The sequence below is a fragment of the Dreissena polymorpha genome, chromosome 5 (assembly GCF_020536995.1).
Source record: "Dreissena polymorpha isolate Duluth1 chromosome 5, UMN_Dpol_1.0, whole genome shotgun sequence".
In the NCBI taxonomy this organism is placed as follows: domain Eukaryota; kingdom Metazoa; phylum Mollusca; class Bivalvia; order Myida; family Dreissenidae; genus Dreissena; species Dreissena polymorpha.
In genome coordinates, this window is record NC_068359.1 from 91,577,907 (window position 1) to 91,649,995 (window position 72,089).

General features: G+C 36.3%; 5 protein-coding genes across 11 annotated transcripts in view; 4 read left to right on the forward strand and 1 right to left on the reverse strand.

Moving 5' to 3' along the window:
* LOC127881938 (sulfite oxidase-like) overlaps positions 1 to 8,362 on the reverse strand; it is a 16,465-nt gene extending 8,103 nt beyond the window's left edge. The window contains exon 1 of the mRNA XM_052430178.1: positions 8,069 to 8,362. Within this exon, the coding sequence (XP_052286138.1) occupies positions 8,069 to 8,267 (199 nt within the window). The 5' untranslated portion in view covers positions 8,268 to 8,362. The remainder of the gene's footprint in view (positions 1 to 8,068) is intronic.
* Positions 8,363 to 15,824: 7,462 nt separating this feature from the next.
* On the forward strand, positions 15,825 to 36,218 carry LOC127882352 (uncharacterized). Of its 3 annotated transcripts, none has more exons than XM_052430937.1 (11): positions 15,825 to 15,898; positions 19,334 to 19,450; positions 19,706 to 19,805; positions 20,516 to 20,644; positions 22,055 to 24,289; positions 24,665 to 24,807; positions 26,416 to 26,562; positions 26,806 to 26,998; positions 31,848 to 31,928; positions 32,675 to 32,859; positions 33,119 to 36,218. In XM_052430937.1, exons 2-11 carry the CDS (start codon positions 19,370 to 19,372, stop codon positions 34,862 to 34,864), a joined length of 5,040 nt encoding a protein of 1,679 aa, XP_052286897.1. In that variant the 5' UTR covers positions 15,825 to 15,898; positions 19,334 to 19,369; the 3' UTR covers positions 34,865 to 36,218. The 3 variants fall into 3 exon arrangements, with proteins under 3 accessions (XP_052286897.1, XP_052286899.1, XP_052286898.1); XM_052430939.1 differs by having other exon boundaries at positions 32,675 to 32,761; positions 33,119 to 33,400; XM_052430938.1 differs by lacking the exon at positions 15,825 to 15,898 and adding an exon at positions 16,030 to 16,220.
* Positions 36,219 to 38,943: 2,725 nt separating this feature from the next.
* Positions 38,944 to 43,585, forward strand: LOC127882431 (uncharacterized). 3 transcript variants are annotated; one of them, XM_052431064.1, is made up of 6 exons: positions 39,001 to 39,020; positions 39,155 to 39,174; positions 41,624 to 41,752; positions 41,946 to 42,045; positions 42,143 to 43,213; positions 43,396 to 43,585. In XM_052431064.1, exons 3-5 carry the CDS (start codon positions 41,669 to 41,671, stop codon positions 42,796 to 42,798), a joined length of 840 nt encoding a protein of 279 aa, XP_052287024.1. In that variant the 5' UTR covers positions 39,001 to 39,020; positions 39,155 to 39,174; positions 41,624 to 41,668; the 3' UTR covers positions 42,799 to 43,213; positions 43,396 to 43,585. The 3 variants fall into 3 exon arrangements, with proteins under 3 accessions (XP_052287023.1, XP_052287022.1, XP_052287024.1); XM_052431063.1 differs by lacking the exon at positions 39,155 to 39,174 and having other exon boundaries at positions 38,944 to 39,020; XM_052431062.1 differs by lacking the exon at positions 39,155 to 39,174 and having other exon boundaries at positions 38,983 to 39,020; positions 41,609 to 41,752.
* Positions 43,586 to 43,596: 11 nt separating this feature from the next.
* LOC127882430 (uncharacterized) lies at positions 43,597 to 53,145 on the forward strand. Its single transcript, XM_052431061.1, has 7 exons — positions 43,597 to 45,390; positions 45,791 to 45,933; positions 46,343 to 46,489; positions 48,306 to 48,507; positions 48,744 to 48,827; positions 49,207 to 49,379; positions 50,204 to 53,145. The coding sequence occupies exons 1-7, from the start codon at positions 43,707 to 43,709 to the stop codon at positions 51,926 to 51,928; spliced, it is 4,158 nt and encodes a 1,385-aa protein (XP_052287021.1). The 5' UTR covers positions 43,597 to 43,706; the 3' UTR covers positions 51,929 to 53,145.
* A 15,450-nt stretch (positions 53,146 to 68,595) lies between these two features.
* Positions 68,596 to 72,089, forward strand: part of LOC127882314 (uncharacterized) — an 8,963-nt gene continuing 5,469 nt past the window's right edge. The window contains exons 1-6 of one of the 3 annotated variants that reach the window (XM_052430879.1): positions 68,596 to 68,792; positions 69,540 to 69,680; positions 69,989 to 70,088; positions 70,508 to 71,347; positions 71,527 to 71,669; positions 71,816 to 71,962. In XM_052430879.1, the coding sequence (XP_052286839.1) occupies positions 69,600 to 69,680; positions 69,989 to 70,088; positions 70,508 to 71,347; positions 71,527 to 71,669; positions 71,816 to 71,962 (1,311 nt within the window). In that variant the 5' untranslated portion in view covers positions 68,596 to 68,792; positions 69,540 to 69,599. The other 2 variants (XM_052430881.1, XM_052430880.1) reach the window with 2 other exon arrangements.

Here is a 72,089-nt window from a genome sequence, read left to right on the forward strand (position 1 = left end):
ATTCCCAAAATTCCAGTGTGGCATATTCCCAAAATGGAGTGGAAAAAGCCTGGACCCTATATGTGGATGTATCACCCTGACCCTATATGTGAGTACATCACCCAAACCCTATATGTGGCTGTATCACCCTGACCCTATGTGTGGGTGTATCACCCTGACCCTATATGGAGGTGTATCACCCTGACCCTATATGTGGGTGTATCACCCTGACCCTATATGAGGGAGTATCATCCTTTTCCTATCATGGGTTATTAAAACAATCTGAAAATAAACAGAACAAGCAAATTTGTTGAATATATATCACCCAACAAATACATTTTGTTTATGGATGGGTGCACATCCCTTAATATATGGTATAATTCTTAAAGAATTTTTAAGTGTAGGGTAATTGTTTTTATGTATTGCAATTATCCTCATTGATATATATACACCTACAACGTTTCATGTTGAAATATTGTATACAAGATAAAAGTTACATCATACAAAAACAATAAAGGGCAATAAGTCTTATTTAAGAGAGTGAAGAGTTACGGTTCTTAAGCATGGCACTTCTTCTATCGATATCAATACACCCATGAACTTTGATGTTGAAGTATAGTATCTGAGATATAGCCCTGAAAAGTTACATCAAGGTCATACACACACAAAAAAAAACACAGGGCAATAACTCTTATTCAAGAAAGTGTAGGGTTATGGCTCTTATGCATGGCACATTTCCTCATTTATACTACCTATACACCCATGAAGTTTCATGTACATATCTTATATAGTTTCTGTGATATAAACTTGAAAAGTTTTGTGACAGACTGACAGACAGACATCTCCAATTCTTAATCCCTCCGCCTTTGGCAGCCAAGGGATAGTAGGTCACCATTTTTCGTATAAAATTAAAGTTCAACTGCATTAAGTATAAATTAGATAAAAATTACGGACGACAATTCAATGGATGCTCATCGTCATCACGATTGAAAAGACACTACACAAGTTCTTGGTTGCCAAATATTATGTAAGTGAGCACACTTGTCTGCTGCCTGTAAGACACACATGTATCTCATTGAGAACACACAATATACGCAGCGATTTTTTTTTCTTTCTTTGTATAGTACCCATAAAAAGGCCGTCTCCCATTTGAGGTAAAAATGATAAATGACAAGCTAAAAGGAATGTAAAAGAATATTCTAATGTTTTTTTATCAATTAAATACAAAGCCATTAAAAAGACTACATAAATTACTATAATGGAGGCTGAAATGGTTGGTGAATGTCAATAGGCTGCATTTAAATTATGATAAGACATAAGAATATAAAAGCTATATATTTTTTTATTTGTCATTGATTGTATATTACGAGACATACTTTAAACATGTTTTTACCTGTACATGTGTATGTACTTATAAATTTTTTGATTAAACCAGTAATATTCAGTCTCTTTTTACTTTCTTGTACATTTTAAGCAATTAAATATTGAATAAAATATATATATTTTTACAAATATTTTTTTTTCTTTAAAAAAACAACACACATTTAAAATTTCATTAAGCAGCAGAAAATTTCAAATCTGACATGTGAAGCAACCTAATATTTTTTGCCAGTGCAAGAAAATCTAAGAGGTTACCTCTTTCCATTTTCTCATTCTTGAGTGTTGTTTTAATGGGCATTTAACTGCAGAAGCATAGTTAAATGGCACAAGACAATAAATCAAGGCATCATCTACAAACAATTTAAAGAAGTCTAATGGCTCCTGACTGTCCATTTCAATGTTCAACTTTGCACCACCTGTATTGACCAACCATTTTCCAAATCTAATTGACTTTAGCTTGTTTTCCCAAATTGAAAGATTTTATTGCCACTTATCTAGAACTTTAGCATTTGGTGGCAATTGCAAATGGCAGCCTGAGCCCTGCTGGTTAAAATATATGATTTAATGGTGACCGTGTTGTAATGGATATGGTGTCGGACTAGCAACAGGGAGATCATGGGTTCGATCCCTACTCTGGGAGCGTTCTTTAGATCTACCCAACACACACCAAGTACAGGTTCTAGACCCAGGAAACGGACTCAATAGCCTTAGGCTTTCGATGCAATCAAGCTAAAATATAAATAGGTTTAAACTAAATATATGATTATGCCTTAACAAGGAGCTTTTAAATGCTAAAAAAGTCTAAATTGCAAAACACATATTTTCTTTTATAGGGGTATATCAACTGTTTTCCAGGTATTCAAGACATGTCCTGTCATGATAATCATGCAGTACAAAAAGGTTTGTGTTAGTCTTAAAGGGGCCTTTTCACAGATTTTGGCATATTTTAAAGTTTGTCATTAAATGCTTTATATTGATAAATGTAAACATTGGATCTTAAAAGCTCCAGTAAAAAAATCAAGAATAAAATTTAAAAAAAATGAAAAAAAGTAGCCGGTACCAGGGCTCGAACCAGTGACCCCCAGAGTCCTGGAGTTAGTCTGAAGTAAAAACGCATTAGCCCGTTTGGCTATTCCGCCGGGTATTTTATACCTTATATAAGCAATCTTCGTAGTTTCGTAAATTTAAAAAACAACAACAGAACTCTCCAAATTACTCAATCGTTTTGCGTTGCAACGCTTTATAATTTTTAGGTTTTCAAATCGTTAAAAGATACATATAATGGCTATATTGGACTATGGTAAATGTTCAGTAATACTGTTTCCTCACAAATATCATAACTAAAATGAAAATGTGCGAATCTGAAACAACTTTTTTCAATTTTGTCAATTTACCAAACCGTGAAGATCCCTTTAAGACTAAGGATAATGTATGATCTTATTGTGAAGTTTAGCTAACACAGATTGTACAATCATTTTTCTTGGTTTTATATTATCTAATTGCCCTTATTTGACATCCATCTTAATTTTTATCGCTTATCAGAAAAAGTATACATCTCTTGTGCAACTGGTGTTACAGTAAAAACAAAATTGCTTGAAACTAAACTTCCATGTACTAAGACACTTTAATGTATCATACTTAATTAACTTTAAAGAGATCTCTGTGGCACTGTGGATATGGTGTCCTTCTAGCCATTGGGAGGCCATGGGTTGGATTCCCAATCTGGAAGCATTCTTTAGATTTCCTCCAAAGACCCAAGGTACTGGTCCTAGCCAGGTCCAAAGACTCCTAGCATAGGGTGTCCATGCTCCAGAGGAGCCATGCACATGAATGAACTATTAATTTTTTAATGTCTGTTTTTGTTAAATTATTTATTACAGACTCTCTTTTATGAACCTATGACATTTTGTCAAACTGTAAACAAGTCCATTTAATGAATCAATTTGTTCTTCTTGAATGCTTTGAGCTATTATGAGAACATACAATCAGCTTGAAGTTCTCCTTGGTAAAGCCAAAAAGCACGTAAAAAATTATGTTTCATGTACTGGTATGTCTATAAAATTGAGTTCAATCAACCTAATACATATGGTGTCCGCCTACCGACCGGGAGGTCACGGGATCAATCCCCACTGTGGGAGCGTTCTTTAGATCTTCCCCATATATACCGACTTGAGAGCGTTTCAAATAAGGCTTTCTATGCAATCAAGCTACCGGTAACATAAATAATGTTTAAACTAAACTAAATTAATACATGGCAACAAATACACTTCCTGTTACCATCAACGTAAATTTGTGTTTTTTGTTGATAAAAGCTCAAAACAAAAACAAATTTGTGTTTGTCCCCTTCTGCGCCCTTCTTGACCTTTGACCTTGAAGGATGACCTTGACCTTTCACCACTCAAAATGTGCAGCTCCATGAGATACACATGCATGCCAAATATGAAGTTGCTAATTTCAATTTTGCAAAAGTTATGGCAAAATGTTTAAGTGGGAGCAAACAAACACAAAAACACACAAACCAACCAACCAACCAATAGACAGGGCAAAAACAATATGTCCCCCCCTATAGTGGTGGGGGACATAAAAAATGGTTATGAAGCCGAAAGTGGAATTTTTGAGTTGACTAAAGTCGATTGGTGTATAGCGGATTTTAGTGGGTAACGGATAGGTTGAAAGTTTTTTGCAAAATACTTTTATTTATGTTAAGATTTATAGTTTTCTATGAATTGAATACAAAAAGCCTATCATTGTTAAGTCGATTCATGTTTTTGTTGATGTGTGTCAATGTTTACAACTGTTTCTTTTTTCGAAAGCAAAACAAGGTCACGTTATGTACGCGACGTTTTTGTGACGACAAGAAAAGTGCAAACGAATGGTTTCTTGAATTTTGCAGATTTTGTTTGGTAAACATAATGTTCATTGATGTAATATTTTAGTATTATGTGTCTTTTACAAAAGTAAGAATACTCAGAAACCAAATTGATGCGTACCATATAAAATAAGCATAAAAGCTGCAACTCTGGATTTAGTGAATTACCGACATGTGGTGACCCATATTCAGAAATATGGGGATTGTCTCAAAATAAATATAAACTCAATTGAAGTTGTCCAATACACATGTGGTTAGCGTTTGGCAATGATATTAATTAGTCAAAACATCATTTTTAATGAAAAATAATCAAATTATAACGAAAAAGCGATTTCTCTGAAAACATATTTTTCACTATCAAATCTATATCTATATAACAAGGTATTCAACTCAAAATGACCTGAAGATAGGGTGCATCGCTTTGAACAGCCATTACTTCATCAATTGTGCAGAGATTTCCATGAACTTGGTCTTATTAAACGCAGAAATTAATTTCCTTTCTGGAAATGTACATATATTTCAATTATTTTTTACAAATGCTGTGTCAAATTTCAAGAAATAACACGATACACATGTAATACGATAAAGACCTAAGCCATCCGGTAATGGCTGAATCAGTGTACCATGAAATTCGTTCTTTAAACAAATAATATTTTTTCTCAAATTAAAAACCGCTGGCATGTTTCAATAGGAAAGACATTTGTCTTTCGAGGTTTAATGGTTTAATTACTGAATGCATGGTGTTAACGTTGAAATGAGACTCGAAGTCCTTAGCTAACCGTTATACACCAATGGACTGTATTTGATATATCTTACTGAGGTTCCGGAGTTAGGTTCCGGACTCCAGAGTTAAACGATGTATCATGATAAGTTGAATAGTATATGAATACGTTTAGAATCAAAATGAGACATTGTTCATCGCATAAACTTACACATTTTCATGAACCATTGAAACATTTAAAACTTGAATTAATACAGTATACTTCTTCAGTGAGCACACCTGATATAACATAACGATGGTCTCAATTTAAAATGTCGAACCTACAAAAACACAAGTTTTCAGGAGACCTATTTTAGTTAAACATTTCTTGCACAAAGTCAAATAAAGATTATTTTAAACATTTTTAAAAGTGTCGCATGATAGACCATGTTCGTATGGAACTAATTTGATGTTAAGTTAATAAATCTGCTGTAAAATGTATCTTTGTCATTTAGACTTGCATTTATGTGATGTTTCGGCAAATTGGACAGCTTATTGTAATAGATTTTGTTTCAATAGAATAAATTTTTCCACTGTTGTCCGTTAGATATAGGAAAGCAATTCATGTTTTTCTGTTTTACACGGTGGAACAGAGGTGACAACCGCAATTCGTTATTTATAGTGTGGCCTCAACTTAGTAACTTGTGGGAACGACTTATAAAGTTGAGGGAACAACATCATAAGTTGTGGCTTCAACTTAATAACTTGTGGAAACAATTTTTAAAATAACTTGTGGAAACAACTACGTACGTTGTCCCCACAACTGTTTAAGTTGAGACCTCAGCTTAGTAACTTGTGGCCACAACTTCATAACTTGCTCCCAAAACTTATTAAATTGTGACCTCAACCTAGTAATTTGTTCATTTAACTTATTAAGTTATTCCTTCAACTAAATAACTTGTGGGAACAACTTATTTATTAAGTTGAGGCCTCAGCTCAGAAACTTGTGGCGACAACTTCATAACTTGTTCCCACAACTTATTAGTTTTTGCCTCAACTAAATAACTTGTGGGACCAACTAACTATGTTGAAACCACTAATTTAAGTTTAACCAATAATATCGGGCGTTTCATCTTTACCGTTTTATCACAATTAGTACCCCTTATTTTACTAGGTGCTCGGGTTCGAGCACTATCCCTGTTAGCTATGGATCCCCCGTTCGAGCCCTATCTGAGCACTTGCCATGTAAGTCATGGATTTCAGATTTGAGCCCCTATCTGAGCGATCGCCAAGTTAGCGACTTGGTTCAGGGCTCGAACCCTGTTGTGAAAACTAGGCACATAAGCGACGGATTCCGGTTGGGAATCCAGGTCTGATACCTCCCTTTTTAAACGATGGGTCTTTGGGTTTTAGCCCCAGTCTAAGGACTTTCCCTGTAAGCGACTTGGATTCCAGTCTGAGCATTCGCACCCTACGTAACGGATCCCGGCTTGGATGCCCTGCTTGAGCACTCACCCTGTATGCTATGGGCCCCGGGCTAAAATCCCTGTTTAAGTACTTACCATTTAAGCGAACGGACCCTGATCAAAGTCGTAGTCTTATCGCCGGACCCGAAAAATGGGATTTATAGCTTACAGGGCTAGTGCTCAGACCGGCGCTAGAACCCGAACACCCATAGCTTGCGAGGCTAGCTCTCATTTCCGGACTCGAAAGCGGGAAATGTTGCTTACGAAGCTCATTTCCGCAGCCCGTCGCTTAGTAGGCGGGTGCTCAGTATGGTATGTTAGCGACGGCTGTTTGGTTCGAGTCCCTGTGTGAACCCGTAGCTTTCGGTGCGAACGCTCAGACTGAGGTTTGCAACCGGGATCCTTCCCTTACTGGGCAAGAGCTAAGACACAGGCTTGAACCCGGGATCCATAGCTTTCAGGACTAGTACTCAGACTGGGGCTCGAACCCGGGACCGGTCACTGTTGGTGCAAATTCTCACATCGGAATTCGAGCCGTCGCTTATAGGGTAAATCCTCAAACCGAGGATTGATCTAGAGACCCAAAGCTTTCAGGGCTAGTGCTCGAACTATGATTCGAACCCCGAGGCCGTCGAAAACTCCTAATTAGATTTTCAGACCGTCGAAAACTTAAGCATCTTGCACTCGCCTCGTAAGCGATGGTTCCCGGGATCGAGCCCCGGTCAGAGGAATCGCCCTTTACAAGAAGCGTCCCGGGTTCAAATCCAAAAACCATGGGACTCGAAACGGGGATCCGACGCGTACGTTGCTAGTGCTCAGACCGGGGATGGAACCCTGAACCCAGTCGCAAACAAGGCAAGTGCTCAGAAAATTGTGGTCTTAACTTAGTAACTTGCGGCCAGAAGTTATAAAGTTGAAGGAACAACTTACTAAGTTGAAACCTCAACTTAATAAGTTGTAGGAACAAGCTATTAGTTGCGGCCACAAGTTACTAAGTTAATACCTCAACATTTTATATTATTTTGATATCTTTTTGCGTTCATCAATGCTATAAAATGTACATCATTTAATTATTTTATAAGCAAACGTTTACGTTTTGTCAATTTGCCTTAAAATACATGGCTATATTGATACTTTAATATATTAATAAGCTCGCAAAATGCCGACGTAACAATTTTTTTCAGCTTCGTCATTTTGACTTCAAGCAATTGCGGTTCGTCATTACATCACGTGACTATATGGAGCTGTTGCGATTGGTTAACTATTTTGTTGTTTTGGGGGTATATGTGCATTGATTTCCCGCTTTGCACAATATCAAAATCGCGAAATGCCAAAAATGTAGGTTCGTCATTTTAAATTGGGACCATCGATAAGTTGTTTTAATACGCATTTGGGATAATTTTATAACCTATTTGTGTTTTTTATGCCAGTAAACAGTTTATGAGGCTCATATAGAAGTTGCTCCTGGATTCCAGACGGCGGGTTTACATGAACAAATCCTTTATCAGTTGCAACTCAAGAGTGAGCTGGAGAGTCAATAGTTGGTACAGTTGGCTTATTGCAACTAATGAATACATCAACATACAGATGTGCGAACACATGAAGATGCTCAAATCAATGCTGGTAAATTTCTTTTTCCTAGTTTGAACATTTCATTAACAAAATTAAATATACCTGCTACTCCAAAGCCAATTGCCAGGACTGTTTTCCTCCATGCTCTTTGTTTTCTTTGACCGATTCTGTCACTGTCCGAACTGTAGCTACACTTTGACAGTAACCATTGACGTTCATTGCAAACGGCAAACACACGAGCTACATTCGTTGACAACTGTTTGCGCATCAAAGATTGGTTAATGATTCTCACAGTCAACATTATTCACTATATGTTCGAAAGGCTTAATAATTTCGATTCCGATTGAAAGTCAGCAAGGCTGTGACAGTCCGATTTAACGGCCGTCAATCACTGGATACACCTCTGTTTGGAAATGCATACACAAGCCAGAGACGTAGCTACGTCTCTGCACAAGCCAATATTTATTAAATGTTTTCCCCAATATATTGATATTTTGTAAAAATGGGCATTACAGAAAGACTCGTTAAGTGAAGGTTAATTAATCCACCAATGTGCGGAAACATACATTAAAACCCCATTTGGAAAAAAAGAGGACAATTTAGATACACCTCAAAACCTAATTTAAAAATACAATGTTCACAAAATATTGCAAATACCAAATATGTTTCTCCAGCAAGTTAAAGAGCCATGTAATTTCTGCCTCACTCACAAGATAAGTGTCAAGCATTTATTCAAACGCTTATTTTACTAAAAGGGACGAATAAACGCTTCTTAACAATGAAGGTGGAACACACTAGTTTGAACACAATCACATGGCAATATTTAAGCATAGAACGCGAACATTTTGCTGTAATTAAAGACCGGTATTCTTGCAAATTTTTAACATGTAAATCGTATTCACAAATGGATTAGTTTCCATTAAAAGGAGCAGAAATTAGCCTTTTCAGTATATCCATATAAATTCGCTGCATTTATGATATCTACAGCCTTTGTTGATATCAATATGTCAACGTAAAGGTTCAATTGGTTAAGCAAATTGACTCACAGGCGTACTTTTTGGTTATACCGTGTTAGCCATGAAGTTAAATTAGTCATCATTTCTTGTTTCTAGAAGTTTAAATCTGCATTTGTTCCACCTCGTGTTCTTAGAGACACCTTGGCATCGGCAAATTAAATATATATGTATGTGTATATTAGACTGCAGGGGCGTAGATAACTTCCAAACATTGGGGAGGCGGTCCAGTTTCTGTACTGTAAACATAAAGGGGTTCGTTTAAGAGGGTTGTCCTCTCCCGTGGTTCCGAAAAATTTTACAATTACAATTCTTCTTCGCGTGCCCCGCTGACAGCGTCTCTTCCACGTCACGCGTAGTGGCAGGAAGCGTCACCAGTCGCTCTACCGCCTCCTTGTGGCACTCGCCACTTCATGGGACCATGTTTCCAGTTGGAGAAGCCATCACTGATGAAGCCGCCGTCCACCTTAGTGTTGCCGATCTTGTCCGTCTTCTTGGCCGCCATGCAGAGATGGCAGAACACAAAACCCGGCTCTGAAAAGAATAACATTGTTAATGTAATAAATTTTGTGTTAAATATTAATGATAATAATAAAAACAAAAGTATTAAGCAACAATACGAGTATTATTTGTATGTTTTTTTTCTAAATTTCGTTTGTATTTAGATCGACGTTAGGTTTATAAAAGGAAAGAACGGTCGCAAATTAAAACTTAATACTAATATACATACCTCATTGTAGTGGAGCCATGTGAACGAATCAAACCAACTAGATTGGAATGAACGCTGTTCTGCGTTTTTCTTTCAGAATGTACGCGTTGGAAAAGCAAAATTTCGAGGCTGATTAGGAATTCTCATTTTTGACATTAAACAAATACATATATGATATTGTTTCAATTATTTCTAATCAAATAATAACTGCTATACTTAGAGAACAAACATATTTTCAATCAAATTAATGTTTTTCACGCGTATATTTATTCAAAATTATTTTAAGTGGCAGTTACCTTTGAATTAAAGCGATCAATTAAACGAATAGCCTGTCCTTAATCAAAACACCGACAGTGCAATTACGGAAAAGAACACTAAAACAATTAAGGCAATGACATTACCCGGACCCCAAACAAGGTATATTGACACATCACTATTGGCAACCTCGGAGCAGACGGAGAGGGGACACATGGCTTTTGCACTGACGGTGCGCGATTACAAAAATACTGGTTTTGGGGCGGCGATTTTGGGAGATTTTACGTTTTATTTATATAACAACGGCTAGCCGAAATATTGGGGAGGCAGCCGCCTCCCCATTACCTACGCCCCTGGATTGACCATATACCATTTTTAATACAGCAAGATGTATATTTTTTAAGCAACGTCCTTGCCAATAAAATATTATGTATAACATTACTAACCAACCAGACCAAATAATCGATTCGTTGTTTTAAATAAAATTATGTGAAAACTTATAAAGATTTTCACGTTTCCAAATGCTTTATGACTGTGCATGTCCATTTTAGGATCGAATTAGTCTTCGTTGAATCACACTTCATAAACATTCACGTATTAAAAAAAAATACGTCGAAATATGTCAATACAAATATTAACCGCGCAATCATATATATATATGTATATGTGTTTATTGCAGCGTGTTTTTTAAACTCTCTTTTTTTGCCAACGTGGAAGTATTGCTTGCTAATTTCTGCTGCTGCACCTAAATAATAGAGGGGAGGTCAAGATTAACAGTCGTGATGTTTTTCAATTTACTATTCGACACAACTGCGCATGTCCGCAATTCTGTTTTTATTTTTTCGGCTACAATCCAGTAAACTTCATATACAAGATAACAATTCTGAGCTGAGAAAGTGAGGCGACTATTCCTTTTTTTCTCAAAAATACATCGACGGCTATTCACAGAGTCAGAAAGTTTATCCAGAGCGTAAGGAATAACAAGAGCTGCACTGTGGAAAAATATTCAGTGAATGGGTGTTAGAAGGGAACGAGTTATTAACGGGGCTAATGGCTTCTTGGGCTTCGTACTCCAAAGTGCCCGGTGCTACACAGAGAGGGTGGGGCTGCTATATACTGAGGATGCGATGCCTCTAAATAACAGATGTTGCTGATATAGGGTAGTTTCAAAGGGGATTGGATGCTATGAAGTGAGTTTTTAAAAAAAGATTTAGGGATGCTTTGAATAGAGTCACGCTTAAGAGAGGGATGCTTTATAGTGAGGTGTGCTGCCGAGGGGGCCGTGGATATTGTGATGTGATGCTAAGAAGTGAATGATGCTGCGGAAAAATATTCAGGGAATGGGTGTGAGAAGGAAACGAGTTATTAACGGGGCTAAGAGCTTCTTGGGCTTGGTACTCCAAAGTGCCCGGTGCTACACAGAGAGGGTGGGGGTGCTATATACAGAGGATGCGATGCCTCTGAATAACAGATGGTGCTGATATAGGGTAGTTTCAAAGGGAATTGGATGCTACGAAGTGAGTTTTTAAAAAAAGATTTAGGGATAGAGTAGGACAGAGTCATGCTTAAGAGAGGGATGCTTTTAAGGTGTGCTGCCGAGGGGGCCGTGGATAAAGTGATGTGATGCTAAGAAGTGAATAGTGCTAAAGAAGGAAGGGTGATATAACTGAAGTGAGTTTAGCAGGGACAGATGCTTTGAAGAAAGGGATGCTACAGAAGTGAGTAGTAATAAAGAGGGAAGGTTGATATGGAGTGAGAGATTCTACAGAATGAGGGCTGCTGTGAAGTGATAGATGCTTCAAAGTGAGGGGTGGTTTGAAGTGAGGCTAATAAAGATAGATGAGGACTAAAAATTGCGGACGGAGAGATACTATGAAATTAGAGGTGCTAAAGAGAGAAGGGTGTAATGAAATGAGGAGTGCCATAGAGGGTAGGATGTTTCGAAGAGAACGCTTATACAAAGGGATATGCACGTGCTATATAAATATGTTGATAGGGGCTACATAGAGAGGGTGCTAAAAAGCGTGGGTTGCAACAGAGGCAGTGGTGTCTAATACGGATTGATGCTATTAAATAGTGTGTAAAAGAGAGGAAGTATGCTACAGGGGACGAGAGGCTTCATAGGTCCGACACAATGAGTGCCACAATGGTGCGATGCAACAGTGTGCGAAGGAGTAGCTTAAGGGAAATGTGCTTATTGCAACTAAGGGAGAAGTATGAGAAGGGTGTTACAGGTCGAAAGGTATAACTGATTGTAGGTTGATCGATGCCACAGGTGGGCGAAAATGCTTAACATGGATTCTACATTGAAGGAGTGTAACAGGGGAGAGGTGTTGTTAAAGGCAATGATGTCCCAAGATGAAGGAGTTGTATGATTATGTATACTATGGCAGAAAAGTTTTACTCAGTTACATAATTATGCAGCAAAGACAACACAGAAGTAATAATACTTCCGGCATGACGAAAGCAAGGCTATAAATAAAACAAGGCTTCGCAACAGCGTACTAGCTCTCCTATCGAGAGGAATCATGAACAACTCATTTAGGAGATTGTAATTAGATATATATGCTATTTTTACATAAAACTAATCCAAATGATTCACAAAATTGTGCGACGTCACACATGGCCTGACCCCATCTCCCCTGTCACATTTCTCACACCTCTCCCCCTATTTGGAGCGTGACGTACTTTATGGGCGGTCCCTATGGGAGATCATCCACCGTCCTTTATACCTTGTAAGTAATGAAAAATAACGACACCAACTGTTTTTATTGATAAAATTATAATTGTGCCATATATTAACAATAAACTAAATTGTCAAGTTTTCATTTCCTTACTGATAACATACCATTTAACGAAGAGAAAAACTACACAAACTACATAGGCAATTGTAGCATTACATAAACAGGGTGCACGATCACGTGACTTTGTTGGTTTCACAGTTGAACTTTACTGGATGTTAACACATCGCTAAGTGGTGCTTTTTTCAAATAACCTTTTAAAACAATTTTTCTTAAGCATTTCAATAAGTTTATAAAAGACAGTTTTTCTGTTGCTTATGGCAATGTGAAATACATCAGAATTACTTTATTGAATAAGCATGTATTCATTGCCAACAAGCTATGTGTACAGCATTCATGTACACGGTGATGCAGCACGCAACGTGAAATTTTGGCACCGATTTCAGACGTATAAAAGGATATATTATTAAATCTTAAGATATCGACACAGCTGCAAGAAACACTGCCTTTTATACACACAATATGCTCGCAAATGTATTTCAATAACTTGAGATGTTTCCTAAAATGAAGTCCTTAACCATGTATTTAAATCCTGTTCAGCCCATGTTAACCCCTGAAAACCCCGTTGATCCTGCATCATGTAAAGGGTTTGATGATTAGATGTTGTTAACAGTAGAAATAAGTAACATTTACACGAGCAGTTATAGATATGCATAAAACAACATCTAAAATGTTTGTTTAAAAACTTGTTAGTTTTTCAAAGTTTATTTATTTTCGTTTTCCGAAATTACATCATTACTTTACGGAATACCGTTAGGGCCATCGTGGTTACACATTAAAATCCAGAGGGCGACAATGCGATAGTGCGATAGTACGATGGCGACAATGCGATAGTATGATGACGACAGTGCGACAATACAATTGCGACAGTGCGATAGTACGATGGCGACAATGCCATTATACGATGACGACAGTACGATAACGCGATAGTACGATGGCGACAATGCCATAATACGATGACGACAGTGCGACAATACGATGGCGACAGTGCGATAGTACGATGGAGACAATGCGATAGTGCAATTATACGATGACGACCGTGCGACAATACGATGGCGACAGTGCGATGGTACGATGGCGACAATGCGACAATGAGATAGTGCGATAGTACGATTGCGACAATGCGATAATACGATGACTACAGTGCGACAATACGATGGCGACAGTGCGATAGTATGATTGCGACAATGCAATAATACGATGACGACATTAAAATAACGCGAAAGTACGATGGCGACAATGCGATGATACGATGGCTACAGTACGATATGACTATCGCATTGTTGCCCTTGTACTATCGCACTGTCACTTTCGTATTGTCGCACTGTCGCATTGTCGTCATCGTACTATCGCGTTGTCGCATTGTCGCCATCGTACTATCGCATTGTCGCCATCGAACTATCGTTTTGTAGTGTTTTCCCAGTAGGGCAAAGGGGCATGGCGCATTACTTTGAAAAAGGGCATTTTAGCGCGCAGTTTAGGCAAAAAAGGGCAAAAACGTTCCGTGAATACCTGAATTAGGGAGAAACATGTAATCGCATCAGAGGCAGTTGTGAAAAAAAAAGAAAATATAAACAAGCACATTTAATGGTTATTGATGTATTAAACTTACTTTGATTTATATTAATATATTTACCTTGCAATGTACATTTAAGTTCCATGCTGTTTCAATAAACTGTACAGCACGACAAACATAATATAGCAATATATGTATATGAATCTGATTATACACAGATCCACTAACATATAAATGAAACCATGTTTGTCTTATCCCATTTTCTAACGATAATCTTGTTAGATGTTAAACATTGCGAGTAAACTGATCGCTAACAATTTGCAAACACTCGTTTCCGTGACATACATCCACTGAGTAGATTACAAATAAATATTTTGTTGCTATCTAAAACATTTTTATGCATCGTTGATTATCACGGAATTGTCATTAATTCCTTCTAAATGTATGATATCCATCGTAAATTCGATCGTATACGACGTTAACTCCTATTTTTGCCGAGTCACAATTTAATTCTGTATTGTCCGCCATCTTGTTAAAAAGATGTAAGCGACAGGTGCGCATAGCAACGTAAAAATCATAAAATACGTCAGCCTAATACGCGATTCGCATTTTGTTTAATTAGTATACGTCTCAGTAATTTTTTCAGTAATTAATTATCTTCAAGAAGATAACGATAAATAATTGATTTGTTTTTTTTAAATGTAATTACGCGTAAAAATATATGTTTTGATATAACTGAATTATGCATGAAATGCGCAATTTCCACGAGGATAACATCGAGTTTTTCATTAAAAGTCTCCGAAGTAACAGTCCACGATTTTATCGTGGAGGAGTACGGGAGGCGGAAAACTACAACGGGCGAGGCATGGTATGGTATTGCGCAAGGGGGGGGGGGGGGTAAGAGGGTTAGGGTTAGGGTTAGTGTTAGGGGTCGGGTTAGGGTTTGGGTTAGCCTAAACCCAACCCTAACCCTAACCCGACTCCTAACCCTAACCCTTACCCTAACCCTTTTTTGGGGTTATCACCCCTGACCATGCCTCGCCCGTTGTAGTTTTCCGCCTCCCGGAGGAGTACACATTACCGACTGATAAGTGCGCTTGGAATAACATAGCCACTGATATTATCGATTGATATTTACAAGAGGTTATTCACGCATGACTAATTCACAACAGCGCGAATCCTTGCTTCCTTGGGGCCATAATGTGATACTAGTCCAATTAATCGCCTATGGGCCATAAAACGAGCAAATCTCGCGATCAAGCATACCGTAACAATAGAGGACGGAAAACAGCGGGTGCTCATGAAAGGGCAGGGCGGCGGCCTTTGGAAAGGGCAGCATGGCGCTTAATGGCTTTGAAAGGGGGCAGCGTGGCGCTACAAAAAGGGCATGCCGCGCCCCGCTAAAACGGCCTGGATAAAACACTACATACTCGCCATCGTACTATCGCACTACCGCGCATTGTCGCCCTCTGGATTTTAATGTGTAACCACGATGGCACTAACGATATTCCGTATAACTTCGTTGAGTTTCGCATGACGTAAGCGGAAGATAATTATGAGAAGTTATCGGTACTTCAACGTGGGAAATTCCGGTTTTCCGGTTTCGATTTGAAAGCGAAACAAGAGGTTTAGCGCAAGGTATACATACGCTTTTTAAAAACGATTTTGTTTGATTTCTATTGCTTAAAATATTAAACTATATGAAGAAAATGGTGTATATTTTTAAAAGAAAATGGTAAATATGATAAATATTCACAAAACATTGAACGTATTAACTCATTTTTATTTGGCTTTTTAAAACGAAAGTTGAAAGATGTAAACCCTAGTATTAGGAATCTTTAATTCATGTTAAACGATAGATGTATTCAAATGATATTTTAATAAAACATAAAGCCTATGTAAATTGCATGTATCTTTTAATGCTGCACATCTTATCGATTCTACGTTAAACTTATAAAGAGTAGGTATTATGCTAATTTTTTGACAACAAGTATAGAAGTCGAAGTCGAAAACCAAAGGACACGGAATGCTCTCGGGTGTTTTATTTCCGTCATTTATGGTGTGAATTATCCTTCGTTGTTCTCGGACGTTTTGAGTTCATGTACTACATGCATGCTTTGATTGTAAAATAGAAAATTTGTAAATGTTTTTTTTTTTATTTTACGTGCTCATTTTTTTGTATTTTTTGTTCGGGTCACATTATCAGAATGTCGCCTGTGGTTCGAATTTTCATGTGTTATAAAAATGATGAATATTCTAAAAACATTTGTTAAAGTAAATTGATGAAAATGAGTATAAATGTATACTTTTCATTTTACATATGCTCAATTGTTGGTATTATTTCTTTCTTGGTATAGACTACTAATTTATATGGAACGGTATTTAAGTAAAAATTACATTCTTCTTCATGACAGTGTCATTTTTCTTGATTCTTGATGGTACTTTCAATTTACATGTAGACACCTTTTCATGCTTGATAACACATCATGACTGATGACGAATGTCTGTTTACATTCGGCTTAATGGTATCATTCATGTGTGCAGATGCAACATTCTTGTTCGTAAATTGCATGCTGGACATGTGTATGTTGGTTTGTGCAGAGATACTTATGTTGATGTTGGTTTGTGCAGAGATACTTATGTTGATGTTGGTTTGTGCAGAGATACTTATGTTGATGTTGGTTTGTGCAGAGATACTTATGCAAGAGGCGCAGTGAATAATGGAATAACACATTGACGCGTTGAATAAATTAACGAGTTGGTCCTAATTTTGAAACGTGAAGCAGATTATCTACTTAAGTATGGAAACATTTCTCCACTATCGTCTTGATGTGTATTTTATAACTTAATATGTTATGTGTATAATTTTACCTTAAGATTTTACCTAAAATTATTTGCTTATGTATCTACATATCTATTCACAAAATGTTTTCCTTGCCGAAGGCGTTGTCCATCCGTCCGCCGTTCGTCCCTCCGTCCGTGTTTGTCGGGAGCTGTTTTTCGGTAACTTTCATGGGATAGAATGAAACTTCAAATTAAATGTGTGATATCGCCCATGTGAATCGCCCTCGATGCGACTGTGTGTTCGCATGTGAGCCTGGCCGCGGCCGCCGCGCTCGTTCCCGCGCTGATGAAACGCGCGGCCCTCCGGTCGGCCGACCGACTGTCATGCCCATTGGGGAGCTGCGTTATGCGTGCGGCGGTCGATTCCCCGCAATCGCTGCGCGAGCTCACTCGTTCATTCGACTGGTTCCCGCACGGTTTATGTTGAAATACCGCGCCGAACTGGCAGGATACATCCGGGTTCTCCGTATCGAAGGCACGGAAGCAGTGTCCGACTAAACGTCTTGGTACCGACTAGTTCTAGCCCCGTTCAGACAGCCGAGGGCAGCCCTGTGCTTTCTTCTCGCTGGTCGGGTGTGTATGCGGCCAGGACCACTGAGAGCCGCTTTTGCTGCCGAGCTTTTTGTCTTTGCCAAGTGGTTCCTGCGGCTGTTCGCCCCCCTGTATAAGCGCCCGATGTCCTTGCTCTCGAACACTGGCACGCGACGATCAGCTACTGCCCTGGAGACTAGGCACACATTTATGTCTCATATATAACGGTTTGCTTTCGTCACCAGCGATGCCGTCCCAAACGGGGTTCTCATCCGAACTGTCGCCCTTGCCGATAAACGGATATTGGAGCAAGCGATAGATTCTCTTCCGAAAGCAGGCCTTTGGAAGCCACCGCTGAGACGTGACCCTTCGGCCGCGTTCGCTGGGTCCCAGGCCGCGACAAACGAACCCATTGGGTCCCGAGCAAGACAGCCCGGCGATCGATCAGACCTCGCGACCTCGGTAGCCCGAGAAGGCCCGCGAGACCTCCCTTACCACGTTCTGCTACGTGAGCTCTGTAGCCCGTCCCGCGAGACCACCCCTACAGGACTTGTTTATATAACTTCATTATTATTTTTTTTTCTAAATTGATTGACCATAATTTTGTATGATAATTTTACAGTAAAAAGTTGAAGACTAGCGAAATCTGAAAGTTACACGCACAGGTCTGTGGCAATGGAGATGTGGCTACTTTACAAATATGAGTTCGATATACAATGCCCATCTGATTTCGTCTACTGTAATTATTTGGGCTAGGGATGGGCCACACTTCCAACAAATGAGCTCCGTTATGTCCTGAAGAAAACACATGTATATTTTCTGGAGTACCAATTGCACTTTTCCAATCTCGAAAAACCCATTCATGCGGCAGTCTTTATGTTGTGTACCCAAGTGGTGGGCCTACTGGTCTTACTGGCAAAAATAAACGTATACAGAGATTTTAAGATAAAGGGAACTAATTCAATTTACCGGTATTCAGTTTATTATTAAGAATGGTTCGGATGTTTTCTCTTTTTCCGAAAAGTAAATTATTTAACATACGAAAAATAAACGAGCGCCATCTGCTGTCATAATTTGGCAACTTGCCTTCGGCTTAGTTGCATTATGTTTACTGCCTGCTGCTAACTGCCGTTGATTATGACGATTAGTGCCAACTCCGATTATGACTGGTTTCAGAGTTAAGTTTCATGAAGTTTGTTAGAATTTAAAAATACACATTTATGACAATGACATTATTTGTTATTCAAGCGTAAATCAGGAATAATGAACACACAAACATTTGATTGTAACTAAGAATGTTGCAACAATCATAACGTATAAACGAAGATAACGCAGCATGTTAGACTTTTGATTAAGCATATTAAAGTAAACGTCAGTCATGATGTAAATATTCACCATGAATGATGTAATTTTTACCCAAATATCATTCCATATATGTATGTGAAGATATCACCAGATGTACTTACTATATATGCAGATGTTTCTAAATGGGCTTTTATACTTTTGTGTTGTTAGCTTATGCTGTTGTACAACGATGGTATATGATACATTATTAAAATACAATAAATATTGTGACGCGATGGATCGAACTTTTTTTGCTTGTTTCCACAAACACGTTTGATAGAATGTTTGTTATTAAAAATGTTTTAATTAGATACTACAATTTCATCATGTAAAGAACTGCCACATCTGTTTTAGGAATGTAGTTTGACCTATGATGTAGACACAATCATCATGTCCGATACACATTGCGCCGCCTGCGATGTCGGCCTACCAGTTGGGAGTCAACAAGATACCTGCACAGAGTGTAGACAGGTGTGCCGATTTTGTTGTTAAGAATTCTCTTCATTTAACAATAAATATTTGAAAAAACTGCCCTTATTTACAATGAATCCATCTGGCAAATGAACATTGGGTAATAAACTTACCCTTCCTATTGAAATTATGAAAAATGTGTAAAAGATTGCGCATTTCCTCAAATAAGACTTAGGCACTTAAAATGATTTTATAGTTACGCAATTTGTTAAAAAGAAACACGTGGTGACAACATGCTTTGTCATTTACTTTCAGCCATTTTGTGCGAGTTGCATCGTCTTGAAGTCTAAACTACAAAAGACGTCAGCTGTTGGACGAAAGAACAAATGCATGTGTCAACAGTTTATCTCATCAAGTGAGTCAAAGAATAAATTACAAATAAATCAAGTGGTATGTGTATTTCGCTTCTTTGTAAGGATAACCGGCAAACGTATTTTATGCATCCAATTATTAATTTACTGCTGCTGTGTACTTGCAATAATTATGTTTAAGGCTGAAACTCTATTTCATAGACACGAGAAATACTTTAAACGATAAAATTATATGTACAGAGAATACCCGGTTTTGTATTATGAATATATTGAAATTAAGATAATGCTCGTATAACACAATTAAGACGTAAAGAGACATCAGCGCAAGACGCTAAAACTTGTCAACAGTAGAATAGTTTCTCTGTTAAAATTATTGTCTTATTGAAGTGTGGTACTTTCATATAAATACTTTCATTCTGAATAACTCTATGATAAGTGTGAGGTTCTATTGCAAGTTGACTGGTATTATTCCAATGCTTTGCATTGACAAAATGTAACCACCATAAGGTAATTCATATTCTGGTTGTCTGTTCTTTATTTAGTATAATTATTAATCTTTTTTTTAATCAGATAGAGTTGCTAAGACGCCTTCCGGGTACTCATTGAATGCAGCCTCTGGCGCAGAGGAGCCTTGTAAACTTTGATACACACACATTCACTCATATAATAATTATATTTTGGACATTTATGATATAGGCAGAATGTATGTGGGTCACGTGAACCATGTATTTATGTTGCCATTTTCTCCCCATAGAATTGCCAAAACGTGGGCAGAACCGTAGCCCAGTCAGATCGACGCCACACAGATCGCAAGATGATGAACTCCCGAAAGAACGCACACGCAACGACTGCTTAAGTACTGTTAAAGGTTCGCAACAGAAAGGTATTTAATCCATGCTATTTGTTGAAAATGTTAAAACTGAAAGTGGCAGACAAGCTGATAATTTCATCGCCTAATATGAAATGATAAGGTTGGAGCATATCATCATCTGTTGTTATGTTATAAATATCTACCTTTGAATTGTTTATGCCCGTGTCCTCCTCGTTCGTTAGGCGGCATATAGCAGTATCATTTTTCGTCTGTGCGTTTGAGCGAGTGTTCGCATGTCCCTTCATAACATTTCCGTCTCAGCTGAACGTTGCCATATATTGAGTCGTGTTCTGAGAAAACTGGGCAGTCCGCACAGGCTAATCAGGGACGACACTTTCCGCTTTTATGGCATTTTTAGTTTCAAGGAAGTCCCTTCTTACCGAAAATCAAGTTAAGGCGTAAAGTGTCGTCCCTGATTAGCCTGTACGGACTGCACAGGCTAATCTGGGATGACACTTTATGCACATGCATTAAGCCTAGTTTTCTCAGAACAAGGCTCTATTTGTTGATTTTAAAATAATTTGGTGCTAATGAACACTGCATAAGAAAACGTGCCGCATGAAGCTCCCGGCTACATAAGTCAACAGTAAAGTTCACACTTACTGGTCAAATGTCAAAATTGAATACAAAAGAAGAATGCGGGTGCATGTGGTTTCTTTCGACATGATTTTTTGTAACCCTTTCCCATTTAGAAGCAAAGTGAAAATGGTTGTGTGCCAACAGCATACAACCAGAACAGCCTGCGAGTAACTCGCAGTCTGTTCAGATTTTATGCTGTTTGCTGCTCATCAGTATCTAAGGTTTGGAGATGAAGCCTTAACAACTTGAATCTCGTAAGAAAGGTCTTAAATTAAATATAACTGTCTAAGGGACTACAAATGCGTGAACATACGTATCTAAGTGGTAAAATGTTAAGTTATATGCAAACAGGATTCATCAGTGTAAGCATCGACCTGTTACTAATATTCCAGATTCTCGGGAAAATATGCTTTATATGGGCAGCTTTTAATGAAACCACTATCTTGCAATTAAATATACAAATATCCGTTTTAATTATAGATTACTTTAAGCGTTGTTGACAGTTTATTCATATTAATAAAATATGATGACAATTATGCCATGATGTATATGTAGCAGTTGAAACACGTTTTCGAAATTTACAGAATGTTAAGGTACCTGGTTCTTTGGTGTTTTATCGGCTAAGTATCGTTTTATCGCATTTTCTATACTAGAACTCATTTGTGGAAGCGTTAATATTAACGTCGTTTTATTTTATACGAACAACAACATTAAACAAGGATACATTCCAATGAAAATATGTATATTTTATCAACTGAATAACAAACAATTTGTAAGAAGTGTTTTGCAATTGTAAAGTTGCCAACCTTGCTGAAGTTAATATATTTAAACTGTTTTCCATAGGCATTTCCACTGACTCGCCATTGAAAAATAAAAACCTGAATAAAATTACTGCGAAAAGTGTTACTTGCGAAGGTAATACCTCAGTTTATGTGAAGAATGGTCCAGTAACTGAACATGAAGATGCCAGCAACGAAGATAGAAATGTTCGTTCTGAAACAGAAGACGAGGAATCAAAAGATGCAGTCCTAATAGAAGAGCGCGATAGAAGATTTGAACGTGAAGATCAGAAAGTGGATGATAGAGCGGTCGCCTTACCGCGTCCGCGGCCGACACGTAAAAGAACGGATGTGTCCAGTTCGCACGATGCATCTACTGATCCTGAAGAACTGCTAGAAGCTTTCATGCCCTTTTTTGCGCAGATGTTGAGAAGTACACATTCTACACAGAGATCAAGGCGACCAACAACGGAAGACGACTTCGCGTCCCTTATGGAGGGCCTATCACCCCCTTTAGGAGAATACGATGATGAAGTGATGAGAATGTTTCCCATGGTTTACCAGATGTTAGGTGGTTTCCCTCGACCTCCTCCTCGATCTGTAGAGGGTCAATCACCACCGGTAGGAGAATCAAGTGAAGAAGTGATGAGGATGGTTCAAATGCTTTATCCGATGTTAGGTGGTGGCCATAGCCCACCTCCACGACCTGTGGAGGGCCTTTCACCGCCTGTAGGAAAATCAAGTGAAGAAGTGATGAGGATGGTTCCATTGCTTTATCAGATATTAGGTGTTGGCCATAGACTACCATCTCGACCTAGAGATCAGCCTTGTCCTGGATGCCCATTTTGTGACAAGGTAAAAAGCAGAATGAATACAATGACCAATAGTGACCCAATACCGCCAGCACGCATGCGTTCATTTCCACCTGTTGGGGAGTCTGTAAGGAGATCTTTATGTAAGATTGAAGATGAAATGTGCGATATAACGAACGAAAACGTTGACGATATCCCACCGTACGGTCAACTTTCCCAAGAATTGATCGCAAATGGTGGGTATGACAAAAAGTTTCTTAAAATAGCGACCTATAAGCAAATTCAAAAAGATATGCTAGAGGAAAATGAAAACAGACACATAATGGCAGATGTTTTACTTGACGACATACTTGCAAAGAGAGCTGCAGAACGTCCACAGTTATTAGGTGCAGCTGAAACAGACACAAACCGATCGAAAGCAAGCGTTGACTCAAGCGAAATTCCTGAAGAGCATACCGTGAGGGAAAACGCCAGTTTATTGCCAATAGAGACAGATGTTAGCGACACAAAACTTGTAAGCTCAGAACCGTCATCTGCATTGGAAAATGACAAGGACGAGATGGACACAGGTGTAATGCTTAAACAGCCTAAAGCCAGAGACAATTCTACTTTATTTCCAAACGAAAAAGGCGATGAGGAAAGAAACCAAGTACCCAATACATCTGTATCTGCAGTAGAAAATAACGACGAGATGGACAAAGATTTAATGCGTAGACAGCGTTTGAAAAGGTTCGAAACAAAACCAGCATTCGTCGAACCCCAAAACAAACCTGACAACAGGGACATTGCACCAAACATGCATTCAGCACCGCGGACAATTAAGAAAAGAGTATTGAAGCCCGTGTTGCCGATTGCAATTAATGGTCAGTCACAGAATTTGTTACAGAACGGCCATACATCGACATTGAGCGATGTCAAAGATAGTGTAGATGTGAACGATCAAACGTACAGAGGAGGCTCTAAAGCACCACCTCGTTTGAACCAAAATCAAGACAGCTCCAAAATTGAGACGACAGTTGGTGATCAAACAACATCGCCTAGGATAAAGGTTTGTGATACAGATGCAGGATCCGGAGAGCTTCCCGAATTTGAAGATGACAACATATTGGACGAAAAAGACATTCCAACGGCGATGAAAGCTTACCTGATATCACAGGGGAAATGGAATCCTAACCGAGACAGGGACGTTGTCAGTCGTAAAACACCAACTTTAAACAAGAAACACACACAACCTGCTACACGTTTGCCACCACGAGTTGGCATGACTAGGCCAACAACATCAGTTGATCGGGGATTGTCACAAAGTGATACTCCACGACGAAAGCAAGGGCAATTAGGCCAGTCTGGCAGTGAAGATCAAAGTTATCGTTCTGATGCACGACATAATACCAGTGGCACTAGCAGTCAAATGCACCAGCTAGCCGAAATATATGACAGAGCATTCAAAAGTCTCAAAGCATTGGAATCAAATAAACAAACATGTCCTGGTAAATATTGCTGTTTAATTACTTATACTGATTTTTTGTTTTCATTTTATATATATATATATATATATATATATATATATATATATATATATATATATATATATATATATATATATCTGCAAAAGCTCACAACTCACAAAACACAAACTTAGTCAATCCTTGCCTTTTAAGTTTAACCCAAACAAAAGTATGTTTATTATTCTTTTGTTTAGTGTCTTAAATTACGAATTATACACGTATAATGTTAGATAAATATCATTTAATACCATGTTTGCAAGGATAGCGTTATTACATGCAAATGTATCGAATAGAAACAAATGTGTCAATAAATATATGCATCGTATAAACCACAAGCGTGATTTCTGTTTGGCCTAGCATGTAGTAGCCCCGACTGTAGGAACGTTCTCGGGTTCTCCAAAAACACCCTGCAAGATCAAGCTCGTATAAACGGTCTTGAAGTTGTCGATGTTCTTCCGGATGGTAACTGTATGTTTGCGGCAGTGGTCGACCAACTGCAGGTGTGGATGATTGTTTAGCGCTGGCTCGTTTTATGCATGTGCGTAAACTATTGTCTTTAATTAGCCTGTGCGGTCTGCAATCTTAGACGACACTTTAGCAAAGTTTGTTCCAGATAGAAATCAAGGTTGAATATGCTGTATATTTATTTGGACGGTTATGTTTTAGATTCTACTTGTTGATTATGGGTTGTGGTAGGAATCGATACATCGATCGTTTTAAAGTGAAACGTATTTAAATGATTTGTAAATATGCACATATAACACTCGTATTATCCACAGGTGGTTAGCGTGTGGCTATGATATTAATTAGTGAAAACATCATTTTGAATGATAAATAATCATATTATAACGAAAAATTAACTTTTCTGAAGAAAAAAAATATTTCACTATCAAATATATATATAACAAGGTATGCAACTCAAAATCAGCCCAAAACGGGGTGCATCGCTTTGAACAGCCATATCTTCATAAATTTTGCAGCGATTTTCACGATCTCGGTCTTATTCAACGCAGAAATGAATTTCCTTTCTGGAAATGTATATGTCTTGCAATATTTTTACAAATGCTGGGTCAACTTTTAAGAAATAACACGATACACAACACGCATGACCCAGTTGACAGTGATCATGCTGTCTTTAAGACTGAAATCTTCACGGAGTAAAGGGCAACTTCCCTACAAAGTTCATGTAGTTCGATACCATAATTCAATAAAACGTATGAAAAAACATTATTACCGTTCTTGTCGTTACATTCTGCATCAAGACTAACTGTCCAGCGCCGTTTGAAACCTTTGTTTACATACATTTCAACTAACTGACATTTTAAACATACGAGTGATTTCATTGGTCCAATGCGGAGGTGTGTCTTTACAACTGGAGATTTCATTCATAAAGAATACATGATCACTGTCAACTGGGTCATGCGTGTTGTGTATCGTGTTATTTCTTAAAAGTTGACCCAGCATTTGTAAAAATATTGCAAGACATATACATTTCCAGAAAGGAAATTCATTTCTGCGTTGAATAAGACCGAGATCGTGAAAATCGCTGCAAAATTTATGAAGATATGGCTGTTCAAAGCGATGCACCCCGTTTTGGGGTGATTTTGAGTTGCATACCTTGTTATATATATATTTGATAGTGAATTTTTTTTTTTCAGAAAAGTTAATTTTTCGTTATAATATGATTATTTATCATTCAAAATGATGTTTTCACTAATTAATATCATAGCCACACGCTAACCACCTGTGGTATTATCAGTACCAAAATAGAAGTGCAATTTTCTAATTATTAAGGATCTATTTATGATAAGTATGTTCTCTGAAGCCAATATATAATTTGATAATCTAGATACTTTGATTTGCAATTGCATATTTTAAATTTAAATATTCTTCACACATTACGCGATAAACGATAGCACGGGAACATTGTTTTCTCTGTATGTTGCATATACCTATGATACATAGTAGTACGCATAAGAATAGGACATTGGTATTTTGATCAGTTTGCCAGGTTGTCCTCTTCTTTTCGTTACGTTTCCGGTACATGTATATGTTAGATTTTGTTATGGTTTCGATTGCTTTTAATGCCATTTTATGTTCACTTTTAGGCCCACGGGAAGCACGAGTACACGACATGGTCACTTCGGCAGAAGGCGGTCCAGTGGTTAAAGGACAACCCGAAATGTCCTGACGACCAAGACACGCACTTTCAGGCGTTTATGTCAGAGCCTTGGGAGACATATCTGGAAAGAATGGTATGTTTCATCATCATAATTGTCCTTTAAATTTCAAATCTGCTTGCTGTATGACCTTGATGATAACTTCGAATATGCGTATAGAGGAAAAGAAAATTCACCGAAGATAATATTTGTCTACAAAAATCATAATTTGAGTATCGTTTCTGTGACGACGTTAAATGGCAAATTGCATTTAAATTCATTGTATCCGTAGCTTCTGTTATCTATGCATACGCTAGTTTTACGCTTTGAATTTTCCAGGCTCAAGATGGACAATGGGGTGACCATGTCACAATTCGTGCAATAACTCATGTTGTAGGGTGTACCGTGAAGATTCTTAATGTCAATGGTAAAACCTCGAACTGGACAATGATAGAGCCTGGGACTGAGACGAAGGCAGTAATTATCCTTGGCCACATTGGCGAGTTTCACTATACCAGTCTAAGACAAGCAGGTAAACGGTAGTATAGTAAATGTTTTTTGATTTTCGACATTTATTTACTTATATCTGATCACTGATATGAAGGCACGTCACAAATTGTAATATTCCATACAATATACGATATATAACGTATCATTTGATTTTTAATTTAAACAGTAATGTTATTACTGGAAGTTTATCGTGAATAGTTGTCAAGTTGTCCTGTAGATACATATGCATGAAAGGACAATCACTATCTAGCATATGACGTAAGCGATTGATCTTAAATAAATTACTTATTAAATGCCTTGTTTATTAGTGGGATGTTTCCTATCTCAATATTTAATTATATATTTTTATTTCAGTTTAAGATTTTCGTATACTTTATACTCAGGGGGTGGATCGTACGCAAGTAACTGGCGTGGCGTAAGTGAGAAAAATAGTAACTGGTGTTCAAAATGGCGGTTAACGGCAATAACGGGTGAATTGTGAATGTTTTCGTCGGAGGTTTTGAAAGGTTTGTACATTTACGATACTTATTCGACATTTTACTTACGCGCAGGATGATCTACTGATATCCATTTAACCTCGGTATAAATCCTATTGATGAATTATCAATATTAAAAAAGTTATTGAAGACTTTATGCACAATATTCTTATTGTTTACGATTGACACGGTTCATTGTATGTGCATGTTTATGCCATATATAAGGGTTTCTCAGCAGTTTTTATGGAAAGATGGACTCAAAAACCATTATAGTTTACCTTTTATGAGCACCAGGATGATTCCAAAAGGCAATCGCAAATATATGCATCAACATTCGAAAATTAAACCCCATTTCAATAACTGGTGAGCACAGTACCCCCACTTTCAGTAACTGGTGTTTATTCAAAAAGCACACTAGGTATGTGTACATAAAAACAAGGCTTGAAAATCATCAACGTTTAAGTCTGATTTATAGACACAGACTTAAAAAAAGAATCGAAATATCATTTTATCTACAATTCGTATCATACAAAAATCACATTAAATATAAAGAGATTTACACAAAGACCACTTTACATTCATTATTAAAGCATGATTTAATATCGCTAGATAATTGATTGAAAATCTCAGTCTGAGTCTATATTTTAGCCTTTCAACGTTTGTGAATACGGGCCTTTGTGCAGTTACAATCTCATTCCTCACTACTTAGCTTTCTGCGTTTAAAGATACCATCGGTATATTGATGACTACTTATAATTCTTTTAAAAATGACGTTGTTAGACTGCGTGGAATAAACATTCAATGACTCGGATTGACTCCCACTATATTTGAGCCGCGTTCTGAGAAAACTGGGCTTAATGCATGTGCGGAAAGTCTTGTCCAAGATTAGTCTGTGCAGTCCGCACAGGCTAATCAGGGACGACACTTTACGCTTTTATGGTATTTTAAGTTTCAAGGAAGTCCCTCCTTACCGAAAATCAAGTTTAGGCGGAAAGTGTCGTCCCTGATTAGCCTGTGCGGACTGCACAGGCTAATCTGGGACGACACTTTACGAACATGCATTAAGCCCAGTTTCTCAGAACGCGACTCATTTGTTCATGAACAATAAGTGTGTCTTAACTGTGTGTAGTATTACAGTTAATTAAAATGTGAACGATATGGATTCTTTGTTGTATTGGAAGGTTTAAACTATTTCACGACGACACAGCGGGCACATGGGTATTTTTTTGTCAAATACTTGCGCACGCATTACTTATGTGTTCACATGCGCACGTCATAGTGAATACTACTCCTACAAATATTATATACATCCACCTCATATCGTTTTACGTCATTTGTATAGTTCCGACAGGAAGTCATGTCGGAAACTTCATGTCCGTAACTGTAACGACGGCAAATTCATATAACAGCGCAAAATAATCATGCAAAAATTATTGAAAATAAAAATAGACAATATTTTTCTAATGGCATAAGCAAAATGTTAATTTAAACTTACATGGAAACCTATCCAAGGTCAGAAAACACTACCACTGTTTGTTGCCATATAGGCTTGGCTCTATGTCAGTTGAAAGGTGCATAGTTTAACGTCATTGGCCGGTTATAATTAACTTGTTTCTCTATATGATTGGATACTGTTGCCGTGTTTTATTCAGGATGACTCATGTGTAGCCCCTTGTGTAATTTGATCTAGTTCAAAGTAATTGTTTCTCTATATGATTGGATACGTTTGCCGTGTTTTATTCAGGATGACTCATGTGTAGCCCCTTGTTTATTTGATCTAGTTCAAAGTAATTCTGCATTAAATAATAATCCATTTTTCTTAACTTACACAAGTGGTGTTCTTGCACATTTCTCACACATGTAAAGGGTAATCGTTCTCATTTGTGTCTCACAAATGATAATTTTATGCATTAGCAATGACTTAACAAGAAAAACTGAAAGATGCGTTGAAATCAATTTGCAATAGAAAAATATAGTAAACCGTTGAGACCTAATCGGTATACTGGTCATGTACGTAATTCCGGCCTGTACGTAAAAAATCGGCCACCTGTGTAAAATCATTTTCATGATCTTAACGCACATATTTTGTTTTTATTTGGAAAAATCAACATGAAAACCATCCCCACTCTAAATATTTGCAAATGTAAGAACCATATCACTGTAAACTTTTGTGTTAAAATGTCACAAATATAACAGGAAATATTTGGCTCGTGGGGAAAGTGATTTCATCATTAGTTGCCACAATTATATTCATATAAGAAACAAATAAAGTTGATAAAATTATTTTTATTTTATCTAATAAACTTTAATTAAGTTTTACCAATTAATTGTACAAAAACTTATATTCAAAACATACAAATCAGAACCTAATATAAATTTGTAATATATGAATTACCCCCTTTATAAGAATATTACTAGATTACATGTTTTAATACTATATATATAAGCGTTTACTAATAATCAACACTGAAGTCAACTTTTCAAACAAAATGTGTTTACTTTTTTAGCTATGTTTGAAAAAATGTATTAAACACATTAAAAAGAAATATTTTTTTTATGAATTAGCAGTTTTCCATTGTTTATATTTATTAAAATAGGTAGGGGGAGTAACTGGTATAATAAATTCGCATATTTTCAATCTCAAGTCAAAAAATTTAATAGTATAAACATTGATTAATACTCTGAAATTGAGGACATCTGTCAAAAGATATTGCTTTGTAATTTTATCTGCAGATCAAACTGAAAAGTGGCCGATTTTTTAGGTACATTTAACCTACGAAAATGGATAGTTTACATGTCATCATTTTCTGTACATTAAGTAACATTCACCGATCTAATTCTATTTAAATTTTCATGCTAGGTGAGTTTTGAACCCAGTATTATATATGTGAAGTTTAGTTTCAACCAGTTGCCTAACACTAAAGATTTTTCTTAAATAGTCCCAAAAGTGGCCGGAATTACGTACATGACCAGTATTACGTCCAATTATTTGGACTAAAATGAATACTTGCGGCAGGGAAGTGTGTATAAATACGAAGGCATTTTCTAATGAATACATGCGCACGAGAAATCAATATGTGCGCAATTCAAAGCAATACGAGCGAAAAAGAAAGCAATACGTGCGCATGTGATAAATAGATCAATGAAAAAGCAAAACGAGCAAACGCAGAACTTAAAGCATGCGCACATAAACATTTATAGGCGCGCACGTAAGCGTTTGTGCGTGTGTACTTACAGGTGAATACGTGCGCACATATTCACTATTATTTGCGCACGATAAGAGCCATTCGTGAGCATTCGAAATAATTCGTGCACAAATGAAACCAATACGTCCGCATGTGAATTGAAAAAAATATATATTCCATGTCTCTTCTATGCCACCTTGCAATTTATTGTGACTTCACAAATTATAGTAACGCATCGCTTATTTAAAAAGCAAATATAAACATGCGTATTTTATTATGTTTTCTTTTTGTCTGTGTACTCTGACATTTGAATAAACACCAGTTACTGAAAGTGGGGGTACTGTGCTCACCAGTTATTTAAATGGGGTTTAATTTTCGAATTTTGATGCATATATTGCGATTGCCTGTTGGAAGCATCCTGGTGCTGATACTAGGTAAACTATGATGGTTCTTGGGTCCACCTTTCCATGAAAACTGGTGAGAAACCCTTATATATGGTTTAAAAATGCACATAAAATGAACCGTGTCAATCGTTAACAATGAGGCATCTGCGTATAAAGTCTTCAATAACTTTTTTAATATTAATAATGCATCTACAGGTTTTATACCGAGATTAAATGAATATCAGTAGATCATCCTGCGCGATAGGGCAATGTGGAATAAATATGGTAAATGTACAAACCTTTCAAAAATTCAGACGAAAACATTCAAAAATCACTTGTTAACCGCCATTTTGAACACCAGTAACAATTTTTCTCACTTACGCCACGCCAGTTACTTGCGTACGATCCACCCCCTGATTCTGAAGTTACTTTAAACATTTCCTTTAAATTTCAAATAATGTAAAATTAGTTATGCTAATACCTTTTAAGGCAAAACTCCTTATTGAAACAATATGAATGTATAAAGTGCCAATATATAACGATAACTCAGATACAAAGAAATGGGTCGAAGAGAAATTGGCTGACTAAATTATGCGACCAACAAATAATTGATTGAACGTGTTGATAATTGAAAGTAGTGTTTAAGCATAGGAAGAGCTGAATAATATGCTTGGATAATTTGTTATCAATAGTCACTGATAATATTTGCGCTGTTCAATATTCGGTTTACAATGACATCTTACTGGTAATGATATTCCTTTCTTTCTCAAGATACTTTGTATGTTTCTGTAAATACAAGTGCAAAGTTATGACATTGATTTTGACAGCGCGTCAACTGACATCTTCAGCGCTAGGAAAAGATATTGACGTCGACAAACAAAGCAAGCCCGTTGCGCCGGATCTACTAAGTATGCATGTTGACTTGTTCTGTTTTTTAAGTACACGCTTTAAATAAACTGACACTGTGTTAAGGACATGCTGTGACAGAAATTCGAGAAATCAAATATTACACAGTGAATGCATCTCTCTCTCTGCCTCTGTCTCACTCTCTGCCTCTGTCTGTCTCTCTGTCTCTGTCTCTGTCTCTCGTCCTCTCTCTGTCTCTCTGTCTCTCCTGTCTCTCACTGTATCTCGGTCTCGCGATGCAGAGCGAGAGAGAGAGAAGAGAGAGGAGCGAGGAGAGGAGAGAGACGAGAGAGACGAGAGAGAGAGCAGAGAGAGAGAGAGAGAGCGAGAGGAGAGCGAGACAAGAGAGAGCGGGCGGCGAGGAGAGAGAGACGAGAGAGAGAGACTCGAGAGAGAGAGAGAGAGAGAGGAGAGAGAGACAGAGGAGGAGAAAGAGAAAAAGCAAAAAGGCGAGAGCAGACGAGCGAGAGAGAGAGAGCCTCTCTCTCGACGATCTCTCTAGTCGAGCGAGAGGCTTCGAGGTAGAGAGATCTCTCTCTCTCTTCTCTCTCTACTCTCCTCTCTTCCTCTCTCTCTCCTCTCTCTCTCTCGCTCTCTCTCTCTCTCATCTCTCTCTCTTCTCTCTCTCTCAGAAAATACTGTAACATCAAATTGATGAGTTTCAATCAGCTAATAGTGACACTATTTGCAGTTAAAAAAACCCAATGCTTGTAGGTGTTCCATCGATTTAAATCTCGTCCTTTTTCAGACGTAAAAAGGGTGGTTTTGTTCAAGAAAGATCACGTTGACAGACCAAGTGGATTACCAATTTGCTGCTGGAACTTTGCTATAAAAAGTATTATGCCGAAGAAAAGTGTACTGATCGAGACTAACAACAATTCTTCTATGTATATGGAGTTAATCGATTATAAGAAGCAGACCGCTCCGGAGACGGTATTTGTATAGTTTAAATTTATCGAGAACCACATAATGAGACATATGGCGTTTATTGTTGCATGTTTCACACGAGTCAATTCAACATTAAATGCCTCTCAATATTAATTGTTATCATTTATAACACCTGTAGGGAATATGTGTATAGCGGAGTGTATTGATATAATATTATTTTACTTTTAATGATCTTTAAGCAAAGCACATTTGAACAATGGAATTATCAGAATCACAATTAGTGTAGCGTTATTGAATGTTTCAGTTGACTCGAACACTGCCTCCACATACATTTGTTACAACTGGGTGTGCTGCTCAAGGCACATTTATGCCACTCCATTGCCACGACGCTTCATCGGAAGAGAATTTGTTCAACTGGACACCTTCGTACCTGCTAATTGTTTTTGAGAGAGTATCAGAATACCCATGTCGTTTAGAAGGCAGTGGTTTATTGTGCCATCATGGATTTTCGAAGATATTTTATGACACTGACATTTTGCATCGTTACTATATCCGTAACGACACTTACAGAAATGTAATGCAATTATTACCACCATTTCACACAATGTTTTCTTCACCTTTTTCCCCGAATGTTATTGTTAAGGTGCAGACAAAGGCACAGTTTGCAATGGCATGGCCCGATTGGCCCGAAGCAGCCAACGAATGGGTTACTAGGAAAAGATATGCCGGTTGGCCTTCGTCAAAAATGATAGAAGAGATTGCATCGAAAGGCTGTCTTATGGAACCGGATCCGCATATCGACAGTGCAGATCCTAACATCGAATGGAAGTTTTGTTTCGATGAAGCAATTACGAAACTGTTCCGTGAAGGAATATCAGAACATCAGAGGCACTGCTTTTTGGTGCTTTTTACATTGTGCTTTCGATCTTTGAACGGTATTGAAAATTGTACTGTTGATTTCATTACCAATATATTTTTTATTTGTTGCGAACGATGTCCTGCAGAGTACTGGCAGAGTTCACCGGGTGGATGTGTAATGTTCATGCTTGATACGTTCATGCGCTGTTTAAAAGAGCGATTCTTACCAAATTACTTCATACCAAGTAACAACTTGATTGACTGTCTGAGCCCAAGCAATATTAATTCTATTTCGGAGAAGGTGATTGAAATGCGAAAAGATCCTTTGAAGATTCTTCGACATGTTCAACTTTGCTTATTGGATGTTTCTAGCGACGGATTTTATGATAAAATCCGTCAAGAGGCGCAGAGGTTTTCTAATGTTAAAGAATCAACGCTGAGCTGTTTTGTTCCATGTTCAATTGACCTTGCAAAGTACTATGTCAATCGTATTGTGTATGACACTGCGTATGAAACTCTGGTGGAAGCTTTCGAATCACGACAATCGGTTTCAACTTGCGAAGATAATATGAGTCTACAAAGTTTTGTATTGGTTTGTTTCAACGGCATTGATCTCAATTCACGAGTTTGGTTTGCTACCTACTTGGAAAATCAGTTGGGAAGTTCAATAATTCGTGATGTATGTTCAGATTTTACGTTCACACAAATAGAAAAAATAGTACCCAAAGATATAGCTGTCTCGTATGGTCGTTCCGAGGTTCCACTGATGTTTTCATACAACGTTGACTGTTTTTGTCACGATTTCGCCGCGTTTTTGGTGTTCATGAAGAAGGACGAAGAAGCTCTTCCAGTTTTGTATCATTGTCACTCGCTGCATCAACACCACCAAAGCGCAGGTGATAAACTATTGCGTTTTTCAAACGAGACGATGATATATGTGTATGCGGGCATATTTGCATTGCATAAAAAAGCGAAGGAGACAGCAATATTTAATGACCTTTTGGATTCAGCGTTTTCAACAACAGAGCGGCTAAATGAAGTTTACGGATTCGCCTGGCTAGCAGAGGTTTGTACGGAATTAAATGATACGGTGAGAGCTAAAGCATGCAATGATAAAGCTGCCAGACAAGCAGATGTGAACCAAAGTAAACTACGTCACTTGAAATTTTGGCCAACCTACTACATCATGTAACATACTATGTTTTATAGATTGAAACTGCATATTGGATATTTTCTATTGACAACGTAAAAGCGACAGCGAACAATTATTGTATGATAAACTTATTTGAGGTAATGTTCATGTCAACATTGTTCGTGTGATTATATATCAAAACGCATTGTAAATTGTGTAGTTTATTTCATTGCGCAAAATGCATCCACTTTTTGATAATAGGCGTTTGCAATTTAAGCTGGAATTATATGCAAAAATGTATGTGCTTATTGTGTATTACATTAATTGGTTTCATAAAAATGTTTAACTGAAATTGTTATTATATTTGAAAACATGTTTCAATATCCGTGAATATCCGATTCCCATCACAGGAACGGTTATTCAAGCTCATTGGTTATTTTGTTTGTAGATAATATTTTACTTTAAAAGCGGGACTGCACGCTTTTGTCAAATAATTATGCATTTATATAAAATGTGGAAAAAAACTTATAATACTTATATTAATATAAATTAAAATAAAAGTTAAGAAGTACATATGTCGAAAAATGCGAAATAAGCCAGAAATTTAATTCTGAAATCGAAAATGTCTGTACAGTCGAAGTCGCCAGCATGTATATCATGCATGTACGATGTGAATCTAAATTTAGTTTTACGGATCATTTTAATTTCCTGCAACGCTATCTATTCATACGACACTATCTCCGAGCCTAATAAAAAGACGAATGCTTCGGTTATTGTAGGAAAATATGTACGAAATATCTCCGTCACAATCGGCTCGGGGCGCTTCTTTGTCTTTGCTGCATTTTATGAAATTTGTCTTCAATGTATAATTTGTCTTGCCTTTTCTGTGTTAGTGAAACATATTTTTATCAATATATTACAATTTAACACATATAAAAATCGTGCAGTCCCGCTTTAAAACAACTTGTATATCCAAAATCTTTTAAGTTATGCCATCATGGTATGGGTATAAAATCAACTTTTATCGTATATGTTATTTGTTTACATTTCTTTATAACATGCCTGTTGTTGATCCGAAAATACTACTAGGACAGAAGGCTTAATAGATATGGCATATATATGTTTGATTGGCCTTACACTTTTTAAGAAACGGGAATTTAATTTGATGTTCGTTGTTTGTGTTCAATGTTGTTATCTGGTACTTGTACTTTAATATCGATGTATTCAATACAAAAAAATTGTAAGATGTTGTTGAGATACTGTAAGCACGACAGGTCATGCATTCATAAATCACTCCCGTCTTTGGCTAGTTTTATGGTTATATCGGTTTTACATTAAATGCCTAAAAATGAATATAACTTAATTGTTAATATTTTAAAATTTTGTAAGAATAAAACACACAAAAAAGAATTAATATTGAAAAATTGTCACTCTTAATATTGAAAAATTGTCACTCCAAGAGAACACAAAATTATACATAGAAATTGTCTTTACTTTACTCCTCCCCCACCCCCCAAAAACAACAACAACAAAACAACAACAAACAAACAAAAACAAACAAACAACAACACAACAACAACAAAACAACAACTAGTCATCTCGGCCTGAAAACACAAAACACAGCCCCTTCCTACAATCATATGTTAAATGCTCTTTCAAAACATAATCTTACCCGTACAACAACACACACCCAAACAGACAACATACAAAACTTCAGCAGTGAGTGCCCATTTGAGCCGTAGCAAAGGCACACACCAGCAGAGTAATGTTTTATATTCATACCAATTACTTTTCCCGGCTAATAACTTGAAAACCGTATAACCATTCAGATCAATCGCTAGGTTTGCGTTCGCTGCTCACATATATAGTGGTTAGTTTTTGTGTGAATTTGTTTAACCAATACTGCAGCTGCTAACTTAACTAACTAACATGACGTTAAGTGGGTGTGCAGTGTATCGGTGCTCTACACCGGGCATTTAAAAGAACCATGGACGCCTCTGGAATCGGGCGTGTCCTGTGTCCCACTCGAAACCCCACTAACACCTCTTTTTGGGCGGAGAGCACAGTAAACAGACACACAATTTAGTTAACAAACTTTAAACAATCAATCACAAATAAATAAAAATAATAATAATGATAATAATACTGATGATGGTAATTATAATAACAATAATGATTATGGTAATAATAAGAAAAAGTATACATTTATATATAGATAAATAAATAGGTAAATAGATAACATGTAATAATCCACTAATTAATTCCATTTTGAAAGTATTATGCTTAACCATTAAATATGTTATAATTAAATGTCAAAACATGTGTGTAAGATACTGCGCTTGTTAGCCGCTATCCTGCTTGGTACGCGGCCTGGATGTTTTTGGGATAGTGGGTCGGAGTTTCGGACGGGGATATGTAACAGTGGACGACCTGTTGTCACGGGCAGCGAGAGGATGGATGTGAGATCTCTCGATTGTTACGGTGGATGGAGGCTCGGGCGGGGTCTGGTGTGCGGGCGGGCCGTTTCTGGCATGGGTTCCGCTTGTTGGAAGATGGTGGGTTCTGCGCGGTGGGAACTGAAACGAAATTGAATTTTACGACGAACCTACGCGAACAGTTTGACTTCTCTCTCCTGTTCCCATTTCCACTCCAACAAACACACAACAGCCATATGCAATACAGAAACCTAACGCATACAACACCTCATCATAGCAACCCCGCCTTTTCTTGTTTTACTAACAGCGAACCTTTGGGTCACATTGACCACCGGGCACTGGTTTGTGTTAAAAAAAATTCCGCCGAACACCCGGAAAATCGGGTTTAAATTTGATCTACATTGACCTACTTTGGATCAAAATTAAATGTTTGTCCCTGGAAGGTCTCAGGGGCAGGGTTTGCACACATTGTAATCGTGAAGACTCAGCGAGGACCTGTAAATAAACTCTGACTTACACACAAACACGCGCTCAAAAAACATAAAATCATTGAATACACAAATTGAACATTGAGTTGCACCAGCAAGAGAGAAACTTTAGTATACAATTAACCTTTAACTACTAAATGGGAATATATATACACACACACACACACACACGCACGCACGCACGCACGCACGCACGCACGCACGCACACACACACACACACACACACAGAACAGAGCTTAGGAACTGTAACGAAGTACGATGAAATGGAACCGTTATCAACTGCGTCTGATCGACATGAAAGAGCTTAACAATTCTTATATGCAAACATACCTTAGGTACGACTTCAGTGTGAATTTCCCTTAAAATTTTGGCGAAGAGCAACTTATATTGTTGAATGTAATGTTACTAATCGGTACTTGATACTCGCGATATCTGACATCACAGGAAGTTATTTTAGATATTAACATGTATAAGGCATTGTCGTTTTCCGTTTTCATGTTAAAAAACAAAACAAGATTAGAATGCTCACAGTGGACTGGGTGTAAACTTTCTCCTCTGCGATTAAACTATTTTCAATGAGTTTGCATGGTTTAAATCATTTGTTTCATAAAAAATGCATGCACCGTTCAGGCAATTTAAATAATTCGACAATAACAAAGATCACGAAATGTTAACAAACAAGCTAAGCCCATCCTTAAAACTGACATAAAGCAACAAATAGAAAGTGTTAATTGAGCGAAGTTAAAAGATTATAAATTATTTTTAAAAGTATTGTTTGCTTCCATTTACCCCACCAACCGCTTTTAAACGATCCCGTTTTTTTTTAATCAAAATTGATGTTTCGATTCTTTTGGCTGTATTCGATCATATTAACTAAATTAACATACCGACTTTTCGATCAAATTTTCGCTATTCGATCATATTCGTTGAATTATTGTCAAATTAAATTAAATTAAATTAAGAAAAAAAGTCAAATATGGATTTTGAAGGTTTCTTTACGGCAGTTCATAATCCATTTTAATTAAATAAGTGGAAATCGGCGGCGCAAAAAACAACAACAGCAAAACGAATAAAAGTATTTTAGACGTCTTACCGAAGCTATTGAGATGTTTGTAGAAACAGACACCAGTATTTTGGCCTTAGCTGCGTATTAATTTACAATTACGAAATAGCATCAACCGCGATCGTCAGTGCACTTGAGGAAGTAGTTACCCCCACGACAGGGATTGGATTTCCTGAACAGTCAACTTTCGATTTGAAACCGAAACTGAGGTTGCGAGATCGTTCAGAAGGTAAAATAGCAAATATAGCTTTACGTTATTTTAATTCGTTATTTCATTGTGCTTTTGTAACCAAAGAATTAGTAAGATATTAAGATATTAAATCGTTGTTAAATTTTATGATGTAACGATCTTTACATATTAAGGAAAACACAAAGTTTAAAAGGTAAGCAGTGTATTCTTATTTTATCTACTTTCGAATTGAAATCTTTAAAGTGTTCTTTGTATGATACTTAAACAACAATCTCAGCGTTAAACTAGAAATTAATGCACATATAAACAGAATATAGTTTAATTTGTGTTAAAAACGGTATTTAAATACCCATTCGTAAAACGTTCGAATACAGCCGAACACTTCACACATTAATCTTGCCTTTGCACTAAATATCAATATGTATATATAGTAGTCAGATTGTGCCTTTTCAGAGATTTTTGCATGTATTGAAGTTTGTCATTAAATGCTTTAAATTGATAAATGTAAACATTGTAAAAAAAAAAAATACAATTAAAAAAAGAAAAAAGTAACCGTCAACTGGGCTCGAACTACTGACCCCTTGAGTCCTGGAGTTAAAGTCTACCGCTTAGACCAGTCGGCCATCCACGCTCACATAAAGGGTATTTTATACTCTTTATACGGAATCCTAGTAGTATCACAAAATATAACGATAACAACAGAACTCCCCAAATTATTTAATCGTTTCGCGTTGCAACGCTTCATAATTTATAGGGATTTCAATCGTCAACAGATGCATAAAATGGATATTTTATAGCATGTTTAATGTTCAGTATTACTGTTTCCTCACAAATATCATAACTAAAACGAACACAAGCGAAACTGAAACAATCTTGTTTTTATTATTAATTTTGTCAATTTAGCAAAACGTGAAAAGACCCCTTTAAACTTATGCTGTAAACATACTGTATTATCATTTTTTGAAATGGATTTGAACATATATCATTTACTAAGCAAAAATCCTTTTCATAAAAAATCACTAATTGTAAAGTATATCAGTTAAGTTGATCTGTGATATTGTTCAGTGTAAATATTTTAGATTCCAGCACTAAAACTGTTTTTTTTATGAAACGAATTGAGTATGTTACTTATTTGATTTTATTAGTAACGGTTATGAAACCAAGCAACATTACCACTAACAACTCTGATATACACGTGAAGCAGGTGAAACAGACACGCATCCCATCTTCATACTACCGTCAACCCATTTATGCATAGTGGACTCTCCCATCCTTCTAAATTGGAACAATTTATTTACAAAAAATGAGATGTCTAGTATATTTAAATCTATATTTAGAATATTTCTTACAGAAATTCCTTTAAGCAAACAGCGTAGACCCTGATGAGACGCCGCATCATGCGGCGTCTCATCTGAGTCTTCGCTGTTTGCCAAGGCCTTTTTTTTATACGCAAGGCATAAATGGGTTTACGACATAATACATCATATGATATATGTTGGTGATTTAAACAATATTTGAAAACACCGAACAATCGCAGTATAGTGACGACATTATGTGTTTAGAGTTTGCTATGGAAATATGCATCTGTTTACTTTCGACATTAAGATAGAAAAGATATGGCACTAGTAGAACACAAGGTAGGTGCTGGACGCAGATAAGTTAATTTGCTCGGCACGTAAACCTCAACCGTTTGCAAAGGCTAGCGGTTTAGATTTTATAAGCCTCACTAACAGTGCCGGATTAGAGTGCCGGATTAGAGCCGTGGAGTCCCATAGGCAGTGAAACCTTTTTGGCCCACGCCACAGGCCCCTTGTTGACCAAGTGACTACTAGAACGCCAATGTCCAGTCGATTTCACTCGTTTAAAAACAGCAATACAATACGGTTTTGCAAATACTTAATGATTGTTACTTGGCAAGACAATGCCAAGCCTTTAATCGGAACATAACATTGATATACAATAATTTGCTTTGTCAAGTCATAATATTAAGTAAAAGTAAAAAAGTAAAAAATAAAATTCGTCACGGTTTCATGGGGCCCTTAACCCATTTATGCCTAGCGTCTAGAAAAATGGCATTGAAAAACAGCGTAGACCCAGATGAGACGCCGCATGATGCGGCGTCTCATCAGGGTCTGCGCTGTTTGCTGAAAGGAATTTCTGTAAGAAATATTTTAAATATAGAAATAAATATACTAGATCTCCCTAATTTAGGAAATAAATTGATCCAATTTAGAAGGATGGGAGAGTTCACTATGCATAAATGGGTTAAAATGCTCGGGGCCATCAGGCAGTTGCCTACTCTGCCTGACGGGTAATCCGGGACTGCTCACTTAGTAAACTTAACTGCATTAAAAACGGACCTTGTAGTTTGTATATTTAAAATTAAAGGGTTAAACACAACTGAAGTACGTTTTAAAACGATGGATGTAAGAAGGAAGAAATATAGCCCAGGTTGTTTCGCGAATGTTTTTTTTCCAGGACATTGAAGTTCATGTACGCTATGTATAAATAACGTAAGAATTGATTTTGTTACACCAATTGAGATATGAGTAGAGAATTGCTTCTGTGATAAGTTAAAAAAAAATGACGCTCACGTATTCGTTTAAAGCTGTTACATTTGTATTCAGTCCTTTTTGGTTTAGGAACTATAAAATGACACGGATGAGACTGCATGTTCGTAAATAATCATGGTGTACAACACGTGCTGCGCTTGCGGAAGAAAAATCGTACAAAGCGAAAGAAATGAAGATGCCTGTGACACATGTGGAAAGGTATATTTAAATGATTGTGTTTTTTTTTTGTTACGGTTTGTGTCAGTTGCTTTGAAGTAAAGTGATTGTTTTAAAATTAAGTAATTAGCATAAATATTATTTCGACGTTAAGTGCAAATTGTTCAATATGGTGTTAATTTTACACATACAACTGTCACAACACTAAACTCATAAATACAGCTTTATTTGACAGGTCTTCTGCAGAAGTTGCTTAACCCTGAAGTCAAAGCTTGAAATGACGGCGTCCCAGCGCCGACAGAAGTCCTGCGTGTGTCAGCGTTTTATGGATATGAGTAAGATCTTAGGTTTTGTTATACTTAGGTAAAAATTTGAAATTGAAATATACGCTTATTACGACATTTACTATAATCATTATTTAATCTTTTACAGAGGATTGCAGAAGCCCTGTCGCGGAAAGTGAATTAAAAGACATCACACAAAAGTGTGATACTCCGAATGATACAAGTAATGGTGTCTCTCTCTTTGTGAAAGACAAAGTTGAAGCTATCGTATCTCCAGATTATGAAACAGATAGAAAAACAGAAATATTGGAATCATCTGATGGCGCTCGGTCAAGCTCATCTTATCGCGTTGATAGTAGTCGAAAAAAGATAGATGCGTACAGCTCACCAGGAAGAAAGTGGTTGGCCGTCGTCAATAAAAGTGCCTCGATTCCCGACACTGCAGTCCCGCAGAAGCCCTTACAAAGAGAACAGTTATTCACGCCCGGTGAAATCTTCTCGTTACAAGCAGGAGAAGACACTTTGGAATCATCAGATCCCGAGCAGCCAAGTGTTACTTCGGTCCCTGAGAAGGAAGTTGTATTGGATCTCCCATATCTCGAACTGTTACATACGCCTGGTAACAATGACTGGTTTCAATTGGCCAACGGCGCATTTGAATCATCGTATCACGAACACCTACTTGCGCCTGATAGCATCGACTCTTTCCATGTACCGGATGACACATGGGAATCGCCACCTAACGAATGGCTAAACGCATTCGGGAACATAGAGGTTGAAGATACCTTTAGATTCATCACATAACAAAGGACTAGACGCGCAAAACACGGTTGAGTCCTTCCATTTGACAAAAACTTCTTCAGACGCTCATAATGAAGGGCCAGACACGCTCGATAAAACGAATGTGTTTTTGGTTAGCCAAGACATTGTGAATATCGTCACAAAACAAAGGCATCAACTCGCCCGTTAAAATTGATTCGTTGCAAATGCCGAGAGACTTATTTGAAGTATCCCACCACGAACAGCTGGACGCCTTAGAGTCGTTAAAGCTCCAACATTCAAGTGCGGGATGTACAGTCGAATCGGTTGAAGAGATCAGAGCTGAAATAGCACCTTCACATACGAAAAGTTTAGATTCGATTCAAGTGATACATACCATGGGATCACTTAGAAGGAACTGATGTTGACCAAGGGTTTTGGTACTGTCATAAAAACAAAGGTAACGGACAATTTTATGTTAGTAAATGCCTAAACATAAGTTGTTTTTATTACATTGTATTGTTTTGGGATAATTAAGAAAAAAAGTTTGCAATTTTGGAACACAATGCAAGTTTATAATGTACAGCATTATTTAATTATAAGTCTTTTAATAATTTTGATTATACTTTGTGTCATTAAAAGTGGATGCAAAAGAGGAAGCACATTTGCACGAAATACGCACCACCCAAGACTCACGTTTATAAGAATCAAGTACATGCAGATTTGGTATCAACAAAGGGAGAAGAACATACCACAATGCAATGCACAACATTTGAAGGTAAGCAACCAAGTCAAATTGTAAAACCATCGGCCCATCGGCATGTTGACATCATTCGGCTGGTCTACATGGACTTTGGGGACAATTCCTTTCAGAAAAGTCGATTGAAAACTTACCCCCACGTCGCGATTTATCTAAAACAATAGCTTCCAAAGAAACAGAAAATGATGATTCCATGAAGAAAGATCGAACACATTTACAAACAGATACTTCCGAGGACTCTTTAGGTGCAGTAAGGGGATTGAGTCAAAATTCCGCCTCAAAACTGTCATTTGAAAATACGCCCTCAATTGCAGATACATCAATAAATGAAAAGACTTCGATTTCCGAAACTAAAGACTCTGCTAATCATGGTGAAAGTGAGGAAGTAGCATTTTCACCACTATTTGGGTCCGGAGGTCTTAATGGACTTGAGGAAAACTACGCATCTCAATCATCGCAAAAACGAATTTACCCGAGGATTCATAGATCAGAAAGAAATGAGGCTTTTCTAAGCGACGCTTCTCCGCATGTAACATATTCTCAGAAAGTGTCCGCACATACTTCCACACCATTACATGAGAACACTTTTACTAGAAAAGGTCAACTATATGGAATCGAAAGGGATTTGTTTGGCGGCGAATCAGATATAAACCATGATGATATACCAGCTTTCAGTGATATACCGTACGCGATGTTATTGTGTGATGTTTACAATAAAAAGGAATTAAATATAGCAATTGAAAAACAACAACAGAAAAACATTCTGATCGACATTAAAAGACACCATTTTGGCGGAAATGACGCAGCACAGATAGAAACTAAAAATCAGAATAGGTTTTTGTTTTCTCCGAAACAAGAGACACGCACCCCAGCTCACGCTGCATCAAAGGTACCAGAGTCAGGCAAAATCCAAATGTCAAATTTGAAACGAACAACCAGAATGTTCCCGAAACAAGAGCTGATGAAAATAATTTTCAATCAGAATTTTGGGAAAAAAGAAAGGAACAATTTGAGAAGACAGACAACACTCACAATTCATCGAATGATAAAAAGTTTCCTTTACAAACGCAGTTCAGTGGAAATGCCCAATACCGATAACTGTCTAATTCACACCAAGGCAGAAATATCGTTGGCAACACATACCGGTTTAAAATCATCGTCCAATCAAAACAAATCGCCAATCAAAACATCTCTGGAGGAACGTGTAACGTCAAACGGTACTAAATTCATTAGAAAAATGTCACCGACAGCACCCATCGCTATGGATGATAACTTGCCTTCTTCTAATCTGGAAAACGGTTTTGAATCGTCACAGAGCACACTTAATTCTCCAACAACATACAAAGAAGAAAGAACGCATAAATATACACATTTGCCTACCAACGACAAACGTGTGTCAGTGAATACTGACAAAACTCAGGCAAAAGTACTTGCGCATTCTCGGGAGTTTTCAAAAAGCATATCGGAAACACATGATTTGGATAAAAGTACAAATTCCGATGACGGAGATGATGTGGACGAACGTGATTTGCCTACCGCAGTGAAAGCTTTTTTGATTTCTCAAGGAAAGAGACACCCCGAGCAGAAAGATGGTGATATAAATATCGCAATTATTATAAAACAAAACAGAAAAAGTCGACACCATGGCAACGCAAGTATTCAATCAACCGAAAATGTATCTACAAATGAATTTTCTTTACAATCAAACGATTCACGACGTGAACACGACGTCCTATCACAACAAAGTGTACATTTTGAAGGCAAACCGGATTTCATGCTAAAGGCAGAGCGAGATGTGTCAGAAAGATCGGAGACGTACGCCCGAGCTTTTGATGCACTTCGTACGCAGCAATCGTCGAAAAAGATTAAATGCATCGGTATGTGTAATACGCGTTTTTGTAAGCTTAACTGATAGTTCTAAACTGGATCTGAACAGACAGACAGACGGACGGACGGGCTGACGGTCCGACCGAACGACCCACGGACGGACTGACAGACAGACATGAAACGGACATACAGAAAGACGGACTGACGGAAGGACGGGTATGCGGGCGGACGGACGGACGAACCGAACGAACGGTCGACAGACGGACTGACAGACAGAGAGACGGACAGACGGACAAACATATATAAGGACAAAAGAACGGATTAGCGCACGTGCAGACGGTTGGGGGTTGGCTGTTTGGCTTGTGGATGGGCGGTCGATGTTATGGTTTCTTGATTTAATTACAATACCGATATAGGGCATGATTGTTACGGTAATAAAACATTTTGCAGTGTGCGGAAACCCTGACTGCCAAGGTGATTTCACCCAGAACATTCAGGGTTTGATGCATGAGGCTCGTAAACAAGGCCTGGTGGTAAACGACGTACCTCCTGATGGCAACTGCATGTTCACTGCCGTGTGCGACCAGCTACAGGTGTTATACTGTTAACAAAGAATTAAAAAGCATAACTTCAGACAAATAAGCGTTCATATATTTTCATCATTCTTTAGCAGAGTACTGTTGTTGTGTTTCACTACCAATTCACTACCAAATATGCTTTGCCCAGTATATTGCCGTTTATATTCAATTTAGTTAAAACTAATTTAACTAAAACTATAAGTAAAGCTAGTAAACCCGAACTGTGGGTCGCAATTAGGTATGAGACTAAAAGTTGTTTTGTTTAGCGTTTAAATAATACGGATTGCGTTATTAATAACGCTTAAATACGATTATTTCTGCAGAATTAAGTTATATTTATGCGGTACTAAAATTTAGTCAATGCTTTGAAGTGTCCATGAAACTAACAGTTATGGCATTCATATTTATTTATATTATATTTCAGACATACAACGATTTAGAATACACTGCGAGAACGCTAAGAGAAACAGCCGTCTTCTGGTTACAAGAAAATCCTTACTGTTCTGATGACAGCAACACCCATTTCCAAGCATTCATGACCGAGAACTGGGACTCATATCTACAAAGAATGGTAAATTGTATTTACACTTATAAACGAATATTGCAACAAATGGAAAATACATATTTTCATTTCCAGTAGGCAGAGGGTAAATGAAATTAGGAACCACTTTGACAATCGTTTTTGTCGATTGGCATGTCGCTCTAACAGTAAGAATTAAATACTGCCCTATCTATCACATCCATTTGCATTGAATGATGTATGAATAAGTTACAACACATGATGGTAATGTTTATTAAGCATATAGAATCGATACAGCCGATAGCTTGAGATTCATTGAGTAAGTCGCGTACTTATTAAAGTTTTTAAGCTTAACCAGAGTGCAGAATCAAAGGGGTTTACACACGGGCATGACAGAATGTAAACACACCGTTAGGAACTTAATTTTTACAAATATCTGAAGTTGTTGAAATTCATTTGCAAAATTCTTTAGTGCATAAAAGACATAATTCTGATAAATTTCGCAAAGTCATAAGCAGCATAAAAGATCTGTCTTTTTGCACTAGTTGAAATTCTTAAGAACATTGTTTAAAAAAGTTATTCGAAAAAAAGCGACATTTACCGGTTCCCACAAAGTCACGTGATCCAGCACCCTGTATACCATAATTAAATTGGTTTCTTACAATCGAAATAGTGTTTAGAGAAATAAACATAATGCACGTCAATTGAAATGTATTTCCGTTCCTTTAAAATGTCTTTAAACATGTTCGATGTACTGAGGATTACATTAAAGGGATGATTTTTATATAAAATTGAATGGATCAAAAGTCGATAATTTATTTTAGGATGCTCAGCGTATTTTTACGTTTGAAATGGTGTTATATGAAGAATTGTGCTGGAATTTACATTTATAACTAAATTAGGTACAAAAATGACACGTTATCGCAAGTTTTAAGCATGGACCTGTTTGGAATTGATCTACAATTCGTTTCATTTACTGTATATATTCGGGGACAAGATAATAGAAGCTCTGTAAAGAAAACTTACAAACTTCTAATCACTGATATTTCGCAATATTTGTTTGCCCACTGTGTCACATGGGTATATGTAGATCCTTTTTACTTTTCAGGGAAAGATCGCGTTTATTATTATTGGTGATCAGTTTACAACTAATTAGACAAGCACAGTTTTTAGGGTTAGGGTTGGGCCATGTAATATAGATCTGCAAAAAGTCCTTTAACTTCATGTATTGAAGAGCTATTTAATTTCCTGATAAGTTGTTGATCAAATTTAAAATTAAAATGCCATTAATACTATTCCGAAGTAATTTTATGTTATCGATATCTAAACAAGTTTCAACAAAAACATTTGTTAAAAGAACAAGACTAAAGCACAGAAGCTTAATGCTGGTTTCCAAGCAACTGGATATCAGATTAATATTAAAAAAAAGTGTGTTATCGTTTAAGACTGCGTCATAGTCTAATTTATGTGAAAAGTAATGCAAACGATCACCTGCGACCAGTTCATTATCATATGAGCCTCGCTCTAGGATAACCGGGCTTAACGCATGTACGGGAAACAGCAGTCCACACAGGCTAATCAGGGACGACACTTTCCGCTTAGACTGGATTTTCGTTTAGAAGAGACCTCACGTTAACAAATAAATCCGTAAAATCGGAAAGTGTTGTCGCGGATAAGCCTGCACAGGCTAATCTTTGACGACAATTCACGCACATTCATTCAGTCCAGACGACAATTCAGGCACATTCATTCAGTCCAGTTTGACGACAATTCAAGCACATTCATTCAGTCCAGTTTGACGACCATTCACGCACATTTATTCAGTCCAGTTTTTCTAGAACGAGACTCATTGTGTATTTGTATTCAGATTAAAGAGGGCGAATGGGGCGATCATGTAATTTTGAGGGCTGTCGCTAACATAACTGGACGGAAAATCAAAATTTTGAGTGTGAATGGCAAAACATCTTCTTGGACATCAGTGGAACCATCATCAAAACAGCCGGAACAAATACCTGCTATATTATTGGGACATGTCGGAGAAAGTCATTACACAAGTCTTAGACATAATGGTATGAGCTCTCTCTTCATTTTTATGTATATCACGTATATCGAATTTCCACTTGCGTGATTCAGACTGTATACTCACGCGCTTAATCTTATACTTATATAATTATATTAACTGAATCAGCAATTGGTCGATTTCCAAGGTTTCCTCTTTGTTCGTATCATGCAATTGCTTAAAACGTTTTCAGATTATGTTCGTATTTTGTGAAACTAATACTTACACGATATATTTCAAACACAGATAGTCCAGAGGAGAATGTATCCGCTGAATTAATAGACGAAAAATCAATTTTGCTGGTTACTGACAAAGTAACAGGCGATGAAGGTGTGTAAAACGCTTATACGTAAATTAATAGCATATGACAAGAATTGTACGTCACAAGTGCTATTTTGAATCTGTAAACGTTATATCTGTTTGATGTTTTAACAAAATTGTCACATATTTAATAAGCCCCATTAAACTGGCATACAATGGTGGTATAGTAATCACGTGTGTTTTCTTTGATTTACGTAAACAATCCATCAATACTTCAAAACACAATATACATGTGTTTAAAGGTAAATGCATAACCTGTCCATGAAATGAACAGTTAAACATAATCATGTTACGTTAATTTCAACTGAACATTTATTGCAGCATATGTGGTTTCATAATATTATTCTGCAGTTGTGCTGTCAATGTTTTCATTCTTATATGCAATTAGATCACACAATTGTGGCATCGTTTTTGAAAGACCACGTGGACATTGAAAGTAAGATCCCGATGTGTTGTCTGTCATTTCTGATGACAAGTGTTCTTCCTGTGAAGACATTGGTGGGTGGGGCGGCGCGTTTGTCATCGTCTTCCTTACAAAAGTGGACGCAGAATGCAAACGCGGTGAGTTAAAAACATTATATGTAAGACGACGTCTTCGTGCATGTTTTTTTTCCACTAGAATTATATTCTAGTTCAATACTTCTTTTGAAATACTGTTTCTATTGTTTTATTTAGTTGTTGCAATGTTCAATGTTTGTTATTCAATCATCAAACAACGCTATTCAGATAATGTACATACAAATAAACTTATATCAGCTTATAATCATGTTTCTTTTATTGTAATTTATACTTTTCTTCATTAACTTATACAATTTACCGAAAATTAAGTGCACATGTTTCAACATCATTATAAAGCTCGTAAGAGGGATAACCCGGGTCCTCTGTGTGAGAGTAGAACGCTACACGATTTTACACAATGTTTTGTACATTTGAACGTATTATTTAAAAACAAAATCGTTTTAAGAAGTGAACTTGTTTTGCTAGTAACACCAACTTCCTAATTTCACAAAAACAACTCAAGATTTATAAAAAGCTCTATAGCGTCTTGAGCGGCTTTTGAAATGGATTTCAACAATTGCGTCGAATTAACCAATCCAAGGAGATTTAACGTTTATAATATTTAAACATGGTAATATAACGCATTTCTATTAATACTATCTTGTTTCATGTATTTGAAATAATATATTTCTTGATATTTCATCAGTCATATCTGTGACGTTGCACCTTAAATTATTCCTCTTAATAGCTATTATTATGATGAACTTCAAAATAGGTCTTGATGGATATACAGTATTAAAAAATTGCATGCTATTTAAAGTGTCAATAACTTTAGCGTCGCGTATTGTTTGAAATGTTAATAATTATCCTCTTATTTTTCGTTTAAGTGGCAGCAGTATAGAGGACATTACCCAACGGTCATAACTGGTTCCATTGCTGATGGAATATACAGTAGTACTCTTTGCACGTTTTATGAACACCCTGATGTAAAGTACAATTGGATGGATTTGACGATACTTTACGAATGCCCACCACCCGAAAGAGTAAATTGCAAATTGGTAGGGCATGGGACAATATGTTCTGCAGGTCACACATACGTTCATAATGATAAAAATGAATATGAATTAAGTGAAAAATTTAGTGTTTACACATTTACTATACCGACAGATGACAACAACCATGTGGATGCATTTTACGTAATGCACTGGCCTTACTGGCCTGAAGAGGCATCGGAATGGATTAAACGGGTACGGTACGTGAGCTGGCCACCGGAAGAGGTTATACATGATATTTCTTCCTTAGGTTGCCATTTGATTCCAGAAGCCCATGTCAGCAGCACTGAGCCGTTCAAAGAGTGGAAGTTCTGTTTCGCAACTGCACAGACAGCACTGTTTCGAAATGCGATGTCCGTGCATCAGAAATATTGTTTTCTCGTTGCAAACGGAATGTGTTTTGAAGTATTGAATTCTCTGCTATATTTCAAATTAGAGTGGATTATCAATCCATTTTTGTATTGTTGTGAACGATGCCCTTCTGAATTCTGGGAAAGCAATTATGGCGCGTGTGTAACTATGATTATTGATGAAATTCGGCGATGCTTTACTTTAAAGCATCTCCCAAACTATTTCATTCCTGCATGGAATATGATTGGAACATTGGATGACTTTGACATTAGTGCAGTTGTTGGAAGTTTAGAGAATCTACGAGCGGAACCATTACTTGTACTTCGGCAACTGGACGAGAATTTCAAAGCTATTCCTGATGCAGAAACTACATATAACAAAGTCAAAACAGCTTCGGAACAGTTTCTTGGCAGCAAGATAACAACCCTCAATGTGTTTGTCCCATGCATGATAGACATCGCCAAGTACAATATAAACAAAGGCTGCTACGATCTTGCCCTGGAATCGATGAATGAAGCCTACCAAACCCGTCTCTCTGTAGCAACATGTGAAGATGCAATGTCTTATGAAATTTTTATACAAGAATGTTTCAGTGGCTTGACCACTACTGGAAAGATTTGGTTTGCCACATACGTTGATAAGCAGCTGCAAGGTCAATTGTCAAGGACTCTAATCCAACAAGTCATGGAAGGATGTCCAATGAAAAAAATCTGCGAAATACTTGAAAAAGACATTAGCGGCTACTATGGGCCATCGGAAGTCCCTGTCTCCATGGCAATCCACTTTGACAACTTTTGTCATGATTATGCAATGTTTCTAGTATTGGTTCACAAGGTTTCGGATGCGCTTCCAATTTTGTACGATTGTCATAAACGATATCAACATTATTTAAAGATTGGGGAAGATTTTCACAAATTTTCTGACGAAACGATGTTGGCTGTATATTCAGGAATTTTTGCCTTACACAAACGGCAGCAACACACGGATGTTTTTAGAGAAATATTAGAGGACGCCAGCTCAACCGTGGCTCGTGTTAACCAATCGAGAGGGTACACATGGCTCGCACACGTGCACCGAATGTTCAAGAATGAAAATGAGGTCAAGACAAATGAAGAAAAGAGGGAAGAACTGCTCCAACAATTGCCTGGAAATAGACCTGAAAATAATGCGGCAAGCTTGATGCGTTGGCCTATGCATTACATTATGTGAGTCTGTTTCAATAACAGACAGTGAAAACTGTGTACGAACAATGCATGCACGCATTTATATTTTGTTTTGTATGCACAATAACTTTGTCAAGAAAAATAACAAATTTCTACTCGCGTGAACAAACTAAATAGGACAAAGAACCAAGGAAAACAACGATTTATTAGAGGATACGAATTCACAAAGAAATTAGTAATTTTATTTTCTTTATTTTGTTGTACTTCAATCGATTGCGTGTTTTTGAATAATGCATATCTTGAACATTTTCAACGTGAAATGGAATAGAGAAAAAAGTTATGGGGCTGTGAAAAATATGTGAATTTGTATAATAATTTACGCTTTTTTCTCACATATATGAAAGATGTGATAACAGTTTCCAATATTATATTTCATTTGATGTTTTAATTAAATTTCAGTCACATGAAAACAAAAAAACATCCACTGTTAATTGTGTTTGATATTCCTCAAGTCTCCTACCCGTCTATATATTGCTTAATATGCACTTTATTTAATTTACCGTTACTATCGTTTTCATGTAAATCTATTGTGTTACAATATGTATGCAATTATTGTACAGTTTGATTTGTTTTATAGCTAGTCAATGTGTCTTAATGCTTATTGAGTATCCCTGGCAAATGTCAAATTTCTATACAGGACGCTTTATATTGAAATCCGATTCGGAATGAAAAAGTTGTTTTTTTTCAATGGTATTTTGTATATGTCAAAAATGTACAATATTGTTTCACTTAATGTCACGGGCGAGTGTATCGATTTCTTTATAATTTTGCATTTGGGCCGTTTTCTGTAAAAAGGGGGGGGGGGGTTAATGCACGTGCGTTAATGCACAGGCTAATCAGTGACAACACTCTCCACTTTAACTGGATTTTTGCTTAGAGGATTCTTTATTTACACAGAAAATATAATAAAAACAGAAAGTTTCGTCCTTTATTAGCCTGTGTGAACATTATGCACATGCATTAAACCCCCTTTTCACAGAGCACGGTCCATTTATATGTATGCAGTAATACTGTGGTATAAGACTATTATATTCTCTGTGTGGTGCTTTGCAATTAGCTAAAACAGCCTGTTGCATACTTACATTGATGATGTGAAATTAATGTAAACATTTGAATAGGAATGCACTTTATTTATATGCATACGTCATATTCAATTGTTTTATAATTTAAAACGTTGCACAAAACAATAAAGCAATACAAATATGTTTTGTTATAAAAAGTGAGTAATTGTGTTTATTTAAATGACGTCAAATACGACATTATTGCCACAACTCGTAGTACAAGGTACAATATTGTTTTTGACAAAGAAATAAAGGATATAGCTTTATCCCGTAGTCGATCAAACGAAATTAACATATCATATTTAAAGCGCTTTTTCGATAAATTTTGTCTTGCATTTACTTAATTAAACACTTATTTTGGAATAATATATATATAAGAATTATTACAGCACGAAAAACAGTTGTCTAAACAGATATGAGTCTCTCTGAAAACTCATTGGAGTGGAGCGACATGACAGTATGCGGATGTTCATTCTGTAGAGATATTGCATGGACAATTTAATCCAATGCGAATCATTAGTTTGTTACACCTTTAATAGATGACAAATTTCATAAGAACATGCTATAAAATGTATTAAAGAGCAATAGTCTGAAAAATGATGTGAACGAAACAACTTCAAAGTAAACGCATGCAGACCCGATAGGGATGCTGCCATTGAAGTGTCACACAATCATAAGTGAGATCAAGAGATAAAGGTAATTATAATTCAAATGGCCAAAGGGCAATAAATCCCTGAAAAATAAATTGGGCAAAACAACACGACAATATGCGCTTGACCACGCTAAAAGAAGTGAGCATTTAAATCAAATTCAGTAAAATTATATCATCAATTCATGAGATCTCGCGAAAACGAAACATCCATTAGAAAAATGAAACAATTATAATCAAAAGACAATAACTCGTGCGCATCTCCACCCTTTGAGGATCCTGCATATCAAGTTTCATACAATTCCGATCTTAAGTGTCAGAGATCAAAGAGAAATAACAAACTAAACAATCATTGACGGGGACCACCTAACACGGATGCAAATGTTTACCAAAAAGGGATGCTATAACATCAAGTTTCATCAAAGTCAAAACATTAGCGTTTGAGAACTCCCGCGGAAAAGAATGGATGTCGCACTGACAGACGGAACTCGAGTAGTGCAGAAACGATTGGCAGAATTCGGATGAAATTCGTTTCAGACCAATTCAAACTCAATTTTATGAAAATAAGAATTTGGACGAACGGAAAAGCGGTTACTATATGCCCCTCGTCCCAGAATTCGCGGAGCATTATGATAGTGCAGTCATCTTTAACAATGCTTAACACTTCTATTTTTATTTTGAGATCGGTTATTTATTACTTGACGGAATATTATTTTAGGTTAAATTCCGTTGTCACTCCATGTTTATTATCCAAACCTAACCTGAATGGTAAAATACTTTTGTTTTAATTTATCAAAGACCTCAGTGACCTTTATCACCCGCCAATTTGTATAGAGGTGAAAATTATTAATCCATTGTGTTAAAGTTGTGATTCAAGTTTTTGTTCCTTTTATCGGTTAATTCGGATAAATATACTATGTACTACATTTTGAGGACTGATTATTATATACCATAGAAAACGTTCTCAGAACGCAGAAACATTTTCAAGAAAATTCTTGTATTACAAGAATGTCATTTTAGTTGGTTAGAGAGTATGTATAGAATCTACGAACAAGAAAAAAATAATGTAAAGATAATAATTATATGTATGAATAGCCTACAAGAAAATTATTCGCGTTTCGTTAGAAACACAATAATGTAGAGATAATGTTTTTAATACTTTCCCGCAAGGTAAAGTAATGGATTCGGTTTCATTACCGTTTGAAGCAAAATCGAACACCTATCACGTTAACACTGGATCATTAATTCGTTTGAAATTAACATTGTGTGTTTAAAAACACGTAAATAATCCTCGTATTTTTTTTAACGCTTCGTTATTTTCCTGATTTCTTCTGACGATTATTCATAAACGAACTGATAAATTCAATATGTGTTATTCGTTATTTCGCCTATTTTCTGTTGTGAACCTTTAATATTTGTTGCTTTATCGAACGTACAATTTGAAACTGTGAACAAGTCCTTAAAAATTATAAATTTCACTCCGTATGTTTACATTCAACCGGAAGTTAAAAATGCGAACAAGGAATACAAAATTGACTGCCTTATAGATTTCCGGATGGTTTAGCTCAGAATGAAACGGACGTCAACATAACTTGTGTAAAGATTATTTATACATTAATTCTCCCAAAACACCTGATACAAAAATGACAGGTGTCAACTAAACATACGAGGTAAGTACAACTAGAAATGGCTCGGCAGAGGCCGACGAGTATCCCCACGCCGCATGTTTGACCCAGAGAGCGCCCCAGTGTTGGTAATGGGACCATGCATAGTTGAGATTGACCGTATTTTCATTTGAGATGTTTAGTATCAATTGGAAGTAAATCGGTGTAGAAATGAAGAAGTTAATGTAAAATAACATAAAACAGCCGCTTTGATTTATTTAAAAAAATCATTAGGCAGGTTCATGAATTACCTCCCTATAAAGCTTATTACTTCCCTTGGATTTTTTTAACTTTGACCTTGAAGGATGACATTGACCTTTCACCACTCAAAATGTTCAGCTCCATGAGATACACATGCATGCCAATTATCAAGTTGCTATCTTCAATATTGCAAAAGTTATGGCCAATGTCAAAGTACATAAAATAATAAAAAATGAGTGAAAATCTCTGACCCGGCCCCACCCAAAACCCCATTACTTTTGACCCAGGGGTCAGATCAAAATTCCAAAATGTTATATGTTTTTTGTTTCTTTTGTTATTCCTTACAATTAATAAGGAAGTGTGAATACAATACTATTTTACTAACTTAAGCACAAATATAAACTCAATACTAACTACTAATTAAGACCCGCTTTAATTTAGGAAGGTGACTATTTTTTGTTAAAACTTTCAATTTGCTCAGTTTTTCTATCGCTTTTACATGTAATTACTATTCAAACGTGCAGACGTGAATAAAGACTGTATAGAACTTAAACGTGCAGACGTACAAAGACTGCTTTTATTTTAATAATATAATTACTTTTCCTGTTAATCAAGAAAACATACCAAGTCACCTATATTTGTTATTACATATTAAGGTTCATTAAGCGGGTACCTGGGGCACTCTACACCCCAGGATATAATTGAATAAAATTTTATGAAAAAAAAATAGTGCAGGGTCGCACATATGCTCATAGCTACCAATCGTGTAAGTTTCCAGGTTCTAGTGCTTATAGTGTAGGAGGAGATAGTGACCAGGACGGACGACGGAGATAACCACAATATCCCCACGCTTTTCAATCAAAGTACTGAAAGTACTGGTGTGACGATGCTTTTGAAAAGGATGGATATATAGAGGATATTTGTTGGATTCGGTGGAATATCGATTTTCCCAGAAAAAATGCGAAAAATATCGATATTTTCACTGTTATTTTTCACTGTTTAAAAAAGTGAAATACCAGTTTATTTCACTGATATTTCTGTATAAATCACCGGAAAGCATAACATAAATAAGCATCCATTTAAGATAATCTACATCACCGCAATTTTGTCATTTTTATTGCTTGTCATTTATCCGCAGGCCAATAGTTAATGGTTGAGGTGCAATCGTTTTCGTTCTTGGACACTGCATACCTTCAATCAGTTCAATGAAATTTATTTACCTAAATATCTCATATTTGAACTTAAAATTCTTTTGGGAGAAATGGTCCAGACAACTGGATAAAACAGCAACAATATGCTTACCCATTATTTTTCGAGGAACATAATTGAGAATTCCTGTGCTAGCCCCCAATCACAGTATGTTGGGGTATAATAATTATCAAACTTTGTTTTTCTTCTCAAAAGATTGTCGTAGATTACAAATTGATGAATATATCATCCAAGACTACAAGTTTTAGAAAGTCATTTTTTTTCATTTATTTTTATTGATAAACAAGGTTTTGTAACAATCTATACTATACATAGATAGCTTTAACAGCACAATGTGGCTCATCTGAAACTGATTGTTTCCTAGTGGTGTTAACTAATTTTTCATGAAGATCTAGAAAAAAGGCATTGTGAGTATGAACAAACTATTTGCGTCTATCCGATCTAGTTGAGTCTTGTTACCACGATCCTACTTTTATTTATTTGAACATTCTGATCAACTGCCATGAAGATCAGGTAAAAAAATGTAAGTTTTAACATGGATTTTAATGATTTTAGTTATTGATCAACTGCTTGGAAGCACATGACCCACTTTGGAACGTGACCTGTTAATCACTGAGACTAGACCTTGTGACCTAAATGTTAAATATGCTACTTTCATGCTTGACTTTGAAATCATTTAAAATAATGTTCTAACCAATTTACAAGTGGATCAGAGAGAGAATGTGACCACTAAAGTATTAACAGACCTTTTCTTATATTTGACCTTGTTCCCTAATTTTTGATAAAATATGAAAACAAAAATGACATTGAGGTGACTAGTTTCATAAGAATCTGGCAAAGAGGTGACACCCAAATTATCTTATGTGTTCACAATAAACTTTGGATAAAATACAACAAAGAGTGATAACAAAAGCTCACCTTGTCACATCATAACAAGTGAGCAAAATAACCAAAACTATGACATCATATAATTGCTCAGTTACTTCCAATAACAATAAAATGTGACTTTTGAAACAAACACAATACCTTCCCTTTCTTACTACAGGCTGTTCTAAAACAAGATAGACCTGTATCGCTCACCCAAAACTCCTTCTATAGTGTCAAAAACATGTGTATGATTTGACTTAGTTGTAACCTAGCTTTAGCCTGCCAGGACCAACTTGCAAATTCAGCTTTTGATTTGATTAAGATGGACATTGTAAGCAATTTTCATGAAAATCAGGAAGATAATGTGACCTGTAGAAAGGTAAAGGAAGTTTTCTATATTTTGACCTAATGACCTAGTTTTTGACAAACTACCAACTTTCAAACTGAAACTTTATTACATCGAGATAACATTCAATTCTGTCCAATTTTCATGAAGATCTGGAAAAACAATGTGACCTCTGGATTGTTCACTAACTTTTTCTGTGATTTGGTTTGTTGACCTAGTTTGGACCACATATGACCTACTTTCAAACTTAACCTAAAATTGACAGAGATGAACATTTACCAACATAAGACAAACAAGGGTTGTTTGTAAAACATGCATGCCTCCATATGGGCTGTAAGTTGTAGTGGTAGCCATTGTGTGAATACATTTTTTGTAACTGTGACCTTGACATTTGACCTAGTAACCTGAAAATCAATAGGGATTATCTGCCAGTCATGATCAAGTTACCTATGAAGTTTCATGATCCTAGGCCTTGCTTTTCTTGAGTTATCATCAGGAAACCTTTTTACTGTTATGAGTCACTGTGACCTTGACCTTTGACCAAGTGATATGAAAATCAATAAGGGTTATATACCAGTCATGATCAATGTACCTATAAAGTTTAATGGTCCTAGGCGTAAGCATTTTTGAGATATCATCTGGATACTATTTTACTGCTTTGAGTCACTTTGACCTTGACATTTGACCTAGTGACCTAAACATCAATAGGGGTAATCTGCAAGTCATGATCAATGTACCAATGAATTTTCATGATCCTAGACGTAGGCATTCTTGAGTTATCATCTGGAAATCATTAAACTGTTTTGACTCACTGTGACCTTGACCTTTGACATAATGACCTGAACATCAATAGGGGTCATCTGCGAGTCATGATCAATGTACCTATGAAGTTTCATGATCCTAGGCATAAGCTTTCTTGTGTTATCATCCGGAAACCATTTTACTGAGTCAAGTCATCGTGACCTTGACCTTTGACCTAGTGATCTATAACTCATAGGGGTCATCTGCGAGTCATGATCAATGTACCTAAGAAGTTTCATGATCATAGGCGTAAGCATTCTTGACTTATCATTTGGAAACCATTTTTCAAAGTTGAGTAACTGTGACCTTGACCTTTGAAATAGTGACCTGAAAATCATTAGGGGTCATCTGCGAGTCATGATCAATGTACCTATACAGTTTCATGATCCTAGGCATAAACGTTCTTGAGTTATCATCCTGAAACCATTTTACTATTTAGGGTCACCGTGACCTTGACCTTTGACATAGTGACCTGAAATTAAATAGGGATCATCTGCGAGTCATGATTAATGTATTTATGAAGTTTCATGATCCTAGGCATAAGCGTTCTTGAGTTATCATCCGGAAACCATTTAACTATTTCGGGTCACCGTGACCTTGACTTTTGACCTAGTGACCTCAAATTGGGTCATAATTTATGCAAGTCATGATCAATGTATCTATGAAATTTCATGATCCTAGGCATAAGCGTTCTGAGTTACCATCCGGAAACCATTTTACTATTTCGGGTCACCGTGAACTTGACCTAGTGACCTGAAAATCAATAGGGTTCATCTGGGAGTCATGATCAATGAACCTATGGAGTTTCATGATCCTAGGCATAAGCGTTCTTGAGTTATCATCCGGAAACCATTTACTATTTCGGGTCACCGTGACCTTGACCTAGTGACCTCAAAATCAATAGTGGTCAACTGCGAGTCATGATCAATCTACCTATCAAGTTTCATGATCCTAGGCATAAGCGTTCTTGAGTTATCATCCGGAAACCATTTTACTATTTCGGTACACTGTGACCTTGACCTTTGACCTAGTGACCTGAAAATTAATAGGGGTCATCTTAGAGTCATGATCAATGTACCTATGAAGTTTCATGATCCTAGGCATAAGCGTTCTTGAGTTATCATCCGGAAACCATTTTGCTATTTCTTTTTTTTGTTAAACGTCGTCAATTATTAATTGTATATAGATTTCTCTATAGTTTGAAAAACATTTAGGCAAATATTTCTCATGTTAGATAAAATGCAAATAATTAATAAAATATTCCCTTTAATCAGGTTTATCGGTCAATAACAATATCACTTTGAACATTGAATTATTTAAAAGTTATAACAAACATTAAATGTTCTCCGAACAAATGACTCATAACACATATAACATATTGATAGGAAGATATGAACAAATCAGGGTTGCTAGGTTGCCCGCCTAGAATGGTCCTGTTAGTATGGAAGTACTTGATATATAAATTAATTAGCCTGTCGGTGTTGTAAAGACATAAAATATTTTATGAATGTCTCAAAGTGTAGAATTATTTTGCATTTAGTAAAAGGAAGGCAACATATAACCCGTAAGTGGCTGACAAGAACTTGTGGCTAAATACAACTAAAAAGAGGCATAATGATTCTTGAAAATAAAAGTAAACATCATTATATATGAATTTTCTGATCAAAAGTGTTATTTTTAGTGAATAGGGGAAATACATTTTCAAGAATAAACAATATAATTATAAATGTTTTGGCGAAGTGCATCATAGTATTATCATAGTACAGTTTTGGTCTAAAAATCCTGTGACATTTTTTAAATTTCATAACACCTTGTTGCAAAAAAAAATCATGATAAATAGAATTTTCAGAGTAACCGATTAAAATAAAATAAACAAGGGCTGTTTGTAAAACATGCATGCCCCCCATATGGGCTCTCCGTTGTAGTGACAGTTATTGTGTGAATATGTTTTTTGTCAATGTGACCTTGACCTTTGACCTAGTGACCTGAAAATCAATAGGGGTCATCTGCGAGTCATGATCAATATACCTATGAAGTTTCATGAACCTAGGCCCAAGCGTCCTGAGTTATCATGCGGAAAACCACCTGGTGGACGGAATGACAGACCAACAGACCGACCGACATGTGCAAAGCAATAAACCCCCTCTTCTTCGAAGGGTGGTATAAAAATGCTTTATATGACCTTAGATATTATTTTTGCAATCGTTTTTCATCAATTACAAATGTTTAAAAAAATTATTGTTTCATGCTACTCATGGTACCAGTTTTTTGTCAGAACATTAATCACATTTTTTAAAAATGCATTACCCCTTGTTGCCAAAAAAATCATGAAAAATATAATTTTCAAAGATATCCTTTAAAACAAAAAGAAAATGCCTTCTTAAACCTTAAATATTATTCCTTCAAGCATTTTACATCAATAATTTATGTTTGAAAAAATCATTGGTTCATGCTAAATACTGTTTGATATACTGTAAATAATGTAACTACACATCCAAGTACTGAGTCCATCAAACTATTGCAACCGAAACACCTGGTGTGCCAAGGCACCAGCCGAAGTCAAATGCCTTCTGACTTGGTGCATTTTACTATTTATATTTGTATGCATTTGTATGTGTTTGAAAAAATGTATAATCTTTAATATACTTCTGACCATGCATGTCCTAGATTTCAAAATCCAGGCCCTGGTCTGACACATTGGTAACATTAACGTTAAACTGTTACCAGGCTTCTGAATTTAATTAGCCAGGTCACAGGAAAAGGGCAGACTAATATGTATCCAATTAAACTATTTGTCATTGTCAGAAACCGCTCTTAAGCAAACAGCTTTCAAGCAACTGCAGGCTGAACTGGATCTAAACTGGCCACAATCGCCTCAATGTCTCTTTTACTGGGATATGGTTCATTTAACTTTAAAGGGATCTTTTCACGTTTTGGTAAATTGACAAACATTGAAAAAAGTTGTATCGGATTTGCAAATTTTCAGTTTAGTTATGTTATTTTTAGGAACAGTAATACTGAACATTTACCATGGTCTAATATAGCCATTATATGCATCTTTTAACGATTTAAAAATTATAAAGCGTTGCAACGCGAAACGATTGAATAATTTGGAGAGTTATGTTGTTGTTGTTTAATTGTGTGAAACTACGAAGATTGCTTATACTAGGTATAAAATACGTCAACCATTTATACTTGCCAGAATAGTCGAGCAGGCTAATGCGTTTTTACTCCAGGACTAAGGGGGTCACTGGTTCGAGCCCTGCTGCGGACTACTTTTTTTTAAAGACTTTTATTCAGGATTTTTAACTGGAGCTTTTAATATCCAATGTTTACATTTATCAATACAAAGCATTTAATGACTTACTTCAAAACATGTCAAAATCTGTGAAAAGGCCCCTTTTAACATAATATCTACTCCTATAAATATGAGGTCAATATACATGGACTAAACGGTAAATTACGTCTAATTATTTAGACTGTAATGACATCAACTACTTAAATAGTGAAGAAAGAATTCATACTTACCAGTAATTTGACTAAAGAGTTTGTATTCAATGTTGTATTTCAGGACAGCTTGGTGATATGAAAATCCCATATGACATGTTGATATCGGGTATCATAGCCATTCAATAAGTCGCAAAATGCTTAAACAAAATTTATAAAGCAAAATGTGACTTAAATTGATAACTAAAAATACCAGTAGTATCAGTATGCCAGTTTTGCCTTGTCAAACTGTCGAGATCCAGAAAGTGCTTCATTCACATTGAATATATCCTTCGAATTCCATTAATTGTTGCATTACTAAATAGCGAAACAAGCCGATTTAAGCTGTTAGAAAGTTTTGACACGAGTGTTATCAAGTCTCTCATGGGCGTAGCCATAGAAAGTGATCCATTCACATCGAATATATCCTTCGAATTCCATCCTTTGTTGTTATTAGCGGAGATTTAGTGAATAAATAATTCATATATCATAAATGACAGCTTCTAAATAGCGAAACAAGCCAATTTATGCAGTACGAAAGTTTTGACTCAAGACTCTCATGGGGGCGGCCATTGTTGAATGTCGAAACACGAACGACAACTCTGCTAGGAGAATGTAATCAATGACGAGCAATATCCTACGCAGTGGCGAATGCAAAAGGGAAGTAACTGAAAAATCGAGTTATCTCAATCGGACTGGCTCGGTCTTTTACATAGGTCGCCATTGTAAGAAATTTTTCTACTGGTTATGAAACCTTGGACGACGCTGTTCCAGCATCGTCAAAAACCAATGGCGATATTTTTCTCAGCCACATAATTGTTAATAGTTTGATATCACAAAATGAAAGTGAAAGTAGAACTGTCAAAAATGACAACCTGTCAACGTGTTGTTTTGCTGGCACGAGAGGGCGATTACACTCAATGTGTTCACATTTTGACCATAGGCTTTGTCAATGACCTTTATAGTATGGGTAGCTTTGATATTATTTATTGCTATCATGAAACTGCATGATTGTGTATATGTTTACAATACACAAAGCATAAATAATGATATAAATATACTGATTGAGCTTATAATAATCTGAGAACTATAGCCAGGTCAATTAAGGACTTAAAATACAATTTTGTGTCCTGATTTCATGAAGAAATGACCATGCATGATTTCAAATTCAAGGCCCTGGTGTGACACATTGGTAGCATTACCGTTAAACTGTTAACAGGCTTATGAAATTAGTTTTTATTGAACTATCTAAGGAAATCTAAATCAGGCACTGATTTGTCTTGTTTTAATACAGTCATAGATCAGTTGTGGCCTCTGGGTAATGACCAATTTTTGCTTACTTGTCACACCCTTAAAACTTTCCACACGTCTATAATAGCAAATCTGGATTTAGGCGATCTTCAATGGTACATTTCAACTTTAGCTCTGTTACAAGAGTGCTGGTTAAGTCCAGTCACATATTTAAATCTAGGCCATGTCAAAATCAAAGTGTCAAAGACAAATTAAAGATGCGTTCATTAATTATTGTCCAGTTGTTTACTACTGCTGTAAGTTTTTATATAATATGACTGATGAACATCATGTGAGAGAAAATTCACATTATCATTGTAAATCAGGTTTAGCAACCTTTTAGATAACAAAGAATGCTAGTTTTCAATGTCGCTTCTGGGGATCAAACCCAAGGGGTTTTAGGAAGATTCTGAAATTTTCGATCCCTCGAGAGCAATAAAACCATAAAAAAAGTCAAATATTGCCGACTCGGTTTTTTGAGTCGGTTCATGAGGGATAATGGAGCTTGATTGGTACTCTTAAGTATACTTACATGTATCCTGGGTACGGTAAATATACTAAAATGTACCCGGGAAATTTAACCTTAAATCAGTCGTTGTCGACTATTTTTTTGTAATAATTATCTATACACATTTATGTCAATTTTCTGTAGAATGGCCTCTATATTATCGGAACACATACTCAAAAAGCATGTTGATGCAGTGTTTTTTGAAGAGAAGTGTGTTTAAGATAATCAGTTGCGCCGACATCGGATTTTGCGCGAAAACAACTCAGAGTACAGTCTAATATGGACGGATTACAATTATGTTTATTTACCGTACCTGGGGTACATGTAAATATACTTAGAGTACCCAGGGTACATGTAAGTATACTTAAGAGTACCCGGGGTACATGTAAGTAGTACCAGAGCCGACAATGAACAATCGAGCGATACTGGAAGGTGCAACATCTCTCACGCCCCCTAGCATCGCCTTTACCAGTATTCAATTCTCAACAGGAAAGTGCTGGAGTCATTGATCCCGAGGGACAAGAAAAACAATTGATTAATGTTCGAAATAAATAATTTGATTAATGACAATTCTGTTATTTGAGCCAGGTCACAGGAAAAGCGCAGTCAAATCAGTATTCAATTAAATTATTTGTTATTATCAGAAAAACGCTTTTAAGCAAACAGCTTTCAAGCGACTGCTGGCTGATCTAGATCCAAACTGGCCACAATCGCCTTAATGTCTCTTTTACTGTGACACAGTTCATTTAACTTTAAAATGATAAAAAGTACTAACGCTAAGAAAGAGTACTAACCAGTAAAGAGTTTGAAATCAATGTTGAATCTCAGGACCGCTTGGTGATCTGCAATTCCCCGATGAAATGTTGATATCGGGTATCATAGTCATTCAATAAGTCGCAAAATGCTCGAATACAATTTATAAAGCACAATGTGACTTATATTGATAACTAAAAATACCAGTAATCAGTATGCCAGTTTTGCCGTGTCAAATGTTACGATCCAGAAAGTCCTTCATTCACATCGAGTATATCACACCTTCGAATTCCAACTATTGTTGTCATAAGCGGAGATTTAGTGAATAAATAATTCATATATCCTTAATGACAGCTTATAAATAGCGAAACAAGCCAATGTATGCAGTAAGAAAGTTTTGAATCGAGACTCTCATTAAGGCGGCCATTGTTGAATGTTGAAACACGAACGACAACTCTGTTAGGAGAATGTTATCAATGATCCTACGCAGTGGCGTATGCAAAAGGGAAGTAACTGAAAAATCGAGTTATCTCAATCGGACTGGCTCGGTCTTTTACATAGGCCGCCATTGTGAGGAAATTTTCTACTGGTTATGAAACCTTGGACGACGCTGTTCCAGCATCGTCAAAAAGGAGCTACAGCAACAGATACAACACACGTAAACGAAAAAAGTTGTGCATTTTACTGACCAATTGTTTGTTGTATTTCTAACAAGAAATATCTTTAAAAAAATATATACGGCGTTGATTGTGGTTGGAGTTTATGAACGGTAAAATGTTCAATGAATGAGATCAAGGATAGCGAATGTCTTTTTCTGTGCAGTTCTTAGCTGCATCACACGCAGTAAAAGATGTTACGATGAGTTTTCGCGGCTTATTTTTCATTATCACCTATTGCTGGTCATAAACCTATAGATACAAAACAGAAAACCAAACGAAGAATGAGAGTGAAATTAAAACATATGAGTCAACCGGCAACACGCGAAGTATCCGTACATATTTTAAATATTTATACGCGCGTTCTTCGAACAAACATGTTTTAGTGGTTTGTCGGGCATTGCTATTTGATTCGAGTATTAACAGTATCGAGAATCATCCCGCCCATGCTTAATGCATTAGTCAATATGGTGGAATAATTTTTGTTAAATTAATTAAAAATAGTATTTATCATGGTATTGTTGAAAACACATTAAGAATCTATTAATGGCATACCATAATTATATCGCTGGATATCTTCATTTAACATCTTTGGTCTAAAGATAATGCCAGTTCACCTAGTTCACGCTATAGCGTCTTTATTATATAACGATTATTTGGTAGTCGTGAAGATGCAGCGCTGACCTGTATATAAACTCTGACATTCACACAAACCGATACCTCGCGGGTTGAAATCAATGCTTTAAAGTGAGGCCTCGTTTCCACTGCTCTTTTACATGTTAAAATGTTGACAGGAATATTGAAGTAAGTACTAAATATGAGAACATAGCCTTTAAATAAAAATGTTCTCGCGCTGGTAATTCTCTGAAAATAAAAGGTGCACGCACAAACTGTATTGATGTCGAGATTGAGTGTAAAACTGTTCTATCTATAAAGCCTTTTCATTAGAGATAAAATTGTTTCATGCTGAACACGCAGTAAAACAGTGTTACAAAGACGCGGACATGTTTCCAATGTTCTGGTCGTATGCTCAAATCAGCCTATAGGATAAATGAAGTGTATTCATTCTGACCTAGCCGCGGGAAATTTTATTTGAATTTTATTGGACCGTTACAATGGTCAGGTAAGGTGAAAAGCTGGCGTATACAGCTACGCCGAACAAAGAGAAGTCTGAAAGTTTACATAAAGAATTCTAGAGACGACATGTATTATATACTTACAGATAACAATAACATTTATTGAAAACAAATGAATTAAAACAAGAAATATCTTTAAAAAAGATATACGGCGTAAATAGTTTAATGAATGAGATCAAGGATAGCGAATGTCTTTTTCTGTGCAGTTCTTAGCTGCATCACACGCAGTACGGGATGTTACGGGGAGTTTTCGCGGCTTATTTTACATTATAACATATTGCTGGTCATAAACCTATAGATACAAAACAGAAAACCAAAAGAAGAATGGAAGTGAAATTTAAACATATGAGTCAACCGGCCACACGAGAAGTATCCGTATTTATAGGCGCGTTCTTCGAACAAACCTGTTTTAGTGGTTTGTCGGGCATTGCTATTTGATTCGATTATTAACAGTATCAGTTATCATCGTGCTAATGCTTAAAGTAATATTATGGGCATTTTGCACTGTTGAATTGAGCTGAAAAGAATTAACAGGTCAAAATAGTTAGTTAAAATGTGGTTACTGATTAATTATCTGCAACTCACCTTGCTACCAGTTGTTTATAAAAAATATATTTTATATTCGATATTCTTACGTGACCCACCCAGTCCTGTAAGCTGAAATGATCCGTAAAACAATTTCGTGTCTTTGTGTCGTATGAACAAATCTGCACTAAAACTAAATTTAGGTTCAACTCGTAAACGCATGATCAGTTGTCAAACGAAAGTACGGTTGATATTCAAATGCATTATTTTTCTCTTTCTGGTATATTGTTTTAGTATGATGATGCTGCATTAATTAATATAAGTGTATATGAAGTAGAAACATCAAAAATAATCAACGGTTGCGATAGACACCTATAAACTGTTACATGCTCATAATATCACTTTAGTACATTAGGCAATATGGACGAATAATTATTGTTAAATTTATCAACAATAATATTTATCATTGTATTGTTGAAAACACATTAAGAATCTATTATTTACATACCATAATTATATTGCTGAATATCTTCATTTAACATATTTCTGGTCTAAAGAAAATTCCAGGTCACCTAGTTCACGGATAGCGTCTTTATTATATAACGATTATTTTACTGGCCGCCAACTCCGGTGATGACCTGTATATAAACTCTGAATGTCCGCGAATTGACCCGATATACCTCGCGGGTTGAAATGCAATGCTTTAAAGTGAGGCCTCGCTTCCATTGCTCTTTATACTTTTACATGTTAACATGTTGACAGGAATAAGGAAGTAAGTACTAAATATGAGAACATAGCCTTTTAAGTATAAACGCTCTTGCGCTGGTAATACTCTGAAAATAAAAGGTGTACGCACAAACTGTATTGATGTCGAGAATTGAGTGTAAAACTGTTCTATCTATTAAGCCTTTTCATTCGAGATAAAATTGTTTCATACAGTAAAACAGTGTTACAAAGACGCGGATATGTTTCCAATGTTCTGGTGGTATACTCAAATCAGCCAATGGAATAAATGAAGTGTATTCATTCGTACCTAGCCGCGGGAAATTTTATTGGAATTTTATTGGACACTTACAAAGGTCAGGCTAAGGTGAAAAGCTGGCTTATGCAGCTTACGCCGAAAAATCCTCAGGGAAAACAGTTGACCGTATGAAATTTGAACCTTCGAAGTTTACATTACACCAATAGACTTTAATAGAATGACTGGAAATAAGGGCCCCACTGCTTACTCGTGATTATTTCATGTTGTATTTTCTAACTGATACACGAATAACGTCACTGGGAATTCACTCCAGCGTGTTGAGGTTATAAATAGCTTGCCCATACACGGCGCCTGTCGAGGGTAAATAATCGCTGGGATCCCAATCCGTGCGCTTTCGATTTGAAATAAGAACATTAGATTCGCTGTTTTAATATTTAAACACTGTTTCTTCACTTTTTTAGTAGAAATTGTAATGAACTTGTCTTGTCGTTTTATACGTTTATTTTCAAATGTCCGTATCAATCGCGAATTATAATTATCTAAATTTAGAATCGACTACGTATTTCAACAGGCTATTTTAATGGAGAACAAGAACAGAACAGAACGGGGTTAAACCTATCGTATACAGTTAATTGTAGTAGTTAATTTCCGTCGGTATTTCCACCACGTCAGCTTTCGATATAAAATAGAAACTCCAAATTCACAGTCGGTAAAAGGTAAATCAACTTTAAAGTTATATTTGATGTTATATTTAGACGTTGTTACCTATATAAACATTTGAGTAAACATATCATTTTACTGAATACTTGAACATTGTATATTATCTGTCAAATTAACATGCGTTTTTAGTTTAAATCTAAACACGAGTTGGAGGTAAAATATGGATACTTTTCGAAACTGAGTGTCGATCGATAAAATAGGTATTTAGTATATATTTATTTATTAACATTTATTACATGTATGTTTACCGACGAAATATTGTTATCGGAGTTGCGTCTATTCCATATTGAAAAATTGTTATTTTACTATTTTACCATGTTAGCTTCCAACCTATCATAATAATTAAGAATCAGTACCATCGATTCGTCTCAAAGTCATACTTCATAATATCTGGACCAAAGACAAGAACCACAAATATTTGAACGTATGTTAAGTTCTATCATAATGATTTACGCGGTAATGCTTGATCGATAATTACAACGATCAAATAGACGATTCAAACTGAAGTGTTAATTTTTAATCAACAGTATGCATTTTTAATGTGAATTTTAAATCAGCATTATTACTTTAGTACTTTTTAAAACGCAATACCAATTTTTATATTGATATTTAATATTGACTAGATTATTTCAAAGGCAGTAGTTATTAACAATTAACACGAATTTATTATGGTTTTAATGAATTAAATGTGTCAAATGTGCATCGGTTAAGCTGTATTTACACTGTTACATAAATCATTTTAGATTTTACAAGTGATGACAATACATTATCAAAAGTGTTAGACTGGAAGTCCACACTCCGCCATGACTTCTACCGTGTGCTGCGCATGCGAAACAAACCTCGAGGAGGAATTAGATGGAAATTCTTGTACAATATGTAATAAGGTATTTTGAACGTTTATAAGACTATATTAGTATTTTGATGCCATGTATATGCGTATTATAAATCATTATATCAGTATTCAAAATATGTATTGTAAAAATACATTAAATGATAATTTAAGCATCTCCAGGAACGCAAAATCAAACGAAATACTGTATTATTTGCTATTATGTCGTAATGCAATGATAAAACATATATATCTATATTTCAAAGTTTTTTCAAACACAACCAGAAAATGTTTGGGCATTAATCCTTGAAATAAAGCAAAATTGTAGAGTAATTTTAATGTTAATATCACTTTATTTTCAAGGTTTTCTGTGCAAGTTGCTGCGCACTGAAGTCCAAACTTGAACTGACCGCTGTCCATCGAGGGCGCAGGTCATGTGCTTGTCAGCGCCTCATCAAACTGAGTAAGTATTTGTAAAAGTGTTCAGTCACTAAAATGGATAAACTTCGAGACATCGCTTTGATAGTAACTCTCATTGGCATTTACTGGCGAATATCTTTCAGCAACATTAGGTTGTCTCACAATATTGGGTTGAGATTACTAAGAATCTAAAATATTTGAATTAACGTTATTTGGTCAATCTTAGAATGAGATTAGTCTTTTATAAACATATTCTTCGATTAATTTGGAACATATTCTTTAAAGTAGCAATCTATTGTGGCCTAGGTATTCAATTAGATATCATACAGTTCTCTTTTTTAAATCTGAGAAGAACGATAACCCTCGCATTCTGTGAAGCAACACATATAAATACGAACTGTAATGATCAACTTGATTCTGCTATTCCGTCAATAAAAGAACACACATAAAATCAAATTTCAGATATGTACAGCAGGCACAAGGAAATAGGCGAATTAAATCCTTATTTTGCCACCCCGCCCATAAATGTGTTTTGTGTGCTAAACAGCCCGCCTGGAACATTTTCAACGACAAATTCGTCCAAAAAGGAACATTGTGACAAAGTAGAAATTGGCTTAAAACCAAAGATCACCAACACTATATCAACAACTGTTACAACACTACCGCTTTCGGGGAAAAACGGAACAAAGAAAAACGACATAAATGGAGAACCACGAATGTCCCCAAAACAGTGCGCTAGTAATACTCAATTTTCACAAGTGACGAATCATATGTTAATACCAATAACAGACGGTAAAAGGAAAAATAAAAACGAAAGGCATTCCTTGACTAATCCCGACGCTGTAGCTTACTGCAAAGAAACACTTCCAAGGGTAGATTATGAACCTGGCGAGATTTCGCGCAAACTTTCATCTGAAATCGTATCAGATGCAAATGCGTATGCAGAAACAGGCGATACAGATAATGACGATTCGTATGAAAACCTGATGCACTATGACAAATTTCCAACAGCAATGAAAGCGCTATGGGAATCACAAGGACGGAAACACAACGATGGAAAAGCAAATAACAGCATGATGGTATCATCTATCATGGATAAAAAGAAAAGAAAAAGGACAAGAGTTCCTATCTCAAATGTTTCATCTATACAACAAAACGAAGTGGTCCAAGCAATAAATGAAAAAGATAAGCAGGAGCTTATGAAACAAGCGGAAAGAGAAGTATCACACAAATCAGCGGCTTATGCTCGAGCATTTGACAAACTGAAACATATGTGGTCATCAAAGAAGAGTAAATGCATTGGTAAATAGGGTTTTCTCATTGTGTGCGCTTGTTGGGAGAATGTACATTATATGACAGGCTTAATTAAATATTAAGTTATGTTGATACATATTTGACAGTTAAAAACAAACTTAAAATATATTTCTTCTGACCACTAGATATCTAACCATGCTATTGATAATGATTGTTTTATGTTATAGCATGTAGCAACCCAGATTGTCAGGGAGATTTTGTCCAGTCAATTCAGGGTTTGATGCACGAGGCTCGCAAACAAGGTCTTGAGGTTAACGACGTACCTCCTGATGGAAATTGTATGTTCACAGCTGTCTGTGACCAACTTCAGGTGACACATATATAAATACGTATAAGTGTATGATCTTGAGTCTTAATCGAAACAAAGCTTTAAATGTATCATCATTAAAAGAAAGTTTTTAGTATGATATTGGTAATTGATGCAAGAAAAAAACACGTTCATGCTACCGATTTCAGACACACAACGATTTTTCGTATACTGCAAGCACTTTGCGTGAAATGGCCGTCTTTTGGTTACAAGATCACCCGTTTTTGTCTGATGACAGCAACACTCATTTTCAAGCTTTCATGGAAGAGAGATGGGAATCGTATCTTCCCAGAATGGTAACACCGTATTTAATTTTTCGGCCATGAAATATTTAATATGAAAAACAATAACAACAATCACATTTTATAAAGAAGAATTGCTGTGAAAATAAGTCACTTTTGTAATGAATAACAAAAACAAACA

Coding starts and splice junctions, on each gene's coding strand:
- LOC127882352 (XM_052430937.1), top strand. CDS start 19,370: ATGTCCGATACACATTGCGCCGCCTGCGATGTCGGCCTACCAGTTGGG. Junction 19,451..19,705: donor CCTGCACAGAGTGTAGACAG/GTGTGCCGATTT, acceptor ATTTACTTTCAG/CCATTTTGTGCGAGTTGCAT. Junction 24,290..24,664: donor AAATAAACAAACATGTCCTG/GTAAATATTGCT, acceptor TGTTTGGCCTAG/CATGTAGTAGCCCCGACTGT.
- LOC127882431 (XM_052431063.1), top strand. CDS start 41,669: ATGGTGTACAACACGTGCTGCGCTTGCGGAAGAAAAATCGTACAAAGC. Junction 41,753..41,945: donor CCTGTGACACATGTGGAAAG/GTATATTTAAAT, acceptor TTTATTTGACAG/GTCTTCTGCAGAAGTTGCTT. Junction 42,046..42,142: donor TCAGCGTTTTATGGATATGA/GTAAGATCTTAG, acceptor AATCTTTTACAG/AGGATTGCAGAAGCCCTGTC.
- LOC127882430 (XM_052431061.1), top strand. CDS start 43,707: ATGAAGAAAGATCGAACACATTTACAAACAGATACTTCCGAGGACTCT. Junction 48,828..49,206: donor CAAAGTAACAGGCGATGAAG/GTGTGTAAAACG, acceptor ATATGCAATTAG/ATCACACAATTGTGGCATCG. Junction 49,380..50,203: donor GGACGCAGAATGCAAACGCG/GTGAGTTAAAAA, acceptor TTTTCGTTTAAG/TGGCAGCAGTATAGAGGACA.